At 46.9% G+C, this 64,153-nt stretch overlaps 2 protein-coding genes across 3 annotated transcripts; both read left to right on the top strand.

Annotated features, from left to right (window-relative positions):
* Positions 1-15,003: 15,003 nt before the first annotated feature.
* On the top strand, positions 15,004-17,601 carry nmba (neuromedin Ba). The gene is made up of 3 exons (XM_067973224.1): positions 15,004-15,169; positions 15,910-16,097; positions 17,285-17,601. Exons 1-3 carry the CDS (start codon positions 15,004-15,006, stop codon positions 17,339-17,341), a joined length of 411 nt encoding a protein of 136 aa, XP_067829325.1. The 3' UTR covers positions 17,342-17,601.
* A 7,061-nt stretch (positions 17,602-24,662) lies between these two features.
* Positions 24,663-56,666, top strand: kti12 (KTI12 chromatin associated homolog). Of its 2 annotated transcripts, none has more exons than XM_067973384.1 (9): positions 24,663-24,940; positions 33,670-33,721; positions 37,309-37,361; positions 40,562-40,617; positions 49,552-49,631; positions 52,764-52,923; positions 53,997-54,059; positions 55,092-55,163; positions 56,466-56,666. In XM_067973384.1, the coding sequence occupies exons 1-9, from the start codon at positions 24,787-24,789 to the stop codon at positions 56,604-56,606; spliced, it is 831 nt and encodes a 276-aa protein (XP_067829485.1). In that variant the 5' UTR covers positions 24,663-24,786; the 3' UTR covers positions 56,607-56,666. The 2 variants fall into 2 exon arrangements, with proteins under 2 accessions (XP_067829485.1, XP_067829486.1); XM_067973385.1 differs by lacking the exon at positions 24,663-24,940 and adding an exon at positions 28,015-28,082.
* The last annotated feature ends 7,487 nt before the right edge of the window (positions 56,667-64,153 follow it).

Raw genomic sequence — 64,153 nt, 5'->3', positions numbered from 1 at the left:
TAATCTCTCTGCCATCTCCTATTTCTCGTCTACATGCTGCCCCTCGGCGACATCATCCGAAAACACGTAAGACTCCACATGTACGCTGATGACACCAAGCTCGACCTCACCGCCACCTCCCTCGACCACTCCACTGTCTGATTTGTCACACTGCTTGTCCGACATCCTGGATGAGCGAAAATTTCCTCCAACTAAATATTGGTGAGACCGAAGCCATTGTCTTCGGACCTAGCCACGACTCTGTCCCTCTCCCACTGTTTGAGGCTGAAACAGACCGTTTGCAACCTTAGGGTCCTATTTGACTGAGATGAGCTTCCGACCAGATATCCGCTCCATCACCAAGACCGCTTACTTCCACCTCTGTAATATCTCTGCCCCTGCCTCAGCTCGTCTGCTGAAACCCTCATCCATGCCTTTGTCACCTCTAGACTTGACTATTCTATGCTCCCCTGGCCAGCCTCCCATCTTCCACCCTCCATAAACTTGAGCTCACCCAAAACTCTGCTACCTGTATCCTAACTCTCATCAAGTCCCGTTCACCGATCACCCCTGTGCTCACCTTGGCTCCTGGTCCGGATTCTCATCCTTGTTAAAAGTGCTATATAAATGCAAGTTGTTGCCAGTAATGACCTGGCCACAAGGTTTGGTGTCATTGTAGAGTTGCTAACTTTACCAGAGGTTTTCTCCTTATTCTCTTTTTAAAAAAAAAAAAATCATGTGTACAATTTGCACTTCCTGTCCACAAACCTTGCATTCTGTTAAGATTTTCGGTTATACTTTTAACATTATAAATTGCTAGGTCAACATTTCCCATTTACTTTTGCTGTTGACAGCAAAATTAAATGGGAAATATAGGCTATGTGGCTGTGCAGTGAGTTTCTGAACTCTGTCTTCAACTTTGTTGCCATCTTGTATATTTATTTTAAAAAACTTGTATTCATCAAATGACTATGGGCAACACCATGGGCAATTTACTAGTCAATTATAAATGGAACATAGAACAAGACCCTATGGAATTTCACTAGTCATTCTGCTGGTCAGAGCCTTATGATCACTGCCTGCTTTCTATACATTTGCTATTAGTTCTAACCCCATGATAGCCACCTTTATAAGATCTATTTTTTCTCAAGCCTTCACATGTAATGTGCTGTAGACTGTATATTGTCTTATCCTATCCATGGCACCTGAACGCACCTCATTTGGGTTTCATAGTCCTTCAAAGATGACATTCCATTGTAGGTGGTTGACATATCTCCAGCTAGTGACTATTGACACTATTAGGTAGTTAGTGTCTCTATTCCAAACAGCTGCTAATTGAGTCAGTGATCTTCAGATTATGTGATGTTGTTCAATGTGCCTAAACAACCCCATTATTTATGAGCCTAGTATCACTATCTTGATAGATTGTTGGGTCACTTATTAGGGACAAGTGCACCTGCTCCAATGCCTTATCCCTTTTCGTTCCTCAGTTTTTGACTGCAGATCATCCTTTTTCATTTGTAACTTCAGCAAATTAATCTGTATCCAATTTCTCCTGTATGGCATGATCTACCTCATCCTCACTGGAAGGCCCATGGCACTGACCTATTTTGGCACTTATCCCTGTTGTATTCTCTGTATTGGTTCCCCATTTTCTATTTGGTTTTGTATTTGCTGGGATGTCCAAGTCAGGTTTATTGGATTATCTGCTGGATTTTGGCCTCATCTTCGGTTTCCCTGTTAGTCTTGGACTTGGTTTAAATCTCAGCTTAGCACCATTGGTCATGTTGCTGGGGTAGTATGCAGAGAAGCAATCTCATTAGATTTAATATTGTGCTTTAACCCAAGCTTGCTGGATTCACTTGAGACTTGGGCAAGTTACTAGAGGGCACCCTGCCCCTGCCCCTCCTCCATCCCCACAGGAGTGTCAATTCCTTCAAAAGATAGAGAAAATTGGTTTGAATCACTGCGTCTGAGCCTGAGAGAGGCTAGTTTGAAGTTAGCCCCTCAACACCTATCAGTTGCTAGATGCTGATACCAACAGCTTAATGTAGAAAAGGGAGTCTTTATTCAGAGTTAAGAAGCTGAGGTTACTAAGCAGGAAATTAATATGTTGGCTGAGGGGAGGGCATGCATTTAGATTTTTGACTGTCATGAATATACCCAACATAGAAGTGCATGGTATGAGGTTGCTGGACAGTTGTGTGATCCCTTGCAAGAAGGTAATTTGTTAGGATGTCAACAAGCATTCAGGTAGTGTTAGGTCAGTGTGGTTTTTTCCTCATCAGCTTTGCAGAGATGCCAAAGGAGGACTTCACACTGAAGCCACTGATATCTGTTGTGAGGAACATTACAGAGCAGTGATATGGCTGGATCTTCCTTGGTCTGTATGACTCAAGTACTTGCTACTTAAATCCACTGAGGCAGTGTGGGAGGGAGGTTCTTTAAATGTTTATAATCTCGAAATATTCACTAAATGTAATTTTGTTAGTCTCGGGCTTTGGATTACTTTCCCTCCGAACCAGCCTTGTCCAAGGACAGTAACTCCACCTGGAGTAAGCAACCAGAGCTGGTAGTACCACTTCCCAACCAACATGTCCACCACGTCCATGGAGGCCCATGCACCATTATCAGCACAGTCCACCGCATCCAAAACTGGCCACGCGATTGAAAGAGGACATAATGCAACAAGATCTCCTTGCCTTGTCTACCTTCAAGGAAAGAATTCTGCTGTGACTGCAGCATGGTGGAAGTCGACTTATAAAGGCCCACGGTCTTAAAATGTACAACAATTTGCAGAGTGATATGTGGGATGTGCTGCAGTTAGGCATAAAAGACTTGGTGTATTTGTATTGTGCTCTTACAACTCTCAAGTAGTCCTGTAGATTAGTACAACCGACATAAGGCTGGCTTGCAATCTTCTCCATTTGTGGAATTACTGCTCTCTGCGGACTGGTTTCAGCCCGGTCGCCAACCACCTGAGGGCAGCTTATTGCAGTACACGTAACCTTGGAATTCCTTTTAAAAAGGACAAGGGCTGTCTGTCAGTGTGGTGCCTGTGGTGATGTAAAGCAATATATCTTCTAGAACAGCAGCAGAAGCTATTAATGTCCTGGAGGAACAGGTATTAGTCACTTATCTGTCAGGCTCACTTGACAATCTCTCTGTTTGATACTGGATGTGCCTTTCACCCTGTGCCACCACTGCTAACACAAGAGGCCAAAACTCAAGCAACTGCAGAGACTGAGAAGGAACAGGTAAGGCTCATTGGATAGTAACAATAAATGCACCAAGTAGGGAATAACAGTGATCTGGAAACATTCAAAGCTGCAATATTATGCTTTCATTACTTGTATAGATTTCACACAATTTCTTAATTGTATTTAGGGAAACAATTAGAACATGCCAACCTTGCTTAAGTAAACATAAAACGAAAGATTTTAAGGCAGTTTGTCCAAAGTCATCTTGATTGCATTACGTATTGTACATTTGTGCTGGTTTGGATGTTTAACACAATATATTTTCTCTTTGGGAATAATGCTATTTAGGAATGGTAACTGCAGCCTTGTTGATTGTGTTGGTTTTGTTCTTTCATGTGTGTGGTCAATTTTTTGCCTTCCATGTTTTTAAGCAAAATCCCCCCCCCCCCCCCCCCCCCCAGATAAACACCCTCCAAATGATTTCCCTGACCACGCCACCTCATACTTAAGTAGGCTGCTCGAGATCTACTTCCTCCATGGAGAGGGTTCACAATCTTCTAATGAGAAACATCAAGAAAGATACCTCTTGGGATTGCAGCATTGTGTAAAAGACATCAAACCACAAAGACATTGCACATCTCTGTGGTCCAAACCTTAGAACACCTAGTCTCTCCAACCAATAGAATTTTAGTCATCTGCTGCCCCTGCCCCCTCGTGTTATTTCTGTGATTAGTTTGCTAAATATTGGTCAGTAAAACAATTAAAAATAACTGCACATTCTAGATCTTATATACTGGCTAGATTTATACTTGAAAAATGTACGTGAGTACTTGTGCTGGACTAGGACCTTTGACCTATTTTCCCTTGAAGTTGGTTGTGTTTGGGTGCCCTCTAAGCTCTCATCTCCTCACCCCTTCTCCTAGGGTCTATATGAGAAACAAGTGGGACTGGTCAAGGATGAAAGCCTAAAATCAGGCTGAGCTGTGCAGTAAAAATTTGTCCACAATTCTCTGTCCATTCCATTGATGTTGCATGTGGCCATGGATGAGTTGGCAGATGAACACTTAATGGACAGGCTTGGTAACCAAGTTTACTGGTATACCTGGCGAATATTCTCCCTTTCTGTTAAAGGACTGTTGTGTATCTCAGTCAGAGGATCACTCTGCCCCTTGGCAACAAGAGTTATTTTTTGTCTCTACCAAGAGACTACATCTGCTGTTTGCAAGTGATACCAGTGGTCTGGGCAATGGGGAAATAGATATGAGCTGTGGGCTCATTGCAATGAAGAATTTTCAGCCCAGAGCAGCGATCACTTGTATTTTCATCGATTGTTAGTTCATATTTTGCCTTGTAGAGTACAGGAGTTTGGAACAGTTCCCATCATGACATGGGACTGAAGTGATTATGTTCAATGTCTAACTTCCCTTTCACTTGAGTTCAATATATTTTGTAGATGCAAGATGTTTGACGGAAGTAGTAATAGATGACAAGCGGTGCATCTCTGATAGACATGCAGTTTGTTGTACCTCAGTAGTTATGTCTCCAGTGCCTTTTATTGTTAGCCTTGGCTCTTTTTTTACAGACTTGTGTCGATGAAACTCAAAATAGAACTGTTTTGAAAATGTTTCAAAGGTATCCCACATTGTCGTTTCATTTATTTCACAAAACCCAGCCCTTCTATATATTTATAATAAAAAAAGGTCTCTAACTAATTTTTGTGTTCATTCTTGGATTGTGGGCATCGCTGGCAAGGCTGGCATTTATTGCCCATCTCTAGTTGCCATTGAGAAGGTGGTGTTCGGCTGCCTTCTTGAACCGCTGCAGTCCGTGTGGTGAAGGTACTCCGAGTGCTGTTAAGTAGGGAGTTCCAAAATTTTGACCCAGCGACGAGGAAGGAATGACCGTTTATATGTCCAAGTCAGGACAGTGTGTGACTTGGAGGTGAGGGCGTTCCCATATACCTTTCTAGGTGGTGGAGATTTTGGAGGTGCCGCCGAAAAAGCCCTTGATGAGTTGCTGCAGTGTATCCTGTAGATCGTACACACTGTAGCCACGGTGCTCCGGTGCTGGAGAGGCTGAATGTTTAGGCCAGTGGATAAGTTGCCAATCAAGCTTTATTCTGGATGGTGTTAAGCTTCTGTGTTGCAGCTGCACCCATCCATGCATGTGAAGAGTATTGTGTCACACTTCTGACCTGTGCCTTGTAGGTGGTGGGGAGGCATAATTATTAAATCATTAAATCATTAATAATTGATAAAGAGGACGTAGTCGAAAGGCTGGCTGTGCTTAAAGTAGATAAGTCACCCGGTCCGGATGGTATTCATCCTAGGTTGCTGAGGGAAGTAAGGGTGGAAATTGCAAAGGTGCTGGCCATAATCTTCCAAACATCCTTAGATACAGGGGTGGTGCCAGAGGACTGGAGAATTGCAAATATTGCACCCTTGTTCAAAAAAGGGTGTAAGGATAAACCCGGCAACTACAGGCCAGTCAGTTTAACCTCTGTGATGGGGAAACTTTTAGAAAAGATAATCCGGGACTAAGTGACAGGAAACAGAGTAGTGGTGAACGGTGGTTTTTCAGACTGGAAGAAGATATACAGTGGTGTTCCCCAGAGGAAGGTACGAGGACCACTGCTTTTTTTGATATAAATGACTTGGATTTGGGTGTACAGGGCACAATTTCAAAATTTTTAGATGAGACAAAACTTGGATGTGTAGTAAACAGTGAGGAGGATAGTAATAGACTTCAAGAGGACATAGGCAGGCTGGTGGAATGGGCAGACACATGGCAAATGAAATTTAACGCAGAGAAGTGCGAAGTGATACATTTTCACTAGAATGAGGAGAGGCAATATAAACTAAATGGTACAATTCTAAAGGGGGTGCAGGAACAGAGACCTAGGGGTATATGTGCCCAAATCTTTGAAGGTGACAGGACATGGTGAGAAAGTGGTTAAAAAAGCATACGGGATCCTGGGTTTTATAGAGGCATAGAGTGCAAAAGCAAGGAAGTTATGTTGAACCTTCATAAAACACTGGTTTGGCCACAACTGGAGTATTGTGTTCAATTCTTGGCACCACACTTTTGGAAGGATATGAAGGCCTTAGAGATGGAGCAGAAAAGATTTACTAGAACGGTTCCAGGGATGAGGGACTTCAGTTACTTGGATAGACTGGAGAAGCTGGGGTTGTTCTCCTTTAGAGCAGAGAAGGTTAAGAGGAGATTTGATGTGTTCAAAATCATGAAGGGTTTAGATAAAGTAAATAAAAAGAACTGTTCCCGTTGGCGGAAGGGTTGAGAACCAGAGGACACGGGTTTAAGGTGAATGGCAAAAGAACCAAAGGCGACATGAGGAAAAACTTTTTTACGCAGCGAGTAGTTATGATCTGGAAGGCGTTGCCTGTAAGAGTGGTGGAATCAGATTCAATTGTGGCTTTCAAAAAGGAATTGGATAAATACTTGAAGGGAAAAAATTTGCAGGACTACGGGGAAAGAGCGGGGGAATGGGATTAACTGGATTGCTCTTACAAAGAGCCAGCACGGGCTTGGTGGGCCAAATGGCCGCCTTCCATGCTGTAACCATTCTATGATTTTGGAAGATCTAAGTATTGAATGTTTTTATTAATCAGCAACTAGTGCCATGGACTATCAGGAACTGTGTTTATATAAATGATATCCCCAGCAAGTGAGTTCCTGCCCTTGTTCCATTGTGGGTTAGGAGGGGTGGGGGGGACAATTTGTATTTATGTAACACATTGTTGCTTTGGACATCTTATTCCAAAGTGCTTCATGTCCAGTGAATTACATTTGGAAGTGTAGTCATTGGTTATATAGAGAGAGAAAAACCAAAACAAAGCCCAGACACTTTCTGCAAGAAGGGAGTGATGATTGGAGATAAATTCTGGAGTATTAATGCCACAGGATGGGGCACAGGTCATCCTTCCAGCCAGAGATAACTTCATGCTGCAGCAAAGCCAAAAGAGGGAAAAATAATAAATATACATTGCAAAAAGGGAGGGACGTGTGACCCCTCTATCTGAGCGGGTAAATGTGGTGTGAAGTGTGGTACTGAGCCATATAACTCAGGAAAGTCAGGCGGTCAGTTCCTGGTCTGTGCTGGCCAATCTTAGTTGAGGCCATAGTTAACTTCACCATAAAGTCATTTTCTGTTTGGTTTCCTGCAATTCCTCCCGGACTTTATTATTATTATAAACGAAAATTGGCCCCGCTCATCCGTGGTGAAGTCTCTAATGATCCTACGGTGCTGACACAGCTCAGATTCACACACGAAGAATGGGCAAAGGACCATACATCACATTGAAGCGCCACCTTCAGGAGAGGAGGATAAATTAGAGCAAGTTAAAAGGTTTATTTGAAGCGAGCTGGGGAGAAAGGTGAGTCATGTAAAAATACAGGGAAAGAACTGATCCGATCAGTGGCTGGAGGTTAATTCAGGGCTTATACTCAACTGTATTCAAATAGTGTTTATCACCAATGCGCGGGCATTAGTTGCATTTGATAAGCATCTGACAAGGTCCATCTACACCTGAAAAGGCAAAAGACACATTTGAAGCAAAGGAATGTGCTGGGCTGTGGGGAAAGTGTTGAATGGTGGGATTAATTTTGGAATGCTCGAGCAAAGAATCGGCCAGATATGAAGGGGCCGAATGGCCTCCTTCTGTGCTGCAAACTTCTGCGGTAGGGGAGATCCGTTAGAAAATTGACCAGAAATGAAGAAGACAAAGGAAAGGAAAAGTGAAGACCAAGAGTACTGACGTACTGACTGCAGCAGCAAAGATAGCTGGAGGGTTTCATACCCTGAGATCAGATTTTTAGAAGTCCTGGCTGATCTAACCAGTTAACCAGTCTTTTCTCTCATCAGGTGTATTTTTAGAATCTTCTGCTTTTATTCGACTTGTGCAGATGTTTTCACAAGTCACAACTGGCCCTCATCTTTTTCCTAGTAAACAAATCCACCTTTCGAATGGGACGTTAAACCGAGACCCCGCCTGCATCTCGGGTGGATGTAAAAGATCCAATGGCACTATTTCCAAACAGAGCAGGGGAGTTCTCGGTGTCTTGGACAATATTTATCCCTTAACCAACATCACCTGGTCCTTGCTGTTTGTGGAACCTTGGTGTGCACAAATTGGGTGTCTACCAAACAATAGTGACTGTACTTCAAAAGTACTTAATTGACTGTACGGTGTTTTGGGACATCCTGTGGATGTGGGAGGCGCTATAGAAATGCAAAAATGTCTTCTTCAAATACAAGAGGATGCAGCTAGTCACAACTAATGTAAGTCTCATCTTCCAAAGCACCAATGCTACAGGCCGAGGCACAAATACCTCAGTTACCCTTCCATGCAGAAAAAGATGTGTGCTGAATGGAACGCAATAAAGGTGCATTAAAAAGGATGGGTATCTCAGTGAGTAAATGTATTGAGTGGTGTGGTACTGAGCCATAGCACCCAGGAAAATCGTATTAAATTTCTGGTTACTGCGCTGGGGAAACACAGAAAGGCTTGAAGAAAATTTACTGAGATACCTAAGAACAAGTCAGAGTCTTCTGGCTTAAAACGTACTGCAGCAGCCATGGTTCAACGGGTAGGACTTGACTGTGGTTTTACAAGGGACAGAATTGAAGGCGTGTTTGCGGGGAGAGAGTTCGACAAGCAGGAAGAGCAATGCGTGAAACCTTGCCGTCTGTATTCTTCCTGGATCCCTTGAAAGATCCTTTCACAAGAGGCTAAACCCCACCCTAATAGTGCAGTGTTGTAATCAACCATCCGCCCCAAGTGCAAGAAAGGTCCCATCGCTAAAACCCCAGAGTGTAGATGAAAGGCTTGCCTTATATGGCGCCACACTTCGTCTCTTGGGGGGGTTCCCTGCTAGTGAATTACAGTCAAGTGTAGTGACTGCGGTTTATATGTAACAGACTCCGAGAGCAAAGTGAGACTAACTCCTGCAAAGAGCGAGATAGGAACGTGAAGTAGGTAGTTTTTTTAAAAAAAAATCTTATAGACGGTTACCACAATTATTTCAAAATCTTCATTTCTCAAAATAGTTTGTAAAAGAGAAACTCAAAACCACCCATCGCTTGTCCTCACATCTCTTGAACAGCAGAAAGGGGCTGGGAGAGTTTCTGAGAATTTGTCCCACACCCGTTCTCCCTTTAATGACCTTCGCATCTCGAAAGACAAAAGCTGATCTTAATCAAGTAAGATTCGGGAAAAAAATGCTTCATTCCTGCGATGATGTGGAGATGCCGGTGATGGACTGGGGTTGACAATTGTAAACAATTTTACAACACCAAGTTATAGTCCAGCAATTTTATTTTAAATTCACAAGCTTTCGGAGGCACCTGACGAAGGAGGAAGCCTCCGAAAGCTTGTGAATTTAAAATAAAATTGCTGGACTATAACTTGGTGTTGTAAAATTGTTTACAATTGTCATTCCTGCGAGTTAGACCTAACGATCTATATCCCAGGGTTTTGAAAGAGGTGGCTATAGAGATAGTGGATGCATTGGTTGTCATCTTCCAAAATTCTATAGATTATGGAACAGTTCCTGCAGATAGGAGGGTGGCAAATGTAACCCCACTATTTAAAAAAGGAGGGAGAGAGAAAACAGGGAACTACAGAACTGTTCGGCTGACATCTGTAGTAGGGAAAATACTAGAATCCATTATAAAGGATGTGATAACAGGACACTTAGAAAATAATAATAGGATTTGGCAGAGTCAACATGGATTTATGAAAGGGAAATCATGTTTGACAAACCTATTGGAGTTCCTTGAGGATGTAACTGATAGAATAGATAAGGGGGAAACAGTGGATGTGGTGTATTTGGATTTTCAGAAGGCTTTCGATAAGGTCTCACAATGAGGTTGGTGAACAAAGTTAGAGCACATGGAATTGGGGGTAATATACTGGCATGGATTGAGAGTTACTTAACAGACAGAAAACAGAGAGTTGGAATTAACGGGTCTTTTTCAGGTTGGCAGACTGCAGGGTACCACAGAGATGGGTGCTTGGGCCCCAGCTATTCACAATCTATATCAATGATTTGGATGAGGGGCCCAATGTAATATTTCCAAGTTTGCTAATGACACAAAACTAGGTGGGAATGTGAGTTGTGAGGAGGTTGTGGATAAAGGGGAACCAGTGGACGTAGTGTATTTAGACTTCCAGAAGGCATTCGACAAGGTGCCACATAAAAGATTATTGCTCAAGATAAAGAATCACTGGATTGGGGGTAATATTCTGGCATGGGTGGAGGATTGGTTATCTAACAGGAAGCAGAGAGTTAGGATAAATGGTACATTCTCGGACTGGCAACCAGTAGCCAGTAGTGTTCCGCAGGGGTCGGTGCTGGGTCCCCAACTCTTTACAATCTATATTAACGATTTGGAGGAGGGGACCGAGTGTAACATATCAAAGTTTGGAGATGATACAAAGATGGGAGGGAAAGTAGAGAGTGAGGAGGACATAAAAAACCTACAAGGGGATATAGACAGGCTGGGTGAGTGGGCGGAGATTTGGCAGATGCAATACAATATTGGAAAATGTGAGGTTATGCACTTTGGCAGGAAAAATCGGAGAGCAAGTTATTATCTCAATGGCGAGAAACTGGAAAGTACTGCAGTACAAAGGGATCTGGGGGTCCTAGTGCAAGAAAATCAAAAGGTTAGTATGCAGGTGCAGCAGGTGATCAAGAAGGCCAACGCAATGTTGGCGTTTATTGCTCGGGGGATAGAATATAAAAACAGGGAGGTATTGCTGCAGTTATATAGGGTATTGGTGAGACCGCACCTGGAATACTGCATACAGTTTTGGTGTCCATACTTAAGAAAAGACATACTTGCTCTCGAGGCAGTACAAAGAAGGTTCACTCGGTTAATCCCGGGGATGAGGGGGCGGACATATGTGGAGAGGTTGAGTAGATTGGGACTCTACTCATTGGAGTTCAGAAGAATGAGAGGCGATCTTATTGAAACATATAAGATTGTGAAGGGGCTTGATCGGGTGGATGCGGTAAGGATGTTCCCAAGGATGGGTGAAACTAGAATGAGGGGGCATAATCTTAGAATAAGGGGCTGCTCTTTCAAAACTGAGATGAGGAGAAACTTCTTCACTCAGAGGGTGGTAGGTCTGTGGAATTTGCTGCCCCAGGAAGCTGTGGAAGCTACATCATTAAATAAATTTAAAACAGAAATAGACAGTTTCCTAGAAGTAAAGGGAATTAGGGGTTACGGGGAGCGGGCAGGAAATTGGACATGATTTTAGATTTGAGGTTAGGATCAGATCAGCCATGATCTTATTGAATGGCGGAGCAGGCTCGAGGGGCCGATTGGCCTACTCCTGCTCCTATTTCTTATGTTCTTAAAGAGGCTTCAAGGGGATACAGACTGGCTAAGTGAGTGGGCAAGAACATGGCAGATGGAATATAATTGGTCGGAAAAACAGAAATGCAGAGTATTTTTTAAATGGTGAGAGATTAGGAAATGTTGATGTTCAAAGGGACCTGGGTGTCCTTGTATATTAGTCACAGAAAGCTAACATGCAGGTGTGGCAAGTAATTAGGAAGGCAAATGGTATGTTGGCCTTTATTACAAGAAGATTTGAGTACAGGAGTAAAAATGTCTTACTGCAATTATATAGGGCCTTGGTGAGACTGCACCTGGGGTATTGTGTACAATTTTGGTCTCCTTACCTAAGAGAGGATATACTTGCCATAGAGGAAGTGCAACGAAGGTTCACCAGACTGATTCCTGGGATGGCGGGATTGTCGTATGAGGAGAGATTGAGTAGACTAGGGCCTGTATTCTCTAGATTATAGAAGAATGAGAGGTGGTTTCATTGAAACATACAAAATTCTTACTGGGCTCGACAAGGTAGATGAAGGGAGGATGTTTCTCCTGGCTGGAGAGTCTAGAACCAGGGGTCACAGTCTCAGAATAAGGGGTAGGCCATTTAGGACTGAGATGAGGAGAAATCTCTTCACTCAGATGGTGGAGAATCTTTGGAATTCTTTACCCCAGAGGGTTGTGGAGGCTCAGTCATTGAGTACATTCAAAACAGAGATCGATAGATTTCTAGATATTAAAGGCATCAAGGGATATGGGGATAGGGCAGTAAAATGGCGTTGAGATAGAAGATCAGCCATGATCTTGTTGAATGGCGGAGCAGGCTCGAGGGGCCAGACAGCCTACTCCTTTTCCTATTTCTTATGTTATGTTCTTATGTTATGAGTGCTGGTTCAGTGACTGCCCCTAAAGTTAAGGGGAGGCTTTCACTTCATCTACAAGGTGACCTGAATGACTCAGTCCAACACATTGAGCAGTGCAGGGTCTGCCCGTCATTACTTTATTTCTTTCTTTGTTTTCTGCGCAGTGCAAACATATTCTGAATATGAGTCATGAATATTTAGCAGTTTCAAATAAAATATAGGCACCGTGTCTGGGTAACATCTCCGCCAACAGCCACAACTTAGACCAGCCATGATCTAATTTAATGATGGAACAGGCTCGAGTGGCTGAATAGCCTACTTCTGTTCCTATGTTCCCAATGGTTTTGGAAGGCTCGAAGTTCCGGATATGAACTATAATCTGTTGAACTTCCAACTCCACAGTAGCCTGTGCTGTGGGCAGGGACCAGGATTCAATCTTATAGTAAACAGGCGATTATATCCTCTACACAAAAGGTCTTACATTTAAAAATATCTAATGCGTTAGCCTTGGCTCAGTTGGTAGCATTCTCCCAGGAGGTTGTGGGTTCAAGGCCAGAGACTTGAGCAAATAATCTAGGCTGACATTCCAGTGCAGCACTAAGGGAGTGCTGCACTGTCTCAGATGCTGTCTTTTGGGTGAAAGGTTAAAACAAGGCCCCAACTGCTCTCTCAGGTGGACGGTAAATATGTCATGGCGCCATTCAAAGAGCAGGGGCGTTCTGCTGGTGTCCTGGCCAATATTTCCCCCTCAACCAACATCACCAGAAACAGATTATCTGGTCATTATCTCATTGCTGTTGGTGGGACCTTGCTGTGCACAAAGTTTCCTATAGTACAACAGTGACTACACTTCAAAAGCACTTCATTGGTTGTAAAGCGCTTTGGGAGGTCCTGAAAGGCTCTATGGAAATGCAAGTCGTTCTCTCTTAAAAACTCAAAAAGCTAATTTCAGAATCATAAACATTACCAAAAAGGAAGAGAGCGAAATGGGATTTCAAAAAGAATTTCTAAAAGCAGAAACAATTACAGATCATGATCTAATTAAAAGAGACGTAAATTAACGGTGCCAGACTTTTACGTGTTATTTTTAAATTATATTTAACAAAATTATTTATATTTAGATAATAAATGGACTTACCTCAGATTCTCAAGGTCAGTTTCTTATTATGGGAACGAAGTAGAGCTTTTAGTCCTGAAATATAGTTTTTAGTCTGAAAATCCGAGGTGATTTTACGCATCAACAATAAAAAGTCAAAATAGCTAAAATGAGTGGGAACAACACGTTTCGTCTGTTGAAGCTGGAGTCTGGTTAATGTGACTCCTTTCTCGCTCTCTTACCTCTGGGTTGAGTTGAATGGGACAGGGGCGGCCTCACAAGGGATTTCATACTGAGGGATTAGGAAAGTGAAAACTTGGCGATATATGACGGTGGGAGAAACGGTCTTTGACAAATTTTGGAAGAAAGACTTTGGGAATTTAATGAGAAGAGTCCCTCTCCGTTCAGATACTCAGTTCAAAGTTAAAGACCAAATAAAAAAGAAACACGGTTGATCCTTTTAAAATGACACCAAGGATTTCATTCATAGGCGCATTTAAGGGGAAACTGGATAAACACACGAGGGAGAAAGGAGTAGAAGGATATATTGATGGGGTGAGATGAAGCGGGGTGAGAGAAGGCTCCTGTGGAGCATACACACTGGCATAGACCGGTTCAGCGGAATGGTCTGTTTCTGTGCTGTACATTCTATGTAATTCTGTGTAATTCATGTTCTAGACATGATACAATACCACTCTCTATATAAATATTATTCAGCTCCTTGAAAGGAAAAAAAACTCTCTCACACAAGACGATTATGGAATACCTGTTTCGCTCCTCCTGGAAAATCAGTAGGACTGTGCAGAAGTGGCCAGAGCTCAGCTGAACTGGTTTGAATGGTGGGAATTGGATCCCGGCTCTCCGACTGGGGTCGGTCTGCTGGTCTATTGCGAGCCCCAGAAATGCACATCACCCGAATGATGGCGAATTTTGCTCCTTAAAAGTCCAAAGTCGGGGATTGTGAGCTTAATTTAGTCAAGCGGCGAAGTTACACCGCGTGCAGTTGTGTTGGAGAGCCCGGGGATGGGTTTTAACCGTAGATTGTGTTTAGAGGTTCCGATTCAATTAAATTTATTCTTGTCCTCATTCGGGATAAGGTCCAGAGAGAAATGGACTCCTCTCACTCACCCATTCTCCCCTTCATTCTCACTTTACCCTCTCCATTTATTCTCTATCACATTCACTTTCTTCTCTTTCCCTCCCTCTCCTGTGCTGCAATCACCACGTTCCCAGTTCCCTCTGATGTGATAGCCCCCCTCCGGGCTGGTCAGACCCTCGCCACACCGTCCGCTTGCATTAGTCATCAGTCGTGGCTGAGATGAAGATGATCCAGCGCCGCCCACCGGTGCAGTCAGCTGGCGGGGTATAAAAGGGGGCGGTGGGATAAAGCGGGGAGACAGAACTGGAGTAACCGGGAGAGAGGCTTTGGCACCAACCTCGGTCACACAGAGACAGACAGAGAGAGAGGGAGAGACACCCCTCTGCAGGTCGCTCAGCATGGCAGCGTATCCCAGCCACAGGATCGGGCACCTCGGCTTCCTAGCTTACCTAGTTGTGGTTTCCTACCTATCTGTCACCGCCTCGGTCAGCCTGGATCTCAGCGAACCGAGAAACAAAGTTTCCAAGATCAAAGTCAGCCCCCGAGGGAATCTGTGGGCGACAGGTGAGAGGCCAGCATCTCCAGAGAAGGGAACCGTGAAGTGTTCTTTGTGCCTGGGTCTCAGACTCCTTTAGAAGGGAAGGCTGGCGAGTGCATGGCTGAATCTGGGCGCGGTGGGTCATGGCTTTAGGTAGTGATTAGATGGTCACGGTTGATATTAAGCACAGGATTGAAACTCAGATTATCAGACATTAAAGCTTTGAATTGGAAGAAACTATGCATATAATTTAAAGTTGGAATTAGCAAGATCAGTATCTTTGGGGTTAGGAATAATTTGTAAATGTTTATTTCAATTAATATTAAAACTAGTTTCAAAACAAATTTAGTGCAACTGGTGACTTTTTCTTTCTTCCCACAACCAACGAATGACTTACCTTGTCTCCTCATTCCTCTCTCCGCTCTTGATGCCATTCCCTCTCTTTCGTTTCCCCCTTTTTCCTGTTATTGGTCTCACGGAAGTCACCGCGTCCCGCCTCCTCCGGTATCATTCTCTGGGTAAAAGCGGACCCTGAGTGAATGTGGGCTGTCCAGTGCAGGCGGATGGTGAGGATGACGAACGGGGGAACGCATCTGGTGGACGCACACAGCCTCCCAAAACGTGGATGCCTACCCCGGATAAGACAAGGAACCACTGGAAGTCAGTTTGACAACACGCCAAGTGGTACCTTGTGCATTACGGGGAAACTATTCATCTTGTGTCGCATAGCAATACGATTGTAGTTTGTCTTTGTGTGTTGCTCTAGGGCACTTTATGGGGAAGAAGAGCTTGCTTGATTATCCAGATGGATATGATGCTATCTCGGTGAGACTTCCTTTGAACCCCCCTGAAGATCCCAAGGATATTAAAGATCTATTAATCCAGAAGATGCTGGAAGTCGCACTGGCTCAGGAAGCAGAGGGGAGGCGAGTGAGATACGACTCTGTCCCTCAGGTAAACTAGTCATTGCAAAGGACTTCATTCTGATCAGAGAGGGGGTCCGGATAGGGATAGGGAGTGATAGCGCGCCAAATGTACCTCCCGCGTTAGCTTTCTTGTATTCAGTATTTCTTCAGATCTTTTGTTCCTTCTGCGGAAGAGTCCCACTGACTATCCGGATGGTTATACTCTGCTACTGGACCGTAGCACCAATATCTTCAGATATCCTTAAGAGATCCTTGGACCGTGATCCCCATCTCCACCTCCTGCCCAATTCTGTCCCCTTCATTGACTGATCCAGCCCATCCAATTTTGACCATGAGTCTGATGTCTCCCCGTCCCAGGGCCCTCGGTGTAACTGAGCCTGAGATACCACACCGCGGACTAAGGCATCCGCTCTATCTGGATGCATTTCATTTCAAAAGCTTAGAGGCACCGCACTCACCATCACCTTCTCAAGGGTAACTAGGGATGGGCAATAAATGCTGGCCTCGCCAGCGACGCCCACATCCCATGAATGAATAAAAAAAGCCATAGATGTGCTTGACAATTAAATACCAAAACGGGAGAGTCCAGGATTTCTTTTAAAGGTCATCATCACAAGAACTAAATTAGTCGCAAAGATGAATTTAAGATGTTCAGTAAACCACATCGTGTATGGCGCTGGTCTATTTAAGGTGTTTGGGATAATCGTAGAGTTTGCAAATAAAAAGGAAAAAGCACACATTAATCAGGATCTATTTTTAATGAGAGGGTCAGATGTATATTGGGTATATTGCAAGTTAATGTGTATAACGAGCATACTGTCCATGTATATGACAAATACTCTATATAGCAAACATAATGTCCATTGTACATGACAAGTACACTGTATGTAAGATGCACAATGCCAATTGTATATAACGAGTACATTAGATAAGGAGCATACTGTGCATTGTATATAGCAAGTACACTGTGCACTGTCCACAAATTGTATATAAGTACATTGTATATAACGTGCATACTGCGCATCCTCTACAAGTACACTCTATATAAGGAGCATACTGTCCATAGTATATACCGTACAATCTGTATATAACGAATATATGACAAGTAGAGTGTACATTGTCCACACGTTGTATATGAGAAGTATGTTGTATATCCGCGTGTATATGCACGGGTAGATTGTACACTATATGTGATATGTTTTCCTCTATTTTCAGGGAACAGGGTTAACAATGAACATTTTTGAGAGATTCGTTAAAAATACCAAGAAGTGACGAACACCCTGAACTCTTAAAAGAAAATCTACACTTACAAACATGAGAGCGAGAGATCTGACAAGCGTGTAAACTGTATTTAGAACGAACGAATGGTGAATGTGGGCACCTTATTGTAATGATGGTGTATTTATGTCACCTATATTTTATGTATTGTTACTGTACAATTGTCTTATCGATATATTAAAGAGGGAGCAAGGACTATTCTATATTTTTCTGACTTTTTTGCATTGCACTTTTAATGTAACCAGAAAGTTATTTGTGGCGAATAAAGAATATATTGTTTAAGCAACTAGTATTTCCAGTTTAATTCCATGAACATGTACTGGGGAAACAGGGTGTACATTTAAAGATTGGCTCTCCATTTAATTAATTATTTTCTCCCTTCCTACAGGTCTCCCTGGGGTTCATGACCATCATTGACTGGGGCTGAGGTCTCAGCCAATGCCATTCTGTGTGAATGGATGCCAGGAGGTGCAGGCAAGTAGCCTATGCCCTATGACTTTCTGTGCTGGCCGGTGTTTCACTGAGTTGAATCCTTGTCCTTCCCTGCACACTGCTTCAACTTGTCGCATACTACCGTCCTCCAAGAGCTGAGGATCTCTGTGTGGGAGAACTAGATTCCCCTCGTTTCCATTTTTACTTTTTAAGTTGCTGTTCTCTTCCCCCTCCAAACACACACACACACACACACACACACACCATCTTTATCCGAGAGGGCAGCTAGCTCAAAGGCCTTTACGAGTGCTGCTCTGGAGGCCAGCACTGGGAGAGGTGTATGAGTTGCTCATTTGTTTATTTTGGTTTGCAACCTCAATGGTCTCCAACCAAACAGGATCCCCTTGGCATCAAAACCAAGATCTAAAATTCTCTGTGCGGGCAAGTGCAGACACAAACCCACCTCCAACTGTAAGGTGCCATTTCCTCCAAGACAGGGTTTACATTTTTACAGGGACAAGGAGGATCCTTGGGAAGTTACTTGTATGGACGGCAACATTACATCCCAGGTGTTCTTTTATTTAAACAGGTGCAGTACATGTAGTACAGATAGTATCATAGTTTATGGTATAGTATCATAGTATGATACGGCACAGAAGGAGGCCATTTGACCCATCGTGCCTGTGCCGGCTCTTTGGTGGATCTATCCAATTAGTCCCACAGATTCTACAATAATACAATGTATGGGTACAATCACCACAATGTAACTTATACATATAGAGACACAACTACAGTAAATATCTATGCCAGCATGGCTTAGTGGTTCCATCTCATCTTTGAGTCAGAAGGTCATGGGTTCAATTCTCACCCAGGATTTAAGGACTTAATCTAGGCTGACATTTCAGTGCAGTAGTGAGGGAGTGCTGCATTGCCAGAGGTACCATCTCTCAGATGAGACTAAGCTCAAGGCCTCGTCCACCGCTTCAGGTAAAAGATCCCATGGCACTTTTTTGAAGAAGAGCAGGGAGTTTTCTCTGATATCCTGGCCAATATTCATTCCTCAGCCAAACATCAATGGAAAATGATTAACTGGTTGTTCATCTAATTTGCTGTTTGTGGGACCTTGCTGTGAGTAAATTGGCTGCTGTGATTGCCTAAAAAACAACAGTGATTGCACTTCAAAAGTAATTCATTGGCTGTGATGAACTTTAGGATGTCCTGAGGTTATGAAAGGCACAATACGAGGCAAGTTTTTTCTTCTTACAAACTATCAAATGTGCAAGCAGTATAATATATAAACTACATTAAAACATATACCAATAAAACTAACAGATTACAAAATAAAAGAGACATATGATCAACTAAAGACAGACATATGACTATAATGTACACAGATTGGATAATATTCCTATAATTTGCTGTCAGAATTAACCTGGCAATACTTACATCACAAATCCTATATAAGATCTGACTTCACAAAATCAATACACCTTTCTGCCTGGTGCAGTGATATGGCATTCTTTGTGCCTACATCAGATCGATGTTCTTTCAGTTCTTGCATCATGTGGCATCTTGCAATACCAACGGAAAAGCAGCATTAGTACGACAAGGAAATAAAGGTAGAGACATTCACTGCCTTATAGAAACAAGCACAAATAATTGCTCAGTAAATTTAAGGGAGGAATTTAATCTCAGGTTTCAGATGCAGCCTTGAGGTTCATGAGATCATTTGAAGTCCTTGATTGGATTATTGCTTGTAAATCTCAGATATATATCCATTATCCTCGAAGTGTAGTTTCTTGTTAATTGATATCGGTATTGATATTACTGATACGAGCTACAGATTTTTCCTCTTTTGTCTGAATTAAGAGTGTCAATCTGAGAACATAATTCATGTTACAAAACATTCGTGGAGTAGAATCTTTTTGTTCCTTTACATTTATATTTTTAGTTAATTTTTCTGATTATCAAGATGAAGACTGCCCAAACCTCATTTCACTTAGGACCCTTACAGCTGTTGAACCCTTTAGCCTAGGCTTGAGTCACAGCCTGTGTGTAAGACCACTTACAGGCATCTAAAAGATACTTTTATAGGTGTCAGCCATGGCTCAGTTGTTAGCACTCTAGCCCCTAAAGCAAGAAGGTTGTAAACTCATAGTCCCACTCCAGAGACTTTAACACAAATAATATAAATACAATTTTTTTTATCTGTAGGTGGTTCATCTCCAAATGGTCCAACGAATGAGAGCAATACATGAAGTTATAGTCCAGCAATTTTATTTTAAAGGAGCTCTTGAAACATTTGCCTGAGGAAGGAGAAAATCTCCGAAAGCTTGTGAATTTAAAATAAAATTGCTGGACTATAACTTGGTGTTGTAAAATTGTTTACAATTGTCAACCCCAGTCCATCACCGGCATCTCCACATCAGCAATACATGAAAGGAGGTCCAATTATTGGGCATTTCCTTTGCTGCCCGTATCCTAATTCACACCTAGTCCCGTTCACCCATTAACCCTGTGCTCGCTGACCTACATTGGCTCCCGGTCCAGCAATGATTCGATTTTAAAATTCTCATCCCTGTTTTCAAATCCCTTCATGGCATCGCCCCTCCCAATCTCTGTAACCTCCTCCAGCCCTACAACCCTCCGAGATCTCTGTGCTCCTTCAATTCTGTCCTCTTGCACATTCCAGCTTTTCACTGCACCACCATTGGCGGTTGTGCCTTCAACTGACTAGATCCTAAGCTCTGGAATTTCTTCCGTAAACCTCTCCTGTTCGCTATCTCTCTCTCCTTCTTCAAGACGCACCTTAAAACCTACCTATTTAACCAAGCTTTTGGTCACCTCTCCTAATATCTCCTTAATTGGCTCGGTGTCAAATTGGTTGAAGGAAGAAAGTTGGCTCTTGGAACCTCCCTGCTCTTTGAATACCATGACAGCATCTCTAACATCCATCTGAATAAGCAGAAGAATGCAGCATCTTATCTAAAACACAATGTCTCCAACAATGCACTGTATCTCACTGTGGTGTCAGCTACATGATATTCTCAAGTCATGGAGTGGGGCTTAAACACCCAGCTTCTGATCCAGAGGTGAGACGAAGCCAAGCTGACTGTCACCCACATCGGTTCAGCTGTTTTATATTTTATGCATTTAAATCATAGCTTGAATCCCCTGATCAGTTTATTAATCGTGCATATCGACATGTGAATTCTTTACCAATTTAAACACTCAATAATAGTCTCTGCAAGTCACTCCAGCCCAATATGTCACAAAGCTCCTCCCTGCACGAACACACAACAGTTCTCCTAGTATACAGAGCCACATTTAGCAAATCTGTGAGAACTCCACAAAGGCTCTTCCTCCTTTTGCTTTTAAAATGTCTAAAATGAATTTATGAATATGATCTTAAAACACCCAAACCATGAATGAATAACAAGTCAAGTTCTCATATTGGTACAAAATTCATCTTTGAACTGCATTCAGTTCTGGCCACAGCTCTTCAGGAAGGATAGATTGTCCTTGGAGGGGATGCAGCACAGTTCACCAGAATGATTATCGGGAATTAAAATTACGAGGACAGGTTGCATAAACTTGGTTTGTATTTCCCTGAGTATAGAAGACTGAGGGGTGATCTAATTGAGGTTTAAAATAATAAAAGGATTGTGGGGGAATTCAGAACAAGGGGGTATAATCTTTAAATTAGAGCTAGGCCATTCAGAAGTGAAATCAGGAAGCACTTATTCACACAAAGGGTAGTGTAAATCTGGAACTCTCCCTCCCCCTAAAGGCTGTGGAGGTTGCGTCAATTGAAATTTTCAATACTGAGATAGATAGATTTTTGTTAGGTAAGGGTACAAGGGATATGGAGAAAATACGGGTAAAGGAGTTAAGATACAGATCAGCCATGATCTAATTGACTGGCAGAACAGGCTGAATGGTCTACTCCTGTTCCTATGTAACACACCTGCGACTTTGTGGTGTGTCTGCTATGTGGGACTACATTATAGTGAACAAGTTATAGAATCACTTTTACAACATTATCAAAATAAGTAATTGATATTAGTAATGGACACCTGGGAGTGATTCACAATCTAATCGGGGGTTCAGATAACTTATATATAGGGTGAGCTGCCAGGTTGTCTAAATTAATAGTGAACCTCCCGTGGCCTTGCTCCTGGTTAGGAGGAAGAAGTGGTATGTCCTTTAGCTGCGTTTGTTGTAGCAGGCAAAAATGGCAGCATACCTAGTGGTGGGAGGACTGAATAAGTGTTCCAATGTTACCCATTAAAGGTAATAGAAGCAACAACAAAAATAACAACAACTTGCATTTATTTAGCGCCTTTAATGTAGTAAAACGTCCCAAGGTGCTTCACAGGAGGGTTAACAACAAAATTTGACACTGAGCCACATAAGGAGATATTAGGACAGCAAGCATTACTGTTACATTTTAGGCATTACCTCCAGGTATTGCCAATGTCACGAGAATGTTACTAAATCATGACAACAGGAAATAGGTGTGACAAACAGGACGTCTCAAAAATGTAATATATTATGTCACCATGAGGTATTGTCCCTCTCTCTCTGCAGTCAAAACTCCCTACTAATCGAGGATCAACCTAAGGGAAAATATAACCCCATGGTCCTCTTCTCCACCAAAAACCATCTCCTCTGAACTCCACCCCACCTATCCTCCATTCTCACCTATGACACCCGATGCAAGGTGCCCAAAATTAAGGGTGCTATCTGTTCAGCTGCCTCTGTCCTCTCAGTTCCATTGTGCTACCTTACCCCTTCCTCCATGTCCCCACCAGCCCTTAACCTGCAGCGCTCTATAAAATGTATCCCCTGCTAGGTCATTCCTTTCCCAATCCAGCTTCTTACTACCCAATGCTCACTGTCAGTGTCAATCTCTCCCTTTCCTCAGGCATCACCCCCCCCCCCTTTAAAACTACTGTGATCATTCCTCCCATTTCTTAAAAAGCCTACTCTCAACTCGTCTTCTCTTCAACTACTTCCCAATCTTTAACCCCCCCCCCCTTCTTCTCTAAGATCCTCAAATGCATCAGTGCCAGGCAAGCCTGCACACACTTCTCCAGCCACTCCTCTGTTTGAGTCCCTTCAGTCTCGTTTCAGTCTCACCTGTAGTGCTGATTCCATTCCTACCTGTCCGAATGCACCCAGTCTGCTCTGTGCCCAAATATGTATCTAGTGTGCCCAAAACTCCATCCTCGGTCCACTCCTGTTCCTTATCTATGTGTTATCTCTTGGTGACATGATCCACAAACATGAGGTCAGCATCTGCATGTATGCCAATAACACATAACTCAACCTCCATCTAACATTCAACTCAACCTCCATCTAACACTCAACTCAACCTCCATCTAACATTCAACTCAACCTCCATCTAACACTCAACTCAACCTCCATCTAACACTCAACTCAACCTCCATCTAACACTCAACTCAACCTCCATCTAACACTCAACTCAACCTTCATCTAACACTCAACTCAACCTCCATCTAACATTCAACTTAACCTCCATTTAACATTCAACTTAACCTCCATCTAACACCCAACTCAACCTCCATCCAACACTCAACTCAACCGCCATCTAACATTCAACTCAACCTCCATTTAACACTCAACTTAACCTCCATCTAACACTCAACTCAACCTCCATCTAACATTCAACTTAACCTCCATTTAACACTCAACTCAACCTCCATCTAACACTCAACTCAACCTCCATCTAACACTCAACTCAACCTCCATCTAACATTCAACTTAACCTCCATTTAACACTCAACTCACTCTCCATCTAACATTCAACTCAACCTCCATCCTTGATTCCATGACTGTTGCTGTGTTGACTGATTGCCTGTCTGACACCAAGTCTTGGATGAGACAGAACTTTCTCCAACTCAACATCAGCAAGACAAAAGCCATCCTGTCTGGCTCCTGCCAGAAATGTCCCACCTCAGGCACTGATTCCATCTCCCTCAGATGAACCACAGGTGTGCGACCTCAGTGTTATGTTCCACCCTGACCATTTCTACCTCCAGAACAATCCTACCTATTCTCCGTCTCACCATCATTTTCACTCATGCACAGTTTTGTCACTTCGAGGCTTCAAAATCCTTATTCTCATCTTTAAATCCTCCCAACCTCTGAAATCTTCTCCAACCTATGTCACAGCACAAACCCTGAACTCTTTGGCTACTTCACGTCTGCTTCCCCCTCCACCAATCCTGCACTATTTGTGATAAAAGCTTCTGCTGCCAAGTCCCTACATTTTAGAATTGACTCCCTAAACTTTTTCACCTAACTACCTCTTGCCCTATCTTTAAATGCCTCTTCAAAACTTACCTCTTTGACAGTGTCAGTATTCACCTTCCCAACTTCTCCCATTCTGTTCATTGATGTGGAGATGCCGGTGATGGACTGGGGTGGACAAATGTAAGGAATCTTACAACACCAGGTTATAGTCCAACTGTTGGACTATAACCTGGTGTTGTAAGATTCCTTACATCTGTTCATTGAATCAATGATACAGCACAGAAGGAGGCCATTCGGCCCCTTGTGCCTGCACAGTGTCCACTACTCCTCTGCCAGCACCTCAAGGTCTTTCATTATGTGAAAGGCTCTGTATAAACGCTAATAGTTCAATAAAACAGAATTATCAACTGAAGGGCGCACACCTAAAATGGTATCTTGTCTGTTCTTTCCACTGATGCTGAATGTTTCCAGCATTTTCTGTTTTTGTCTCAGATTTGCAGTGTCTGAATTGTATTGGAGAGGCCGCCAAGGCACCTGAGCTGTTATTTGCTGCTTATGGTGGCATCTCTCCAGCAGGGGGCGCTGCTGTGGTCCTTCAGGCGGCACTTCCCCTTTAATGAGCCGACGGGAAATGTTAGATGGCGCGGCTCCTTTAACGAGCGGCGGTTGGAATCGGTCGGAGTGGCTCCGGGCCCAGACTCCAGACCCCGGCTCCGGGCCCAGAGGCGATGCCGCTGGTTGTTTTGTGCGGGTTTCCCTGCAGCGGGAAGAGCCGCAGGGCCGCGCAGCTGAGCGAATATCTGCGTGAGACGGCGGCGGGCAGGAAGGTGGTGGAGGTGGGAGACGAGAGCCTGGGAGTGGAGCGCAACTCGGTGTATGCGGGTGAGCGAGGCCTGGGGAGAGGGAGAGGGAGGGAGTGTGGGGGGGAGGGAGAGGGGAGTGTGGGGGGGGGGAGGGGAGTGGGGGGAGGGGAGTGGGGGGGGGGGGGAGTGAGTGGGGGGAGGGGGTTGGTCCGGCCCCCCGGCCCCCCGGCCCCCCCCCCCTGAACAGCGATGAGGTAAATGACCAGATAATCTGTTTTAGTGATGTTGGTTGAGGGATAAATATTGGCCCAGGACACCGGGGAGAACTCCCCTTCTCTTCGAAATAGTGCCTTGGGATCTTTTACATCCACCTGAGCTTAATATCTGATCTGAAAGACACTGCGACGCTCCCCGCGGCGCCGCCCCCTCCGCCGGCGCTCCCCGCGCCCCCTCCGCCGGCGCTCCCCGCGCCCCCTCCGCCGGCGCTCCCCGCGCCCCCTCCGCCGGCGCTCCCCGCGCCGCCGGCGCGGCCCCCTCCGCTGGCGCTCCCCTCCCTCAGTACTGCACTGGAGTACTGGTGAAGTATGATTGAAACCCGCACTCTCTGCAACAGTTGGGAGTGCGGCCCAGAGAGAAAAATGCTTAAAAAGGCAGGATTTTCACCTTCAGGTTGGTTTGAATGCTAACCGGCAATCACATTTGCACTCAAGCTGCTATTCATCTTTGTCTGGTCTCCAGGCGCATTACTGTGAGCAGGTGGGTTGCCACCCCACTGGAAGTTAAAATTGGCTGTTTATGCTCCACCTGCCACTTTGCCTACTTTCAAAGCCTGACTTGATTTTTATTCGTTTATGGGATGTGGACGTCGTTGGCAAGGCCAGCATTTATTGCCCATCCCTAATTGCCCTTGAGAAGGTGGTGGTGAGCCGCTGCCTTGAACCGCTGCAGTCCATGTGGTGAAGGTTCTCCCACAGTGCTGTTAGAAAGGGAGTTCCAGGATTTTGACCCAGTGACGATGAAGGAACGGCGATATATTTCCAAGTCGGGATGGTGTGTGACTTGGAGGTGTTGTTCCCATGTGCCTGCTGCTCTTGTCCTTCTAGGTGGTAGAGGTCGTGGGTTTGGGAGGTGCTGTCGAAGAAGCCTTGGCGAGTTGCTGCAGTGCATCCTGGGGATGGTACTTAGTGCGCCGGTGGTGGATGGGGTGCCAATCAAGCGGGCTGCTTTGTCCTGGATGGTGTCGAGCTTCTTGAGTGTTGTGGGAGCTGCACTCATCCAGGCAAGTGGAGAGTATTCCATCACACTCCTGACTTGTGCCTTGTAGATGGTGGAAAGGCTTTGGGGAGTTAGGAAGTGAGTCACTCGCTGCAGAATACCCAGCCTCTGACCTGCTCTTATAGCCACAGTATTTATATGGCTGGTCCAGTTAAGTTTCTGGTCAATAGTGACCCCCAGGAATGTTGGTGGGGGATTTGGCGATGGTAATGCCGTTGAATGTCAAGGGCAGGTGGTTAGAGTCTCTTGTTGGAGATGGTCATTGCCTGGCACTTGTCTGGCGCGAATGTTACTTGCCACTTATCAGCCCAAGCCTGGATGTTGTCCAGGTCTTGCTGCATGCGGGCTCGGACTGCTTCATTATTTGAGGGGTTGTGAATGGAACTGAACACTGTCCAATCATCAGCGAACATCCCCATTTCTGACCTTATGATGGAGGGACTGCAACTGCATGCAACAGTGCACTTTTGTAATGTTTCTCCAAGTTACAACAGTGACTACGCTTTAAAAAGTACTTCATTGGCTGTGAAGCGCTTTCGGACGTCCTGAGGTTGAGAAAGGTGCTATATAAATGCAAGTTCGTCCTTTCTTTAGTCCTGTCTGCCAGCCTGTTTCGTCTGCTGCACATTTAAGGTGTACTAGGGTTAACAGAACAAATTTGACGTGTATTGATCTAAAGGAAGACTTGCATTTATATAGCGCTTTTCACGTCCTCGGGACATCCCAAAGTGCTTTACAGCCAATTAAAGTGTAGTCACTGTTGTAATATAGGAAATGCGGCACACAGCAAGATCCCACAAACAGCAGTGTGATGATGACCAGATAATCTGTTTTGGGGATGTTGGTTGAGAACTCCACTGCTTTTCTTCAAAATAGTGTCATGTGAGTGTCAGCCTAGATTTTTGTGCTCAAACCTCTGGAGTGGGACTTGAAACCATGACCTTCTCACTCAGAGAAGAGAGTGCTGAGCCATGGCTGACACCTAGGAAAGGCAGAGCTGATGAAGCTTTCAACTTTTGGTTAATAGAATTGAACTGAATCACTAAATAACTCAGCTAAAATGTGCGAAGTGAAAAGTTACAGCAGGGAGGACAGTGGGGAGTTCAGAGGTTTGTTGGAGTCACAGCTTTGACAGCAATTGCTTGTACCTTGAAAGAAATGTCTTTGACGAGATAGGGCCTGCACTGTTGGATGGATGCGTTTAAGATTGATTGTGAGATAATGAGAGACTTTAGATGGCTTACGCTCCCTTCAGGCTTCAGCCAGTGGTGCAAGTAGAGCTAGAATTATTCGCACAAAGGTAAGTATAGATGAGGGAGTTCATTCAGCTCATCCAGCTAATGCTTCTGTAAAAACCTCAATCTCAGCATTTACCTGTCCCTGGAACATTCCCATGTTTTTGTTGCCACTTCCTTACTGTAAGGCTATTCCAGGCATTGATCACTCTGCATGAAATATTGTCTGACATCAGTCCGTTGCCAGTTCAAACCTTTGTGCCTCTGTTCTGCAGTCAAAGTTTAACAAAATAATGCTCTAGATTTATCTTTTCTATTCCACTTAGTATTGTTATAAGGACCCCTCTCATTTGCCTCCTTTCAAGGTGACGAGTCCAAAGTTTTCTAGCTTATCCTCGTGCTCAATCCTCTAACTTGGGGTTTTGACTCTTCTGTACAATGCCTTCAAAGCTTACATACCTCCCCTTGTGTCCTGGAGAGGAGGACTGAACACAGTACTCGTTAATATTAAGGTCATTTGTAAATTTAAGTTTTTCCAGGTTTCCTCATCTGGCTTATTCTATGCCTTATTTTCACTCACAAAGCTATCAGTTGAGCCCTTAGCAATATTTTCAGGGATAATTGTGTTTCCCTTTTATTCTTTAGGTCAGATAGATGGATGACTTACTCTCATGAGTCTGTCTCTGGTGGTCTTGAACCAGTTGCTCGGAGGTAACTTTTTATATATAAAAACATTTTTCCCCTCCCCACTCTTTCTGCCCTCTCTCTAAGGCAAGGGCAGCCAGTGCATGGGGACACAGTCACCTCTAAGTTCCCCTCCAAGTCACACACCAGCCTGACCTGGACATATATCGCCGTTCCTTCATTGTCGCTGGGTCAAAATCCTGGAACTCCCTCACTGACAGCAACATGGGAGCAACTTCACCACACGGACTGCAGCAGTTCAAGAAAGCGGCTCACCACCTTCTTCTCAAGGGCAATTAGGGATGGGCAATAAATGCCGGCCTCGCCAGCGACACCCATATCTCCAGAATGAATTTTTAAAAAAAAATGTTTGTTCTCCACCCTGCATCTCCATCATTGGTGCATGCATTCATTCACTAGTTAGGTACAGATCAGGGACGCCATTTGACCCCTCCATCCAGAAAGCCTTGCATTTTTATAGTGCCTTTCATGACCTCAGGACGTCCCAAAGCGATTTACAGCCAATGAAGTACTTTTTTGACGTCTAGTCACTGTTGTAATGTATGAAACGCGATAATTTGTACATAGCAAGGTCCCGCAAACAGCAATGTGATAATGATCAGATAATCTGTTTTTGTGATGTTGGTTGAGGGATAAATATTGGCCAGGACACTGGGGAGAACTCCCCTGCTCTTCTTCAAAATAGTGTCATAAGTTCTTTTACATCGACTTGAGAGGGCAGACGGAGCCTGGGTTTAATACCTCACCCGAAAGACGGCATCTCTGACAGCGCAGCACTCTCTCAGTACCACACTGGAGTGTCAGTCTAGATTTCGTGCTCAAGTCTCTGGAGTGTGACTTGAACCCACGACCTTCTGACTTAGAGGCAAGAGAGCTACCCTTTGAGTCACGGCTGACAGACCCTACTGCTCAGTTCAAATGGCGGATTCAGACTACAGCATACAACTGGTGCTCCAGGCTTCTTTTATTTGCTGCAATCGATTGCCTTAGTCATTCTCACTCTCGTGCTGTCTTTACTTCCCGTGCGATCCATTAATATATTCACCCCTCGGGCCTCATCCTTTTTGGCCAGTAACTTCAGAGTACAATTTGAAACAGTTAAATTATAGACTTCTGGTGTAATTTTATTTTGTTATAGTATTGAAGGTTTGGCCTGACCAAAGTACTGTGCAGTTTGAGCATAACTTCTATTTGGCTGTATCTTTTAAAACCCTTGCCTCAGTGGTAGCATCCTCACCTCTGAGTCAAACGGTCGTGGTTTCAAGCCCCACTCCAAAGACTTCAGCACAAAATCTAGGCTGACACTTAGTGTGGTACTGAGGGAGTGCTGCACTGTCGGAGGTGCCGTCTTTCGATTGAGACGTTAAACCGAGTCTGCCCTCTCAGGTGGACGTTAGATCCCACAGCATTATTCGAGAAAGAGAAGAGGAGTTCTCCGTGATATCCTGGCCAAAATTTATCTCTCAACCAACATTAAAACAAATGATCTGGTCATTTATTAATTGCTGTGCACAAATTAACCGTTACGTTTCTTACATTACAACAATGACTACACTTCAGAAATATTTCATTGGCTGTAAAGTGCTTTGGGACATCCTGTGGTTGTGGAAAGCACTATGTAAATGCAAGTCTTTCTTTGTAAAATTGTATTTGCTTTGATTGCTGCTCCGCAGTGATTAGACACATTCAGCGTTGAGTCTACTTCAACTTCATCCTCAAGCTACTTTAACACCATTCCTGCAGTACTTAAGTCACTGATTCCTTTTCCTTCCTATTGGTGAGACCGCACCTGGAATACCGCATACAGTTTTGGTCTCCATACTTAAGAAAAGACATACTTGCTCTCGAGGCAGTACAAAGAAGGTTCACTCGGTTAATCCCGGGGATGAGGGGGTGGACATATGAGGAGAGGTTGAGTAGATTGGGACTCTACTCATTAGAGTTCAGAAGAATGAGAGGCGATCTTATTGAAACATATAAGATTGTGAAGGGGCTTGATCGGGTGGATGCGGTAAGGATGTTCCCAAGGATGGGTGAAACTAGAACTAGGGGGCATAATCTTAGAATAAGGGGCTGCTCTTTCAAAACTGAGATGAGGAGAAACTTCTTCACTCAGAGGGTAGTAGGTCTGTGGAATTTGCTGCCCCAGGAAGCTGTGGAAGCTACATCATTAAATAAATTTAAAACAGAAATAGACAGTTTCCTAGAAGTAAAGGGAATTAGGGGTTACGGGGAGTGGGCAGGAAATTGGACATGAATTTAGATTTGAGGTTAGGATCAGATCAGCCATGATCTTATTGAATGGCAGAGCAGGCTCGAGGGGCCAATTGGCCTACTCCTGCTCCTATCTCTTATGTTCTTATGCAGTACTTTTCCTCGTTGCATAATGTCTGTGAATTTGACCAGCTTGCACTGAGTTTCTGAACCCCAGGTCATTAGTGTAAATTAGATACAGCAGGTCCCATCATCAATGTTGTTAACTCAGAGCATGGGTAATCTCCTGCCTGTTTTTAGCACAATGTGTGGGATCACTGACTTTGCTTTGTCTGTGCCCCTTTTAAAATATAATCTAATTGTAAAGACAACAGTGAGGATGGAGGTGCATGTTTGAGCTATAGCTGGTTTCACCACAGCTTGGTAGGAAGTGGGTTTATGTCATATTTCCCTGAGCTTTGAGTTACCAATTTTAGCCATGCTGTTGTGCAGAGGTGGTTGGCCCAGGGAGACGAAAGGGGCAAATATTTTTTCTCCCACTTTTATTCAAACTAAGTCAGAATTAGTTTTAATGAGTGTCGGGGGAAACTGCCTGGGAAGAGTTACTGTTCCAGAGTGGGAGAGCTCAATTAAAATATATATAGAATCATACAGCACAAAAGGAGGCTATTCGGCCCATCATGCCTGTGCCGGCTCTTTGAAAACACTAACCTAGTAGTCCTACTCCCCTGCTCTTTCCCTATATCCCTGCAACTTTTCTTTTATGTATGTATCCCAATTCCCTTTTGAAAGTCATTATTGAATATGCTTTCACCACCCTTTCAGGCAGTGCATTCCAGATCGTAACAACTTGCTGCGTAAAAAAAATTTCCTCATCTCCTGCTGGCTTTTTTTTGACAATTCTCTTAAATCTGTGTCCTCTGGTTACCAACTCTCCTGCCAGTGGAAACGGTTTAATTAAAGGTAATTAAGAGGCAGTATCACTGTGCTTTTGCGTTAATGGCTCTGTTTGCTGAACATGCCCATGCAGTCTACTTCAGTAACTCCTGCAAAAAAAATAACAAATCACCACAGTATTTAAACAGTAATATCCAGCAGAACTGTGGGAGATGAAATGAGTGTTAAAGTTGGCTATAAAGTTATTGATGTACTAGTCAATCTCCTGTGCTGTTATACAGAGGGCATTAGATTTTGACGTTGAGCGATTAGTGTAAAACGGGTGATAGCGAGTCGGATAGTCTGTTTTATATCTCTCCCGATTGACTTCAATGGAAATAAAAATGGGAAGAGATGTAAAACAGGCTGTCGACTTGCCATCGCCCGTTTTACACTAAAAGGACAAAGTCAAGATCAATCCCAGGTGGTCAAAACCATGTGTAGTCTTCACACGGAGTCATAATTGGGCCAGGTGTAATTCCGTTCCCATTTTAAAGTCATACATTTTGTCTTTATTTTAATATACTTTGAATTTGTATTATTTCTAGCTAAACAATAACACTTTGGGCATTTTGGGAATCAACGAAGCAGAGTTGGTTGGAGCATAGGGGTTTCTCTGCAGTACAGGCTTGTTACATTTGCAGGTAACACTAAAATACGGAGTACAGTAGGGACAGAAGATGCAGTTAATGATCTGCAGAAGGGTTTTGATCATTAATGCAACTGAACAGATAAATGACAATTGCAAGGTATTGCACATTGGGCAAAACAAAATAGGTATACAATGAAAGGAATAAAATTAACACAGAATTAGGAAGGATATTATAAATAAGGGCATAGAGTAGAAGAGTTAAGAGATGGTGATAAATTTGTACACGGCAATGGTTAGGTCATGGTTTGCTTGCCATGTGCAGTTTTGGGCACACCATTATAGTAGGTACAGCACAGGAGGAGGCCATTCGGCCCATCATGCCTGTGCCAGCTCTTTGAAAGAGCTATCCAATTAGTCCCATTCCCCTGCTCTTTCCCCATAGCCTGTAAATTTTCCCCATTCAAGTATTTATCCAATTCCCTTTTGAAAGTTACTATTGAATCTGCTTCCACCACCCTTTCAGGCAGCGCATTCCGGATCGTTACAACTTGCAGTGTAAAAAAATAGTTTCCTCATGTCACCTCTGGCTCTTTTGCTGATCACCCTAAATCTGTGTCCTCTGGTTACCGACCCTTCTGCCACTGGAAACAGTTTCTCCTTATTTACTCTGCCAAAACTGTTCATGATTTTGAACACCTCTGTCAAATCTCCCCTTAACTTTCTCTGTTCTAGGGAGAACAACCCCAGCTTCTCCAGTTTCTCCACATAACTGAAGTCCCTCATCCCTGGCACCATTCTAGTAAATCTCTTCCGCACCCTCTCTAAGGCCTTGACATCCTTCCTAAAGTGCGGTATAGAAAGGACACTGTACACTCTCACAGGTATTATGTGAGAGTGTACAGTGTAGACTCACCAGGATGATGCCAGTGTTGGTAAATCACAGTTATGAGGAGAGACTTGAGATACTTGTATTATTTCCATTGGAGCAGGGATGACTAAGAGGAGATTTAATAGAGGTTTTTAAAATTATGAAAGGTTTTGTGAAGGTGAACGGGGAAAGACAATTTCCTCTAGTTTGGGAGTTTGACAAGGAGTCATCAATTTTTTTTGTGAGAATGAAAAGTAATTCTTTTTGTAATTTTGGATTTTCTCCCATTTTCCATTCAATGCCATAAACCTCCTCTCTTGTGCTTCTTATGGGCAGGCCAGCTCCTCCTCGGCCTCGACCAATGCTGCTGTATTGCTGAACATTACAAAGTGTGTGAGTGTTCTGTTGCCACAGTAAGGAGTGAAAAAACACATTTTAAGTGGCTCTGTTGTCTTAATAATCGTGTGGATTCATAGGAGGTGATATCAGATACCCCAGGAGGACGTGTCCACTGAACTCACTACCACCTCCCAGATAAATAAAGTATCAATGTAACCATCCCAAGAAGGTGCCAAAAGCATGCTATGGAAACTGTGAATATCATTTTTTACAAAGTTAGTAAGAGGGAATTTGAGCAGATAGGCACACTATCAAAGTTAAGAATGTGGCAATGAGAAAGTTGCCCATCCAAGTCCTATTTCAGGATCCAATGTTATTTTTCCATCTATTTCCTGGCCCATGATGGACCCTTTATTTATAGTTTAGATTTTTTTTTATGCATAGCAATTAATGCGCTGAGAAAAAAAAAGCTTTGTTTAATAGCCTTTTTTGTTTCTACTCCAGTAATGGTTTTGTGTACACATTAACTCATCACCCTGGGGTCTGTTGAAGGAGTATAATTTGAATTTGCTTGAAACTTGCCTGGAGTGAGACTAAACTCATCATTAATTATTAATCACTTGCTGCTCCATTTTGTTTTATAGATTCTCGGAAGGAGAAGGACCTGCGGGGAGCACTGAAAGCAGAAGTAGAAAGGTACTGTACTTGTCACATGATTGCAACTCAATTCTTTTTTGCTGTTGGGGTACAGATATGGTCTAATCTTAAGACCGTTTCTAAAAAATGTAAGCTACTAAAGCTTTTAAATGTCATGAAACCAGTTGCATTGCAGCATAAGCCAAGTGCTGCTTATGCCAGGGTGTAAATTCTTTGCCATTTCTCTGTACCTGCCAGTGCTATACAGCCCACGCATAGTCCTCTGCATGTACCTTCTGCCATGTATCTGCTTTCTGTGCCTATCCTCACACAGCTTGACACGTTCTTACTCTTCCCTGCCTCTCATTAGCTCTGGAGAGTTTGGTCCATCCTAATACTGGCATTCTTTACTTAAAGCACAACAGTTGACCTAAAGATCGTTTTTAAAATACTCTCTCAAAGAAAGCAAAACTACAAAGCATTGTGAATTGTGGCCTGTATGGGTCGGTAACACACCCATAGCCACTACAGAAATCACCCACTGTACAAGTAAAGATCATTTACAATTCATACTCCATATTCTGCCAAAAATCGTAAGGAAAGTGGAAGAACCAATTGTTTTTTTTAAAAAAAAACTCTCCAATTTTGATAATCAGTTGAACAAACACAATATTCATCAGGGGAGGGACTGGAGAAGGGTCTGTGTTTCTCTCACGTTGACGCAGGCCAAAATCACTCACTTATGATTGTCACTAACGTACTCAGCATATTGCCCCAGTTCCAGTCTTAACTATTATGTGAAGTATTGCACACAATATTGATCTGTTAGTCTACTATGCAGTAAATAATGGAGTTTGTTCTGTGAAGTGAAAGGACACTTCAGAATAAACTAAGATTATATTTGTGTTTTTTTTTCTTTGTTCTTTCCTATGCTCTGGAAGCCTCTTCCTGGTTTGTCCTTTTCCCCCACCCAACAAGGTTGGGCTGACTGGCATCCCAGGCCTTTGGCAGTGTTTCTGTAGATCCAACCACAAACAAATGTGCAAGAGGACCTGAGCAATTCCAGCAGTTCTCTCTGGGGGGGGATGCACTGCGGTTGGTGCCTCCCAATGACAGTGCGGTTAAGATCAGGTGCAATGAATGAGACGTTGTAGGTTAATCACCTTTCCCTGTTACCCTCCCTACTGCCAAAAAAAAATCTGTGATCGTCTTTCTTCCTCCTCCATCAGGGTCAGTTTCAAAACCAGTTACAAACATACAAAATTGACGTGTAGGAAAAGACCAGCTGGTCCATCGAGCCCACCCCACACCATAACGGCCGGACCATCATGGCTAAACACTTCTTCCCTCCCCCGACCTCCCCCCCCCCCCCCCCTCACACCCACCCCTGCAGCCATGTAATCTCCTGGGAGAGGCAACAAACAGAAAAAAACCCAGGGCCAATAAGGGGAAAAAAAATTCTGTATAATTCCTCTCTGTAAATGCTCTGTGAAGTTCAGCAGAATGCAAGGACAGTGCTCTTACCTGCTGCATGATCCAGGCTAAGTGTTTGATTTTAGAGTTTAAAATCCATTAGTCCCTAAAAGATTAATGGTTCTTTTTTGGTGATGGATTCAGTCTGACTAATGGACACAAACTTTTCTCTGACTCCTTTAACGGATAAAGAACATTACATCTTGTGCCTGGTGGTCGCACTCTCTCTCATTCTGATATCCAACGCTGAGCTTGCCATCAGCACGCATTTGAGTTGCGAAGCATTTTGTGTTTTTTGTCTTGCACTGGAGAGCCTAATGCCATGTGTCAGAGATGCTTCTACAGTTCTACTTTCCTCTACTAAGCAGCTCATCGTTGTTGAACGGAGCTACGTTGCTCTTGTTAGATTCGAAGAACATAAGAAATAGGAGCAGGAGTAGGCCACATGGCTCCTTGAGGCTGCTCCACTATTCAATCAGATCATGGCTGATCTTCAACCTCAACTTCACTTAGCTGCCTGATCCCCATATCCTTTGATTCCCCTAGCATCCAGAAATCTGTATCTCAGCATCCAGAGCCCTCTGGGATAGAGAATTCCAAATGTTCACAACCCTTTGAGTGAAGGAACTCCTTCTCATCTCAGTCTTGCATGGCCGACCCCTTATCCTGCGACTGTGCTCCCTAGTTCTACTCTCACCAGCCAAGGGAAACAACCTCTCAGCATCTACCCTGTCAAGCCCGCTCAGAATCTTTTGTGTTTCAATGAGATCACCTCTCATTCTTCTAAACTCCAGAGAGTATAGGCCCATTCTACTCAACCTCGCCTGATAGGACAACCCTCTCATCCCAGAAATTAATCTAGTGAACCTTCGCTGCACTGCCTCTAAGGCAAGTATATCCTTCCTTGGGTAAGGAGACCAAAACTGTACACAGTACTCCAGGTGAGGTCTCACCAAAGCCCTGTACAATTGTAGTAAGACGTCCTTACTTTTGCACTCCAATCCCCTTGCAATAAAGGCCAACATTCCATTTGCATTCCTAATTGCTTGCTGTACCTGCATGCTAACTTTTTGTGCTTCTTGTACGAGGACACCCAAGCCTCTCTGAACACCATCATTTAATAGTTTCTAACCGTTTAAAAAATATTCTGTTTTCCTATTCTTCCTACCAAAATGAATAACCTCACATTTCCCCACATTATACTCCATCTGCCACCTTCTTGCCCACTCACTTAACCTATTTTATCCATTTGCAGACTCTTTGTGTCCTCCTCACAGCTTACTTTCCCACCTAGCTTTGTATAGTCAGCAAACTTGGATACATTACACTCAGTCCCTTCATCTAAGTCATTAATGTAGATTGTAAATAGCTGAGGCCCAAGCACCAATCCTTGCGGCACCCCACTAGTTACAGCCTGCCAACCTGAAAATGACCCGTTTATCCCTACTCTCTGTTTTCTGTCCGTTAACCAATCCTCTATCCATGCTACTATATTACCCCCAACCCCATGAGCCCTCATCTTGTGTTACAACCTTTTACGTGGCACCTTATCGAATGCCTTTTGAAAATCCAAATATACTAAATCCACTGGTTCTCCTTTATCTACCCTGCTAGTTACACTCTCAAAAAATTCTTAATAGGTTAGTCAAAAATGATTTCCCTTTCACAAGATTGCTTTTGGCTGGCAAGACACATACCTCATTATTTCACTATTGGTTAAAATAACCCAGATTTCAACGTACGCTTGTCGGTGGTGTGATGGGACGAGCATCGATTGGAACTGGGTTTTCCCTTCTCGGACACCACGTGCTGCGTTACCAGTTTCAGCTGTGTGCAAGCACTGGGCAGAGGCTAGGCATTTCCCCTACAGCGAAGCATAAAAATAGAGGGGGGGGGTGGGGGCTTATGCCTACCTCATACCCAGGCTCAAAATCCTGTAGGTGAGCAGTTGGGACCAGGTAACTTTCACACCATGGTGCACAAGACTGGGGAGAAAATAGCTTGTTCAGGGAAGAAAAAAATAATAAAAATAGACTTTTTTTTGCATGGTTTTTAGGCTGGTACTGTTATAAGTGGAATTCAAAATAATGCACCCAAATGATAATAGAAAACCTCATAAGCTATGTGGTGTATTTTCATGTAATGCTGTGTACTGTTATGTCTTTCTTCCCCAGAAAAATCAATAAGGAAGATGTAGTAATTGTGGATTCTCTAAATTACATCAAAGGTATGATGGTAATAATTAATCTGGTTCTTTGGTGTATGAATGTGTTCCTAATTTTTTATTTTTAATTGAGAGGAATGGTATGCAGAATGGATCATTGGTGTGTAGAGTGCTGCAATTTGCTCCCACCTACCCCTTCTCCCGGTGTTTCTGGTGTTAACTGCGTGCGAGGGATTGATGAGGAAGGCCAGGTGATTATCTACCGTGAAAATGGAAGGTAAATCAGAGAGCGTTTAGTCCCTGGACCAGTGTCGTGCTGCAGCTAGTGATAGGTTCAAAGTTGCAGTGTTGGAGGTCCGGTAGGTCAGTTATAGTTGGTGTGTGGCAAGGGCCGAATAATGGAGAAGTTTACCCTCAAATAGTAGTAACTTGGTCAAGTGGCATAGGCTTGAATAGGAGCCTCAATGTCTACCTTTGCCACTATTATCCTATAATGAGATACTTGGCTGACGGTCACTTCAGGATCGTTTTACGATACGGTGTTGTGAACAATGAGAGCAAATATGTTGGGCCAGATTTTACTGTAGCCGGCAAACGTGCTGTTCGTTAAACTTGCCCTTGTCCGTTTAATTTCCATGAGCTTTTGCACTGGAAGTTGCTGTAAATTAGAGATCCATTCAGTGCGGCCCCCTCTACAGGGCATCTGGGACCTGTGTGAACAGGGCAAGCAATTGTGTATCTCCTTAACCAATTAAATTGAAGAATTGTTAATGAGCAGCGCAGTCTAAACCAGGTAGTGTAAGTTCGAATAGTGAATTGAATGTCACATCAGGGACAGTAAGCAAAATATAGAGAGGGAAAGGAAGATTGGATTAAGAGAGAGGGATAAAAGAGACACAGAAAAAGTTTTTAAAAAAATTAATTTATATGTTTTTTAAATTTAATTCTCCAATAACAATTAAAAGCTGAAGCAATGTGACTGTATACTTAGAGTGGTTCATTTTCAGTGCCAGAGAAGTTTTTTGGCAGTAATTAAGATTTATCACGCTGTTTTAAAAAGGTACTAGACTAGCAAAGCGATGGAAGGTGTTGTCGACAGTGCTATCAAGCGGCACTTACCAATAACCTGCTCACCGATGCTCAGTTTGCATTCTGCCAGGACCACTCGGCTCCAGACCTCATTACAGCCTTGGTCCAAACATGGACAAAAGAGCTGAATTCTAGAGGTGAGGTTAGAGTGACTGCCCTTGACATCAAGGCAGCATTTGACCGAGTGTGGCACCAAGGAGCCCTATTAAAATCAATGGGAATCAGGGGGAAAACTCTTCATTGGCTGGAGTCATACCTAACACAAAGGAAGATGGTAATGGTTGTTGGAGGCCAATCATCTCAGCCCCAGGACATTGCTGCAGGAGTTCCTCAGGGCAGTGTCCTAGGCCCAACCATCTTCAGCTGCTTCATCATAAGGTCAGAAATGGGGATGTTCGCTGATGACTGCACAGTGTTCAGTTCCATTCACAACCCCTCAAATAATGAAGCAGTCCATGCCTGCATGCAGCAAGACCTGGACAACATTCAGGCTTGGGCTGATAAGTGGCAAGTAATATTTGATCTCCAACAAGGGAGAGTCTACCACTTCCCCTTGACATTCAACGGCATTACCATCACCGAATCCCCCACCATCAACATCCTGGGGGTCACCATTGACCAGAAACTTAACTGGTCCAGCCACACACACACTGCGGCTACAAGAGCAGGTCAGAGGCTAGGTATTCTGCGGCGAGTGACTCACCTCCTGACTCCCCAAAGCCTTTCCACCATCTACAAGGCACAAGTCAGGAGTGTGATGGAATACTCTTCACTTGCCTGGATGAGTGCAGCTCCAACAACACTCAAGAAGCTCGACACCATCCAGGACAAAGCACCTCCCAAACCCACGACCTCTACCACCTAGAAGGACAAGGACAAGGACAAGGACAAGGGCAGCAGGCACAAGGGAACAACACCACCTGCACGTTCCCCTCCAAGTCACACACCATCCCGACTTGGAAATATATTGCCATTCCTTCATCGTCGCTGGGTCAAAATCCTGGAACTCCCTTCCTAACAGCACTGTGGGAGAACCAACAAGGACTGCAGCGGTTCAAGAAGGCAGCTCACCACCACCTTCTCATGGACAGTTAGGGAGGGGCAATCAATACTGGCTTTGCCAGTAACTCCCTGGGATGATGCTGAATTGGCTTTATTTGTTTTTTTGGATCCTGAGTATCTCTGACACAAGTGGAAGTCCACAACCCCTTTAGAGTCTCCAAACCCAGCTACTAAAATCCTCACAGGTTTCTGATAGTCTGAGGTGGAGTTGCATACAATCACTTTCTGTGTAGGAACACATGCCACTTGGCAGTGAGCTTAGATGGAGATTGGTATGGCCCAGGCTTGGAGACCCTTCCCCCGCCCCCCCCTCCGCCCTCCTTCATCCTTCCCCCAACCCCTCCCTTTCCTTCCCCCAACCCCCACAAAAATTATGAACAGGGTTAGTTTAACTAGTTTAAAAAAAACACGGAATCTGCCCACACACAGAACCGATAAGCTTCCCGCTACATGTTCCAGCTGGGTCCACCTTGTAGGGTTAGTTGGAGCTGAATGGGAGAGATCCCAGCCCCCAGTGACCGGTCTAGCCCCCCAGATTCCATTAATGGGACAGGCTGCCTGGTCACTTGTCTGCAGAATCTGTCTGCTACAAGTGCCTGATCACCAAGTCTGTCAGGAGGATTGACTCAGTATAAGTACTTTAAATAAAACATGCTCCCTTAGAAAGAGGCCGTGCCTTTAATTAGTGCATATGCTTTTATATTTTCAGTCCGGTTGGGAATTCTTTTAGGACGTGATATTTTTAACTTGCTTTCTTAGCCCCTCTCGGTGGCTATTAATGCGAGTGGGAAGCCAATTACTGATTGGATAAGTGGGGGTAATGAGGGAGGTGTGGGGCTGGGATTGATGGTACAAGGGAGACATCCAAAGAACATGCTTGTAAGTTTGTGAAGAAGCCGCCTATTTAGCTTGTCTAAAGTGATGAGTCAAATGGATGGGACCCTGCAATAAACTAGCAGCTGAGCTGATAATGGGGGGCCGTTAATCAAGAGTCCATATCCGAGTTACTTTTGATGTAACATTTCTTCTGGAGATGTGAAAATATTGACTCACTGTGTCTAATTTTATTAGAACAATGTGCATCTCTGTGACTGTTGCTCTTTTAAATATAGGTTACAGATATGAACTCTTCTGTCTGATAAAGCATGCACAGACCCCACACTGTTTGGTAAGTGGCCATTAACATCTATTTTTGGTAGTGAATGTGTGAGATTGCAGGTTAGATTCAGAAACGCCACCAAATGGCCAGGGCTACACTGCAGGATGTTTTATATGTAAAGCTCTGCAGTGTAGCCCTGTACCATAAATAAAGTCAATATATTTGTATACATTATTTATTGTACAGCTGCCCACTCAGGTCTGGTGTAATCTAACACTCCCACAAATTCCAGTCATTCTGCCTTTTCCCCGTCCACGCTGACCACACTAGGAGAACTCCCCTACTTTTCTTTGAATAGTACCATGGGTTTTATTACATCCACCTGAGCAGGCAGATGAGGCCCCGATTTAATGTCTCATTCGAAAGACAAGCCCATCAATCGTGAAATTTCCCTGCGCTGAATTGTCAGCCTAGATTATTTGCTCAAGTCCTGGAGTTTTGATTTAATTCATAATCTTGTGACTCAAAGGCTAAAGGACAGCACTGAGCTAAACTGACACAATGGAGCAAAGGCCTGCTGCCGCTGACTGTCCAGAGTCTCTCGCGGCCGCTGACTGTCCAGAGTCTCTCGCGGCCGCTGACTGTCCAGAGTCTCTCGCGGCCGCTGACTGTCCAGAGTCTCTCGCGGCCGCTGACTGTCCAGAGTCTCTCGCGGCCGCTGACTGACTGTCCAGAGTCTCTCGCGGCCGCTGACTGTCCAGAGTCTCTCGCGGCCGCTGACTGACTGTCCAGAGTCTCTCGCGGCCGCTGACTGACTGTCCAGAGTCTCTCGCGGCCGCTGACTGACTGTCCAGAGTCTCTCGCGGCCGCTGACTGACTGTCCAGAGTCTCTCGCGGCCGCTGACTGACTGTCCAGAGTCTCTCGCGGCCGCTGACTGACTGTCCAGAGTCTCTCGCGGCCGCTGACTGACTGTCCAGAGTCTCTCGCGGCCGCTGACTGACTGTCCAGAGTCTCTCGCGGCCGCTGACTGACTGTCCAGAGTCTCTCGCGGCCGCTGACTGACTGTCCAGAGTCTCTCGCGGCCGCTGACTGACTGTCCAGAGTCTCTCGCGGCCGCTGACTGACTGTCCAGAGTCTCTCGCGGCCGCTGACTGACTGTCCAGAGTCTCTCGCGGCCGCTGACTGACTGTCCAGAGTCTCTCGCGGCCGCTGACTGACTGTCCAGAGTCTCTCGCGGCCGCTGACTGACTGTCCAGAGTCTCTCGCGGCCGCTGACTGACTGTCCAGAGTCTCTCGCGGCCGCTGACTGACTGTCCAGAGTCTCTCGCGGCCGCTGACTGACTGTCCAGAGTCTCTCGCGGCCGCTGACTGACTGTCCAGAGTCTCTCGCGGCCGCTGACTGACTGTCCAGAGTCTCTCGCGGCCGCTGACTGACTGTCCAGAGTCTCTCGCGGCCGCTGACTGACTGTCCAGAGTCTCTCGCGGCCGCTGACTGACTGTCCAGAGTCTCTCGCGGCCGCTGACTGACTGTCCAGAGTCTCTCGCGGCCGCTGACTGACTGTCCAGAGTCTCTCGCGGCCGCTGACTGACTGTCCAGAGTCTCTCGCGGCCGCTGACTGACTGTCCAGAGTCTCTCGCGGCCGCTGACTGACTGTCCAGAGTCTCTCGCGGCCGCTGACTGACTGTCCAGAGTCTCTCGCGGCCGCTGACTGACTGTCCAGAGTCTCTCGCGGCCGCTGACTGACTGTCCAGAGTCTCTCGCGGCCGCTGACTGACTGTCCAGAGTCTCTCGCGGCCGCTGACTGACTGTCCAGAGTCTCTCGCGGCCGCTGACTGACTGTCCAGAGTCTCTCGCGGCCGCTGACTGACTGTCCAGAGTCTCTCGCGGCCGCTGACTGACTGTCCAGAGTCTCTCGCGGCCGCTGACTGACTGTCCAGAGTCTCTCGCGGCCGCTGACTGACTGTCCAGAGTCTCTCGCGGCCGCTGACTGACTGTCCAGAGTCTCTCGCGGCCGCTGACTGACTGTCCAGAGTCTCTCGCGGCCGCTGACTGACTGTCCAGAGTCTCTCGCGGCCGCTGACTGACTGTCCAGAGTCTCTCGCGGCCGCTGACTGACTGTCCAGAGTCTCTCGCGGCCGCTGACTGACTGTCCAGAGTCTCTCGCGGCCGCTGACTGACTGTCCAGAGTCTCTCGCGGCCGCTGACTGACTGTCCAGAGTCTCTCGCGGCCGCTGACTGACTGTCCAGAGTCTCTCGCGGCCGCTGACTGACTGTCCAGAGTCTCTCGCGGCCGCTGACTGACTGTCCAGAGTCTCTCGCGGCCGCTGACTGACTGTCCAGAGTCTCTCGCGGCCGCTGACTGACTGTCCAGAGTCTCTCGCGGCCGCTGACTGACTGTCCAGAGTCTCTCGCGGCCGCTGACTGACTGTCCAGAGTCTCTCGCGGCCGCTGACTGACTGTCCAGAGTCTCTCGCGGCCGCTGACTGACTGTCCAGAGTCTCTCGCGGCCGCTGACTGACTGTCCAGAGTCTCTCGCGGCCGCTGACTGACTGTCCAGAGTCTCTCGCGGCCGCTGACTGACTGTCCAGAGTCTCTCGCGGCCGCTGACTGACTGTCCAGAGTCTCTCGCGGCCGCTGACTGACTGTCCAGAGTCTCTCGCGGCCGCTGACTGACTGTCCAGAGTCTCTCGCGGCCGCTGACTGACTGTCCAGAGTCTCTCGCGGCCGCTGACTGACTGTCCAGAGTCTCTCGCGGCCGCTGACTGACTGTCCAGAGTCTCTCGCGGCCGCTGACTGACTGTCCAGAGTCTCTCGCGGCCGCTGACTGACTGTCCAGAGTCTCTCGCGGCCGCTGACTGACTGTCCAGAGTCTCTCGCGGCCGCTGACTGACTGTCCAGAGTCTCTCGCGGCCGCTGACTGACTGTCCAGAGTCTCTCGCGGCCGCTGACTGACTGTCCAGAGTCTCTCGCGGCCGCTGACTGACTGTCCAGAGTCTCTCGCGGCCGCTGACTGACTGTCCAGAGTCTCTCGCGGCCGCTGACTGACTGTCCAGAGTCTCTCGCGGCCGCTGACTGACTGTCCAGAGTCTCTCGCGGCCGCTGACTGACTGTCCAGAGTCTCTCGCGGCCGCTGACTGACTGTCCAGAGTCTCTCGCGGCCGCTGACTGACTGTCCAGAGTCTCTCGCGGCCGCTGACTGACTGTCCAGAGTCTCTCGCGGCCGCTGACTGACTGTCCAGAGTCTCTCGCGGCCGCTGACTGACTGTCCAGAGTCTCTCGCGGCCGCTGACTGACTGTCCAGAGTCTCTCGCGGCCGCTGACTGACTGTCCAGAGTCTCTCGCGGCCGCTGACTGACTGTCCAGAGTCTCTCGCGGCCGCTGACTGACTGTCCAGAGTCTCTCGCGGCCGCTGACTGACTGTCCAGAGTCTCTCGCGGCCGCTGACTGACTGTCCAGAGTCTCTCGCGGCCGCTGACTGACTGTCCAGAGTCTCTCGCGGCCGCTGACTGACTGTCCAGAGTCTCTCGCGGCCGCTGACTGACTGTCCAGAGTCTCTCGCGGCCGCTGACTGACTGTCCAGAGTCTCTCGCGGCCGCTGACTGACTGTCCAGAGTCTCTCGCGGCCGCTGACTGACTGTCCAGAGTCTCTCGCGGCCGCTGACTGACTGTCCAGAGTCTCTCGCGGCCGCTGACTGACTGTCCAGAGTCTCTCGCGGCCGCTGACTGACTGTCCAGAGTCTCTCGCGGCCGCTGACTGACTGTCCAGAGTCTCTCGCGGCCGCTGACTGACTGTCCAGAGTCTCTCGCGGCCGCTGACTGACTGTCCAGAGTCTCTCGCGGCCGCTGACTGACTGTCCAGAGTCTCTCGCGGCCGCTGACTGACTGTCCAGAGTCTCTCGCGGCCGCTGACTGACTGTCCAGAGTCTCTCGCGGCCGCTGACTGACTGTCCAGAGTCTCTCGCGGCCGCTGACTGACTGTCCAGAGTCTCTCGCGGCCGCTGACTGACTGTCCAGAGTCTCTCGCGGCCGCTGACTGACTGTCCAGAGTCTCTCGCGGCCGCTGACTGACTGTCCAGAGTCTCTCGCGGCCGCTGACTGACTGTCCAGAGTCTCTCGCGGCCGCTGACTGACTGTCCAGAGTCTCTCGCGGCCGCTGACTGACTGTCCAGAGTCTCTCGCGGCCGCTGACTGACTGTCCAGAGTCTCTCGCGGCCGCTGACTGACTGTCCAGAGTCTCTCGCGGCCGCTGACTGACTGTCCAGAGTCTCTCGCGGCCGCTGACTGACTGTCCAGAGTCTCTCGCGGCCGCTGACTGACTGTCCAGAGTCTCTCGCGGCCGCTGACTGACTGTCCAGAGTCTCTCGCGGCCGCTGACTGACTGTCCAGAGTCTCTCGCGGCCGCTGACTGACTGTCCAGAGTCTCTCGCGGCCGCTGACTGACTGTCCAGAGTCTCTCGCGGCCGCTGACTGACTGTCCAGAGTCTCTCGCGGCCGCTGACTGACTGTCCAGAGTCTCTCGCGGCCGCTGACTGACTGTCCAGAGTCTCTCGCGGCCGCTGACTGACTGTCCAGAGTCTCTCGCGGCCGCTGACTGACTGTCCAGAGTCTCTCGCGGCCGCTGACTGACTGTCCAGAGTCTCTCGCGGCCGCTGACTGACTGTCCAGAGTCTCTCGCGGCCGCTGACTGACTGTCCAGAGTCTCTCGCGGCCGCTGACTGACTGTCCAGAGTCTCTCGCGGCCGCTGACTGACTGTCCAGAGTCTCTCGCGGCCGCTGACTGACTGTCCAGAGTCTCTCGCGGCCGCTGACTGACTGTCCAGAGTCTCTCGCGGCCGCTGACTGACTGTCCAGAGTCTCTCGCGGCCGCTGACTGACTGTCCAGAGTCTCTCGCGGCCGCTGACTGACTGTCCAGAGTCTCTCGCGGCCGCTGACTGACTGTCCAGAGTCTCTCGCGGCCGCTGACTGACTGTCCAGAGTCTCTCGCGGCCGCTGACTGACTGTCCAGAGTCTCTCGCGGCCGCTGACTGACTGTCCAGAGTCTCTCGCGGCCGCTGACTGACTGTCCAGAGTCTCTCGCGGCCGCTGACTGACTGTCCAGAGTCTCTCGCGGCCGCTGACTGACTGTCCAGAGTCTCTCGCGGCCGCTGACTGACTGTCCAGAGTCTCTCGCGGCCGCTGACTGACTGTCCAGAGTCTCTCGCGGCCGCTGACTGACTGTCCAGAGTCTCTCGCGGCCGCTGACTGACTGTCCAGAGTCTCTCGCGGCCGCTGACTGACTGTCCAGAGTCTCTCGCGGCCGCTGACTGACTGTCCAGAGTCTCTCGCGGCCGCTGACTGACTGTCCAGAGTCTCTCGCGGCCGCTGACTGACTGTCCAGAGTCTCTCGCGGCCGCTGACTGACTGTCCAGAGTCTCTCGCGGCCGCTGACTGACTGTCCAGAGTCTCTCGCGGCCGCTGACTGACTGTCCAGAGTCTCTCGCGGCCGCTGACTGACTGTCCAGAGTCTCTCGCGGCCGCTGACTGACTGTCCAGAGTCTCTCGCGGCCGCTGACTGACTGTCCAGAGTCTCTCGCGGCCGCTGACTGACTGTCCAGAGTCTCTCGCGGCCGCTGACTGACTGTCCAGAGTCTCTCGCGGCCGCTGACTGACTGTCCAGAGTCTCTCGCGGCCGCTGACTGACTGTCCAGAGTCTCTCGCGGCCGCTGACTGACTGTCCAGAGTCTCTCGCGGCCGCTGACTGACTGTCCAGAGTCTCTCGCGGCCGCTGACTGACTGTCCAGAGTCTCTCGCGGCCGCTGACTGACTGTCCAGAGTCTCTCGCGGCCGCTGACTGACTGTCCAGAGTCTCTCGCGGCCGCTGACTGACTGTCCAGAGTCTCTCGCGGCCGCTGACTGACTGTCCAGAGTCTCTCGCGGCCGCTGACTGACTGTCCAGAGTCTCTCGCGGCCGCTGACTGACTGTCCAGAGTCTCTCGCGGCCGCTGACTGACTGTCCAGAGTCTCTCGCGGCCGCTGACTGACTGTCCAGAGTCTCTCGCGGCCGCTGACTGACTGTCCAGAGTCTCTCGCGGCCGCTGACTGACTGTCCAGAGTCTCTCGCGGCCGCTGACTGACTGTCCAGAGTCTCTCGCGGCCGCTGACTGACTGTCCAGAGTCTCTCGCGGCCGCTGACTGACTGTCCAGAGTCTCTCGCGGCCGCTGACTGACTGTCCAGAGTCTCTCGCGGCCGCTGACTGACTGTCCAGAGTCTCTCGCGGCCGCTGACTGACTGTCCAGAGTCTCTCGCGGCCGCTGACTGACTGTCCAGAGTCTCTCGCGGCCGCTGACTGACTGTCCAGAGTCTCTCGCGGCCGCTGACTGACTGTCCAGAGTCTCTCGCGGCCGCTGACTGACTGTCCAGAGTCTCTCGCGGCCGCTGACTGACTGTCCAGAGTCTCTCGCGGCCGCTGACTGACTGTCCAGAGTCTCTCGCGGCCGCTGACTGACTGTCCAGAGTCTCTCGCGGCCGCTGACTGACTGTCCAGAGTCTCTCGCGGCCGCTGACTGACTGTCCAGAGTCTCTCGCGGCCGCTGACTGACTGTCCAGAGTCTCTCGCGGCCGCTGACTGACTGTCCAGAGTCTCTCGCGGCCGCTGACTGACTGTCCAGAGTCTCTCGCGGCCGCTGACTGACTGTCCAGAGTCTCTCGCGGCCGCTGACTGACTGTCCAGAGTCTCTCGCGGCCGCTGACTGACTGTCCAGAGTCTCTCGCGGCCGCTGACTGACTGTCCAGAGTCTCTCGCGGCCGCTGACTGACTGTCCAGAGTCTCTCGCGGCCGCTGACTGACTGTCCAGAGTCTCTCGCGGCCGCTGACTGACTGTCCAGAGTCTCTCGCGGCCGCTGACTGACTGTCCAGAGTCTCTCGCGGCCGCTGACTGACTGTCCAGAGTCTCTCGCGGCCGCTGACTGACTGTCCAGAGTCTCTCGCGGCCGCTGACTGACTGTCCAGAGTCTCTCGCGGCCGCTGACTGACTGTCCAGAGTCTCTCGCGGCCGCTGACTGACTGTCCAGAGTCTCTCGCGGCCGCTGACTGACTGTCCAGAGTCTCTCGCGGCCGCTGACTGACTGTCCAGAGTCTCTCGCGGCCGCTGACTGACTGTCCAGAGTCTCTCGCGGCCGCTGACTGACTGTCCAGAGTCTCTCGCGGCCGCTGACTGACTGTCCAGAGTCTCTCGCGGCCGCTGACTGACTGTCCAGAGTCTCTCGCGGCCGCTGACTGACTGTCCAGAGTCTCTCGCGGCCGCTGACTGACTGTCCAGAGTCTCTCGCGGCCGCTGACTGACTGTCCAGAGTCTCTCGCGGCCGCTGACTGACTGTCCAGAGTCTCTCGCGGCCGCTGACTGACTGTCCAGAGTCTCTCGCGGCCGCTGACTGACTGTCCAGAGTCTCTCGCGGCCGCTGACTGACTGTCCAGAGTCTCTCGCGGCCGCTGACTGACTGTCCAGAGTCTCTCGCGGCCGCTGACTGACTGTCCAGAGTCTCTCGCGGCCGCTGACTGACTGTCCAGAGTCTCTCGCGGCCGCTGACTGACTGTCCAGAGTCTCTCGCGGCCGCTGACTGACTGTCCAGAGTCTCTCGCGGCCGCTGACTGACTGTCCAGAGTCTCTCGCGGCCGCTGACTGACTGTCCAGAGTCTCTCGCGGCCGCTGACTGACTGTCCAGAGTCTCTCGCGGCCGCTGACTGACTGTCCAGAGTCTCTCGCGGCCGCTGACTGACTGTCCAGAGTCTCTCGCGGCCGCTGACTGACTGTCCAGAGTCTCTCGCGGCCGCTGACTGACTGTCCAGAGTCTCTCGCGGCCGCTGACTGACTGTCCAGAGTCTCTCGCGGCCGCTGACTGACTGTCCAGAGTCTCTCGCGGCCGCTGACTGACTGTCCAGAGTCTCTCGCGGCCGCTGACTGACTGTCCAGAGTCTCTCGCGGCCGCTGACTGACTGTCCAGAGTCTCTCGCGGCCGCTGACTGACTGTCCAGAGTCTCTCGCGGCCGCTGACTGACTGTCCAGAGTCTCTCGCGGCCGCTGACTGACTGTCCAGAGTCTCTCGCGGCCGCTGACTGACTGTCCAGAGTCTCTCGCGGCCGCTGACTGACTGTCCAGAGTCTCTCGCGGCCGCTGGGTGAGGTGCTTTTGGCACCCGTGGAAAAGTATCACAAGTCATCAGCTTCAGAAGAGGAGAATTAGGGAGGAAACATTACATGTGACAAACATGGTGCTGTAAAAGAAAGAACTTGCATTTATATAGCTCCTTTCACGATCTGAGTGTCCCAAAGTGCTTCACAGCAAATTAACTACTTTTGAGGTGTTGTAATGTAGCAAACGCGGCAGCCAATTTGTGCACAGCAAGATCCCACAAACATCAATGCCATAATGACCAGAAAATCTTTTTTTTTAGTGAACGCTGGTTGCGGGATAAATATTGGCCAGGACACAGGGGAGAACTCCCCAGCTCCTCTTCAAATGGTGCGATGGGATCTTTTATATTCACCTGAGAGGGCAGACGGGGCCTTGGTTTAACATCTCATCCGAAAGACGGCACCTCCGACAGTGCAGCATTCCCTCAATGTCAGCCTGGATTCTGTGCACAAGACTCTGGAATGGGACACCTAAAAACAGATTATCTGGTCATCATCACATTGCTGTTTGTGGGACCTTGCTGTGTGCAAATTGGCTGCCGTGTTTCTTACATTACAACAGTGACCAGACTTCAAAAATACTTCATTGGCTGTGAAGCGCTTTGGGATGTCCTGAGGTCGTGAAAGACGCTATATAAATGCAAGATCTTTCTTTATAGGAAGCCCGACTTTATCATTTGTTTTCCCTAAAGTGAGGGGATAGCCTACAATTTATGTAAATCAATGTTGTTACAGTGGAACCTAGTCTTTCAGATACCACCTGTTGAGGATGAGATTGGATTTTTTGTTTTTTAAAGATGTGTTTTGGTGTTTTGTGTTTGTTTTCTAGATTCACTGTGAGACTGCAGTCGATGTCTGTTCGTCGTGGAACCAGAACAGAGAGCTGGAGAAACAGTACACCCAGGAAATGTAAGCCCATTACTGCCCTCCTCCTCCCTCCCAGTGTTACAGCCGCATTGTCCAGCCTGGTAAACGCTGACTTCTTCCCAACAACTGGGCCTGTGAGATGGAGTCAGCCGGGAAACCTTGCACAACACTCTAATTGATTCGTTGGGACTGTTTCCTCACACAGTGCTGGATCTGGGTTGTTTTTTTAATTGTCTTGAGATTTTAAGTAATTCTGAGGCTGAAATCCCAGTGGCCCTTTTTCATGATTGTCAGAATTTCAGAATAGCTGTCATGGGTAATGATTCTTGGTTTCTGGGTATCAGGACGTTACTCCAGTTTGATGCTGGGTGACTGAACGTTACTCCCATTTGATGCTGGGTGACTGGACGTTACTCCCGTTTGATGCTGGGTGACTGGACATTACTCCCGTTTGATGCTGGGTGACTGGACGTTACTCCCGTTTGATGCTGGGTGACTGGACGTTACTCCCATTTGATGCTGGGTGACTGGACGTTACTCCCGTTTGATGCTGGGTGACTGGACATTACTCCCATTTGATGCTGGGCGACTGGACATTACTCCCATTTGATGCTGGGCGACTGGACATTACTCCCATTTGATGCTGGGCGACTGGACATTACTCCCATTTGATGCTGGGTGACTGGACATTACTCCCATTTGATGCTGGGTGACTGGACATTACTCCCATTTGATGCTGGGTGACTGGACATTACTCCCATTTGATGCTGGGTGACTGGACATTACTCCCATTTGATGCTGGGTGACTGGACATTACTCCCATTTGATGCTGGGTGACTGGACATTACTCCCATTTGATGCTGGGTGACTGGACATTACTCCCATTTGATGCTGGGTGACTGGACATTACTCCCATTTGATGCTGGGTGACTGGACTTTACTCCCATTTGATGCTGGGTGACGACTTTACTCCCATTTGATGCTGGGTGACTGGACATTACTCCCATTTGATGCTGGGTGACTGGACATTACTCCCATTTGATGCTGGGTGACTGGACATTACTCCCATTTGATGCTGGGTGACTGGACATTACTCCCATTTGATGCTGGGTGACTGGACATTACTCCCATTTGATGCTGGGTGACTGGACATTACTCCCATTTGATGCTGGGTGACTGGACATTACTCCCATTTGATGCTGGGTCACTGGACATTACTCCCATTTGATGCTGGGTCACTGGACATTACTCCCATTTGATGCTGGGTCACTGGACATCACTCCTGAATTCTGCTGGGTAACTGGAGTATATTTTCATGGTGGAGAGTATTTTGCTTTTTGTGGATATTACTCCCAGTTGCTGCTGGGTAACTGGATATTACTGCTAGTTGGTGTTGAAATCCTATCAAACAAAGGAAAGGAGTTACAAGTAATAAGTCCCTGGCTTGTGTTAGTTTCAGCTGTAGTAGAAAGCCTGTGTACGCTACAGGAGATTATGGGATGCTTGTGCAGCGTCTTAAACATTTGGCTGGCCAGCAGCCACTGTTTCCTGGTGGAGATCAGGAGTTTTACAACAGACCTATAACTTAACAGGGCAGAACCTAAATATAGCGTTCTAAGAATAAATTCTAAACGCACAGCGTCAGAAAGTCACTGAGCAAAACGTAGCAGTGTTCCCGGACAGAATCCTGGTTTTTCCCTTTGTGAATTTAGTTTTTCCTTTTTTCGGGTTTTTTCCTCATTTCAGTCAACTGAAAAGAATCGGTGAAATCTGCATTTTAATTCTTTTCTGGCATGGATCTTTGTTTTAAATAATGACTGAAGGTGTGCGACAGCAGCTCAGGCCTGCATCTCACACGGTGTCGCAGTGTTTCAAAACTGTTCAAAAAAAAAAAAACCTTATTCCAACATATAAAAGTGTTTGGATCTCTGCAAAGCTGCGGGTTATATTGGAGCCGCTGATCTGAGACTGGTACCTGCCCGCTGTGTTGGGCAATCAGCGAACCCTTGCTATGCCACATGCTGACCCGAGTCTGACTGGCGCCTAGGAGAAGCAACGTCAGAGCTCTGAGCGTCCGTGCTTTGGGGCACGCGCACTGTCCGTGGGGGGCACGCACACTGTCCACTCCCCGGAGACGGATCTCAATGTTGGGGGGGGGGGGGGGGGGGGGAGGGAGTGTAGGCAGAGTGTCCACTTCCTTCCAACATGAAAAGGATCCCATTCACGGTCTGAAACATTCCCAGGACCGACGAACTACCTGAGCACTTTTGAGATGTAACTTTTGCACAGTGCTGGAGTACTGTTGCAGCTGCTGCGAACACATAGTGATGGGAGACACCCACTTGGCTTTAATCCCATTGAGTGTGACATGAGACCCAATACCCAAGTTAACGCTGCTGCTTTCTGTGCAGTGTGCCCCATCCCCCCCACAAAACCTCCTTCACCTCAGTGCAAAGGCGACGGTATAACTGCAGTCTAGAGTAGCGTTCTGTTTCCTGACTGTACTGATTTCCCCAGCTTACTAAGGACCAATGAACCACAACAATTTTAATTTGTGGATATCTAGAGCCTGCCTCAACAGTATAGCTTGATTTAAAGTCTGTTACTTGCCTATCCTCCTTATATTTAAACATAAAAATCCTAAAGTGAGTGAATAAAGGGATCGTACTCTGCTGGGAAATGTGGGTAAACAAATCCTTTAATTCTGGTCCACCTCGATCTTTCCAAACTAAAGATAATTTTGTTGATTTCCTCCATTTTAAGTCTCCCGGCCATGGGGGACATAGAATTACATAGACTGCACAGCACAGAAACAGGCCATTTGGCCCAACTGGTCCATGCAGGTGTTCATGCTCCACATGAGTCTCCCTCCCTCCCTACTTCATCTCATCCTTCTATTCCTTTCTCTCACATGTGTTTATCTAGCTTCCCCTTAAACGCATCTGTTGGGACAGGTTGGTAACTTATTTCCCGGTCACTGGCACTGCTGCGGTTGAAGCAGGATTAACTTCCCACTATTGCTCTTTCCCACAATGCGTTGCGGTTGCTTGGCCCATCTGAAGCCCATTGAAGTGTTGTGTCGCTGTAAGGCTCTCCCCACTCACCCCTTCATTGTGTCTCAATGCACAGGTTGAACTTTGAGTTGTTTGTAACTCTGTTTTGCGATTCCTTCAGCTTCGACGCACTAGTGATGCGATTCGAGGCGCCAGAGTCCAGGAACCGCTGGGACAGCCCGTTGTTCACTATTCAGAAGGACGATACCCTCCCGTTCGAGGCGATAAGCAACGCAATCTTCCACAGGAAAGCACCGCCGCCCAACCAGTCAACGCTAAACGTGAGTGAGGACGGCGAGCAGACCTGTGTGAGGCAATGTGTATCTAGGGGTTGCCAACCCTCCAGGACTGGACTGGAGTCTCCAGGAATTGAAGATTAATCTCCAGGACACTGCTGCTGGGGAAAAATCACTGGGCATTAAAAAATATTTTTGTGGGTTTTTTTCATTTTCTTTGAACACTTCTGTTTATTAGTTATAAAAATATTGGAGATGAGGGAAAAAAGGTCGTTTCACTGACAGTCAAAAATCATCCAATTGGGTAACGGGAGTCTTTTCGCTTTCCCATTGGCCGTGGGAAGGCGGTGCGTCGCGAGGACGGACGTGTTGGATGACCAATGGGGGGGCCATGTGGGCGGGGCAGTTGGAGGCAGGAGGTCATGTGATGAAACCTCCAGGAATACGTCCAACCAGAGTTGGCAACCCTACGTGTATCCCACGCACAGGCAGCGGAGCAAGTCACGCTGGGCACCACGTATGGGACATCACTCCAATCCCACAGGGCTTCATCGTATCTTCTGACTGTTTATGAACTGGGTAAAGAGGTTTTAAAATTGGGGTTGTTCTCCTTAGAGCAGAGAAGGTTAAGGGGAGATTTAACAGAGGTTTAAAAAAAATCATATGGGGTTTTGATAGAGTAGATGGGGAGAAACTGTTTCCACTGGCAGGAGGGTCGGTGACCAGAGGGGACAGGTTGAAGATCATTGGCAAAAGAGCCAGGGGGGAAATTAGGAGAATTTTTTTTTTTACGCAGCGAGTTCTTATGATCTGGAACGCACTTCCTGAAAGGTGGAAGCAGATTCAATAGTAACTTCCAAAAAGGAATTGGATAAACACTTGAGAAGGAAAAATTTGCAGAGCTCTGGGGAATGAGCAAGGGAGTGGGACTAATTGGATAGCACTTTCAAAGAGCTGGGCCGAATGGCCTCCTCCTGTGCTGTATGATTCTATGAATAGGGCAAAGAGGTTTTAAAAGTGCATAATCGTTTTGCAGATTAAGCATTGGTTGTAGGGCACGAGAGTCTCTTTGGCCGCAATAAATAAGCCAAAATTAATGTTTGTTTTATTGTCTTCAGCAACCACTTTCCTCTACAAACTTCATGTACGAGTTGGACAGAGTTACACAAGAGATGTTAATGGTAAGTTTTCTTTTGGTGAATCGTACTCATTGCTGTTGGTCAGTGGTGATTTATTCCCCTTCAGCCACCAGTATCTGCACCTGTTCCTACATTACAACAGTGACTACGCTTCATTGGCTGTAAAGCGCTTTTGGACGTGCTGAGGTTGTGAAAGGCGCTATATAAATGCAAGTCTTTTTAGTGCACTCTGGTTAGATAAAGCAAGGGTGATATGAAGAGTCAGGCTTCCTGCAGTCTGCTTCATTCCCATCCCTTAATATTATCTTCACCCGTATTATTAATGTGATACTTTAATTTCCCACTCCAGCCACTCCTTGTGGCCTAGGTGAGATTGCTGGTTTAGTGCCTTGTGTTTTTGCGCTGTGGGAGCTGGGTCATTTCACCATGGACCCTTATCACTGGCAAAGGGAGACCTTTATCCCATCACTCTGACCTGGATTACACCCAGGGGCCAGAGGTGAAATCGCATTGTTTCCACCCACTGTTGACATCCAGATCCCTCAGAATTTTCTTTTAAATTTTTGTGCTCGGAAAGTTGAGGGAGAATGGTGCAGAATACTTTCCATTTTGTGGTGTCAACAATAAGCTCCCCATCGAGTCAGGTATGAGTACAAACTGGATACAGAGCTCCCTGCTCCCTGCTCCCTGCTGGAGCTCCAACCCTCAGACCAGCACCCCCTACTGCACTAGTGTGGCAATTTTTCCCCATTTCCCACTCCATCCACAGGCTTGTCTGAGTGGGAATGACAATTAGTGGTGGATTTGGGGCCAGTTTTATGCGGAAGGCCCATAGTCATTAGGAACTGGGCCGAGACCATCCACACTAACTTTATAAAGGATCCTTACAGCCAGCGGTCAGAGGTGAGTGGGACCTGGGTTCAAATCCAGCTCAGACTGAAAATCTAACCCGCTGTGCCACCCCAGTTCTCTCCCTCCCCCGGAAGTAAAGAAAATTAAGCAATCACTGTTTAGTTTTGTGATGTGAATTTTCCTAAAATTTATTTTTACAAATACTGCTTATTTAATTCCCAGACCATAGTAAACGCACAGACGACAAGTTTACCGGGAGACCTGATTACAGTACCTGGAGCCAAAGTGAAGATATCCTTTTAAATCTCAGTGAGTAGCGCTCTCGCCTCTGAGTCAGAAGGTTGTGGGTTCAAGTCCCGCTCCAGAGACCTGAGCACAAAATCTGACGCTTGATTAAGTGAGTGGGTAAAACTGTGGCGAATGGAGTTCAATGTGGGAAAGTGTGAGGTCATCCATTTTGGACCTAAGGAAGATAGATCAGAGTATTTACTAGATGGTGAGAAGCTCGGAACTGTGGATGGAGAGAGATTTAGGGGTCCAAGTACAGAAGTCACTAAAAGCTAGTGGAAGGTACAAAAAATAATTAAAACGGCTAATAGAATGTTGGCCTTTATCTCAAGAGGGCTGGAATATAAAGGGGAGGAAGCTATGCTACAGTTGTATAAAGCTCTGGTCAGACTGTATCTGGAGTAACTGCATTTAGTTCTGGGCACTGCACCTCAGGAAGGATATACTGGCCTTGGAGGGGGTGCAGCGCAGATTCACCAGAATGATACCGGGGCTAAAAGGGTTAAATGATGAGGACAGGTTGCAGAGACTAGGCTTGTATTCACTTGAATATAGAAGATGAAGGGGTGATCTAATTGAGGTGTTCATGATGATTAAATAATTTGATAGGGTAGATAGAGAGAAACGATTTCCTCTGGTGGGAGAGTCCAGAACAAGGGGGCATAACCTTAAAATTAGAGCTAGGCTGTTCAGGGGTGATGTCAGGAAGCACTTCTTCACACAAAGGGAGGTGGAAATCTGGAACACTCTCCCCCAAAATGCTGTTGTGGCTGTGGGTCAATTGAAAATTTCAAAACTGTGATTGATAGATTTTCTTTGTTAGGTAAGGGTATTAAGGGTTACGGAATCAAGGTAGGTAGATGGAGTAAAGATACAGATCAGCCAATGGCAGAACAGGTTCGGGGGGGGCTGAATGACCTACTCCTGTTCCTATGACTCTCCAGTGCAGTGCTGAGGGAGGGCTGCACTGTTGGAGGCGCTGTCTTTTGGATGAGACACTAAGCTGAGGCCCCGTCTGACCACTCAGTTGGAGGTAAAAGATCCCATGGCACTATTTTGAAGAAGAGCTGAGGAGCTACACTTCAAAAGCAGTTCATTGGCTGTAAAGCGCTTTGGGACATCCTGAGGTCGTGAAAGGCGCTATATAAATGCAAGTCTTTCTTTTGAATGTGTTGCGTTAAAAGAAATTTGCATTTATCTGAATTGTCTGATTACCGGTTATAATGGTAAAGATTTGATCACTGACAATTTTGCTCGAGAGCAGGTTGTTCAGTTAAACATTTGCTTCCTTGACATCGATGACACATAGAGCTGACTCGTAGCCTGAACATGGCTGAACTACGCAAGCTGAGGCGGCAGTTCATCAGCTACACCAAGATGCACCCTACAGAAAACATTGGACAGATAGCAAACATGTTTGTACAGTACATTAACAGAAGCCTACATTAACAGAAACTGCAGCAGATTGTGATTTGAATTTCTTATTAATAAAATGATTTTAGAGTAGAAGTCTGATTTTTCTGTCTTGCATGCCTCCTATCTAATTGATAACACCAAGCCTTAAATCCATTTTGTTTTGGGGAGGGGACGTTTTAAGGCTTGACTCTTGTATGAAAAGTAACTCATGGGATGTATCAGAGTTGCTCTGCTTTTTCCTTTCAATCATAGAGAAAAGCTAATGTTTGTGCGAAGGGTCTTTGGGGGAATTTCTAAATTGATCTAACAGTGTATAAATGTGAGCCAGTGTCAGTGCCAAGACCTTTTGATTAGCACTTTATTTTTAACTGCAAACCTTGGCTTTCACACCGTTAGATAGATTCAGGGTCCCTGGAAACTTGGGCTTCCTGCAGAGCCTCTCTCTCTGCACGTCTCGCAGGAGAGTCTATTTCTGTGCTGTCCTTCATCTTCTTTATAGGTGACAGAAATCCCAGACAACCTGGCTGTTTTACTGGAACTGCTTGACATGTCCCAGCACGTCATTTAATGTCCATCAGCGTCACAGATCCCTGGACATAGACACAGGAATTTCAAATGATAGCAGCCCTTCAGTGACAGCACGATTTATTTCAGATTTTTATTTTCCCTCCGTACACATCAGGAATTTTACTAAACTGGGCGGAGGTTTCACAAGTAATTGTGCTAAAGTTCTGGATCAATCGCGGCCATTTCCGAAGGCTGCAGGTGACAGTACTTTAAAACCATGTCCATCGTCGGGGAAAAAACACAGCTAATAATGATTTTTCTCTGCTTTTCCCTTTTTATTATTATTATTCCTGTCTCAAAAAGAGAGGATCTTGCCACGTTTTTTAAATTCTGAAACCATTACAATCAGATTCTAGATTGCTGGATTTTTATTCAAGTCAGTGCTAGGGGAGTTGAACATCCCTCGTGAACATAAAGCACAGAATCATACAGCACAGAAGGAGGCCGTTCGGCCCGTCATAACTGTGTTAGCTCTTTGAAGGAGTTATCCAATTGGTCCCACTTTCCCCATAGCCCTGCAAATTTTTCCTTTTCGAGTATTTATCAAATTCCTTTTTGAAAGTTACTATCTGTTACTCCAGATCATTGTTCCTTGCACCCCCACCCCTCACTTAAGTCAGTGGCCTTGTGGGAGCAGATGGCCGCTCTGCCCCCCCCACCAGGGCCAGCTCTGGAACCATTGGCTCAAGGCTGGGAGCTTCCGTATCTGGGATGATTTTAGTCCCCTCACCGTCTATGCTTGCTCATTAGGAATGGACATTTGAGGGAGGCATCAGAGAGCGGCCGGTACCTGTTAAATCTCGAACCGTGTGAGCTCCAGGAAAGGAGGGGAGGAAAGGCATCTTTAAATTGTGCTACGGCCCCTGGATTCCTAAAGTGGGGAGGCGGGGGCGGTGCTTGTATAGCCGGCTGGATATCAGAGGTAAAACTGCTGAGACTCTCACAATAAATAGCTAAAAACTCCTAAAGGGAGGTACTCCTGGAGCCGGTGTAGTTGAGTCCTGGCAGCTTTACAATTAGCTTGTAGCCGGTTGTGCTTCGTGAAGCTGGCAGCATGTGGACACAGAACTGGAGGCAAAAACATGGAAAATAAACGTTCTCCTTTTATGGCTCTTTCCTGCCACCTTGTGGTTGTAGGTTGACATTGTGTGTAAATTGTCCAGCAGTTTATGGCGAGACAGAGCTACCCTGTGAATTGCAAATCGCCACAAGTTGCTGGATGATTTGTGCTGCTCTGCCATCAGCCTCGTGAAAATGGCAACTCTCCCTCAACAATCCTTCCTCCTTCCCCACCCCCCCTCCCCCCCCCCTCCCAGAGAGTTATCACCCATCACCCCTGTGCTCGCTGACCTACATGGGCTCCTGGTCCAGCAATTCCTCTCTTTCTTTCTCAATCCGTAAGAGAAAGGAGATAGACTGTTGGTCCCGTTCTTCACTAAGGTCCCAGGTGCCCCTTTGCCCGAGCTGTTATCAGCTCGCACTTCCAGCGAGTTACAGGGCAAAAAAGTTTCCAGCTGAGGAAAAAGTCTAACCAAGCTGCGAGAAGCCCCACTCCAGCAAGATTGCCTGAGGCGAGAGTGCATCCACTGAACCATGGATGGCACCTTGTCGCGATTATTGATTTGTCTTGAGAACGCTTTAACTCGAAGTGTACCTTTTGAAAAAGTGTCAGAAAACAGAAATAAAGAATGTAATAATTACTTGCAATTAACGGCAAACTTGCCAAACCCAGCACCCAGATTCTGAACTCTATATTGTATTTCTTTTTCCAGGAATCTTATCCAAGATCTTCAAAATGGTGATCTCAAGAAAAAGATGAGACCCTATTCGTTAGATTTAATTTTTATTTATAGCCCAGTGGTTCCCCCCTGATGTTCCTTACATTAGATCAGAAAATGCACTGTTTTATAAAGACACCTGAAATGATCTCTCCACAGATGCTGGCCTAACTCACACCAAGTCCCGTTCACCCATCACCCCTGTGTTCGCTGACCTACATTGGCTTCCAGTCCAGCAATTCCACGATGTTAAAATTCTCATCCTTGTGTTTAATTCCCTCCAGGCCTCGCCCCTCCCTATCTCTGTAACCTCCTACAACCCTCTGAGATCTCTGCGCTCCTCTAATTCTGGCCTCTTGAGCATCCCCTACTTCCAACACTCCACCATTGGCGGCCGTGCCTTTCTGGAATTTCCTCCCTAAACCTCTCTACCTCTTTCTCCTCCTTTAAGAGACTCCTTAAAACCTACCTTTTGACCAAACTTTTGGTCACCTGTCCTAATATCTATGTAGCTTGGTGTCAAATTTTCACTGATAACGCTCCTGTGTCTTGGGATGTTTTTATTACGTTAAAGGTGCTGTATAAATGCAAGTTGTTGTTGACTGACCTGCTGAATGTTTTCAGTATTTTCTGTTTTTATTTCAGTTTTCAGCCTCTGCAAGTTTTGTTTGGGAAGTTAACTTGTTCAGTTTGTCGGTCTGTCCTGCCATCTAATGGTTGTGGGTTGACATTACAGTAAATTAATATAGCTTCCCTTTTAACAACAACTTGCATTTATATAACACCTTTAACATAGTAAACATCCCAAGGTGTTTCACAGTAGCCATTATTGAACAAAATTTGTTCAAATTGAATAAAAGAGCTGCAAATGCTGGCAACACACTGCAAGTAAATCCGCATCTGTAGCGGGGAAAAAGTCAATTAATGTTTAGGACAGTGTGCTGTCGAGGTAATTAATCAAAAAACTCTGAAACTTCACCCTGACCCACAAAAAAAATTGATCAAAAATTCTGTGCCACTTCTCCCCGATCGGCAAAGATAATGAATCAAAAATTCAGAAATATCTAAATTGATGACTAACATTATCTAACCTTCGGTTGTATTCCCCAGGTGATATTTGAATGGTCCTCGAACCATGGGCTGCTTCTTATCCACATGACTTTCAATCCCACCTTCTCCAGATATTGGTTTAACTCCTTTAGAATGGGGCTTGTTGGTGATATTTTAGCAGCTCGTGGTGAGAGATTACCTGCTACTCCAAACGGAACAAACTCTTCTGCGTTCAGGTGATAGACGTTCCACAGGACTGGCAGGTTCATTGATTTTCTAAGCATGCGAACAAATAGAAGCCTAGGCTCTCTGAGTGCTGGATACAATAGGTTGTAACCACATAGAGGTACAGACACGGTCACTCAGTCCAATGGCACACACCAGCCACAAGGGCTTCCGTTTGCTCAACATGCAGGTGATGCCCAGTTTAAGAACTAAAATCACAAAACTGCTGAAGCTGTAGAACAATGTTGATTCTGTAGGAAGACGATGAACAATTACATAGAATTTACAGCACAGAAGCAGGCCATTCGGCCCAACTGGTCTATGCTGGTGTTTATGCTCCACATGAGTCTCCTCCCACCCCTCTTCATCTCACCCTATCAGCATATCCTTCTATACCTTTCTCCCTCATCTAGCTTCCCCTTAAATACACCTATGCTATTCGCCTCAACTAGTCGTGTAACCTTGGCACTGGGAAGCGGTTTCTAAAAATGGGACTGGAACGCAAAGGGGAGGACGTTATGCTTCAGTTGGTCAGACCCCATCTGGCTACTGCGTTCAGTTCTGGGCACCGCACCTCAGGAAGGATATATTGACCTCGGAGGGGGTGCAGCACAGATTCACCAGAATGATACCAGGGCTTAGAGGGTTAAATTACGAGAACAGGTTGCATAAACTAGGCTTGTATTCCCTTGAGTATAAGAGATTGAGGAGTGTTTAAGGATTTGATAGGATAGTTATGGAGAAACTATTTCCTCTGGTGGGGGAATCAAGAACAAAGACTCATAATTTTAAAATTAGAACTAGGCCACTCAGCAGTGAAATCAGGGAGCACTTTTTCACCTTGTTCAAACAGCAACAACGGCAACTTGTATTCGTATAGATAGACACATGATAGATTTTTGTCAGGCGAGGGTATTAACTGGTTAATGAACGAGGGTGGGTAGTTGGAGTTAATTTACAGAGCAGCCATGATCTAACTGAATGGCGGGACAGGCTCGAAGGGCTGAATGACCTACTCCTGTAGAAAAAACATCCCAATGTGCTTTGGGTACCTTGCTCACACTGATGGCTGAGTATGGGCCACTCAAAGTCTGTGGTGAACTTCATAACCTTGCTATTAAGAAAGGCATCATTCTGATAGTTTGGTTATCGACAAGAAGAGACTCCCAAGAGTCTGTACCAGGAGGTGACGTTCCAGCATTAGTAAGAGAAATTCCTAACACCCTCATTAAACCTCACTTCAACTGTTAGAATCTGTGGCCAGTGAGTGAATTCAATGTGGGAATAGCCTCAATCTTTTCCCCTCAACACCTCTTAACTCTGGAAAGCCAAGACTCGAATCCTGCTTCTAACACCTCTCTCACACTACTGGACAAGGGCTTTTGCCTCCAACCACACTCTCTTTGTTGGAACCTTTCTTGTCTCTTATTTTATTGACACAATAATGGTCAGTGTCCTGCTCAACTTTCTTCTATCCTGCCAATTTCTCTCTCTCTAGTTCCTTCTAAGCTTGAAATATAACATCCTACTCTGTCTTTCTCCTCCCTGGATCCTCACTGCTGTTGAAATCAAAACCCATCGCACCATCTCCCACTCTAACTCAGTCTTTCCCAGAATCTCCACATCACAGAGCTCTTTGCCTTGCCCAATAATTTCTTCCTCCTACAATCTTTAGGCCTTTCAAACCCAAGCTACCTGACACCTGATCACTACCCTCCTGAGTTACCTCATCTTCTCCGTTCCTTTTACAGCCTCGATGGCCCTTCGTCTGCTCCTAGAACTTCACCAAAGCCTCTCTGGAATGGGTGGCTAGAAGCTCTGCGGAAGCTTCACGGTCACTATCCTCCGATTGTCCCTCCTTCCCTGTTGGGGACATTACGAATCCTCTGCCTGACAGGCCAGAAGGCAGTGCGGCCGAGATTAGGAACTCAACATGTGAAGGGATGTTGCAAACCGTATTCCTGTGATATCCAAAAGGCTGCTGAAAAAAAAAAAATCAATATTCTAATTTCAGATGCTACATCTTCTCAACCTGGACCCTGCACAATGACACTTTGTACCAGTTCTTCTGAGCCTGGGTTTCACAGATAAATAGAAATAAATCAGTAAATAACAACAGCTCCAGTTCATGTCATTAGTTGTGGAAAGGAAGGGCACAGTTAGAGTACGGAGTGGAGTTTCTAGCGCCACACAATAGAAGCCATAGAGCAAGTGACCAGCATAGATTCACCAGGATGATGCTGAAGATAAGAACCTATAGTTAGGAGGAGAGACGAGAGATACTGGGACTATTCCCACTGCAGCAGAGAACGGTAAGAGGAGGTTTAATAGAGGTTTTTAAAAAAAAATTATGAAGAGTTTTGATGGAATGAATAGGGAAAGACAATTTCCTCTGATTGGGGTTCAGTGACGAGGGGCCTTCAATTTAAAATTGTCACTAAGAGTGTGAGGAGAGAATTTAGGACAAATGTTTTCACTGTTGTTGGAGCATGGAATACCTGGTCAGAGAACTTCCACGGGGCTGGTGCCCGTTCTGTACTAACGCTCCCGTTGCTGGGTGCCCGTTCTGTACTAACGCTTCCGTTGCTGGCTGCCCATTCTGTACTAACGCTCCCGTTGCTGGGTGCCCATTCTGTACTAACGCTCCCGTTGCTGGGTGCCCATTCTGTACTAACGCTCCCATTGCTGGGTGCCCATTCTGCACTAACGCTCCCGTTGCTGGGTGCCCATTCCGTACTAACGCTCCCGTTGCTGGCTGCCCATTCTGTACTAACGCTCCTGGTGCTGGGTGCCCATTCTGCACGAATGCTCCCGTTGCTGGGTGCCCGTTCTGTACTAACGCTCCCATTGCTGGGTGCCCATTCTGCACTAACGCTCCCGTTGCTGGGTGCCCGTTCTGTACTAATGCTCCCGGCGCTGGTGCCCATTCTGTACTAACGCTCCTGGTGCTGCGTGCCCATTCTGCACTAATGCTCCCGTTGCTGGGTGCCCGTTCTGTACTAACGCTCCCGTTGCTGGGTGCCCGTTCTGTACTAACGCTCCCGTTGCTGGGTGCCCATTCTGTACTAATGCTCCCATTGCTGGGTGCCCATTCTGTACTAACGCTCCCGTTGCTGGGTGCCCAATCTGCACTAACGCTCCCATTGCTGGGTGCCCATTTTGTACTAACACTCCCGGCACTGGTGCCCGTTCTGTACTAACGCTCCCGTTGCTGGGTACCCATTCTGTACTAACGCTCCCGTTGCTGGGTGCCCGTTCTGTACTAACGCTCCCGTTGCTGGGTGCCCTTTCTGTACTAACGCTCCCGTTGCTGGGTGCCCATTCTGTACTAACACTCTCGTTGCTGGGTGCCCAATCTGCACTAACGCTCCCGTTGCTGGGTGCCCATTCTGTACTAACACTCCCGTTGCTGGGTGCCCGTTCTGTACTAACACTCCCGTTGCTGGGTGCCCAATCTGCACTAACGCTCCCGTTGCTGGGTGCCCATTCTGTACTAACGCTCCCGTTGCTGGGTGCCCAATCTGCACTAATGCTCCCGTTGCTGGGTGCCCATTCTGTACTAACGCTCCCGTTGCTGGGTGCCCATTGCGTACTAACGCTCCCGTTGCTGGATGCCCATTCCGTACTAACGCTCCCATTGCTGGGTGCCCATTCCGTACTAACGCTCCCGTTGCTGGGTGCCCGTTCCGCACTAACGCTCCCGTTGCTGGGTGCCCATTCCGTACTAACGCTCCCGTTGCTGGGTGCCCATTCCGTACTAACGCTCCCGTTGCTGGATGCCCATTCCGTACTAACGCTCCCATTGCTGGGTGCCCAATCTGCACTAACGCTCCCATTGCTGGGTGCCCAATCTGCACTAACGCTCCCGTTGCTGGGTGCCCGTTCTGTACTAACGCTCCCGTTGCTGGGTGCCCATTCTGCACTAACGCTCCCGTTGCTGGGTGCCCGTTCTGTACTAAC

The sequence above is a fragment of the Heptranchias perlo genome, chromosome 38, assembly GCF_035084215.1.
Source record: "Heptranchias perlo isolate sHepPer1 chromosome 38, sHepPer1.hap1, whole genome shotgun sequence".
NCBI lineage: Eukaryota > Metazoa > Chordata > Chondrichthyes > Hexanchiformes > Hexanchidae > Heptranchias > Heptranchias perlo.
This window is presented reverse-complemented; position numbering and strand designations above follow the sequence as displayed.

What these genes read in the sequence shown, in the direction of transcription:
- nmba (XM_067973224.1), top strand. Translation starts at nt 15,004, where the DNA reads ATGGCAGCGTATCCCAGCCACAGGATCGGGCACCTCGGCTTCCTAGCT. An exon ending in AGGGAATCTGTGGGCGACAG is followed by an intron (nt 15,170 to 15,909) that starts GTGAGAGGCCAG and finishes GTGTTGCTCTAG; the next exon opens with GGCACTTTATGGGGAAGAAG. An exon ending in GATACGACTCTGTCCCTCAG is followed by an intron (nt 16,098 to 17,284) that starts GTAAACTAGTCA and finishes CTCTATTTTCAG; the next exon opens with GGAACAGGGTTAACAATGAA.
- kti12 (XM_067973384.1), top strand. Translation starts at nt 24,787, where the DNA reads ATGCCGCTGGTTGTTTTGTGCGGGTTTCCCTGCAGCGGGAAGAGCCGC. An exon ending in TTCTCTAAATTACATCAAAG is followed by an intron (nt 37,362 to 40,561) that starts GTATGATGGTAA and finishes TTTTAAATATAG; the next exon opens with GTTACAGATATGAACTCTTC. An exon ending in AAACAGTACACCCAGGAAAT is followed by an intron (nt 49,632 to 52,763) that starts GTAAGCCCATTA and finishes CGATTCCTTCAG; the next exon opens with CTTCGACGCACTAGTGATGC.